General features: G+C 37.7%; 1 protein-coding gene across 4 annotated transcripts; it reads right to left on the minus strand.

The window, feature by feature from the left end:
- Window positions 1-3109: 3109 nt before the first annotated feature.
- On the minus strand, window positions 3110-45831 carry HERPUD2 (HERPUD family member 2). 4 transcript variants are annotated; one of them, XM_046670148.1, is made up of 9 exons: window positions 45576-45715; window positions 44938-45390; window positions 29792-29869; window positions 26492-26605; window positions 23629-23783; window positions 8192-8314; window positions 5280-5603; window positions 4467-4581; window positions 3110-3976 (listed from the first exon to the last, which is right to left on the minus strand). In XM_046670148.1, the coding sequence occupies exons 2-9, from the start codon at window positions 45082-45084 to the stop codon at window positions 3815-3817; spliced, it is 1218 nt and encodes a 405-aa protein (XP_046526104.1). In that variant the 5' UTR covers window positions 45085-45390; window positions 45576-45715; the 3' UTR covers window positions 3110-3814. The 4 variants fall into 4 exon arrangements, with proteins under 4 accessions (XP_046526104.1, XP_046526103.1, XP_046526106.1 ...); XM_046670147.1 differs by having other exon boundaries at window positions 44938-45831; XM_046670150.1 differs by lacking the exon at window positions 44938-45390 and having other exon boundaries at window positions 45576-45700.
- Between the last annotated feature and the right edge of the window lie 26258 nt (window positions 45832-72089).

Consider the following 72089-nt stretch of genomic DNA (forward strand, 5'->3'; position numbering starts at 1 on the left):
AGTATTTTTAAATGTTGAAACATCCAAAATATTAATGTGTAGGATATACAATAGATGTGCTTTGTACACACCATATAGCCAGTTTCTTTCACTTTCCCAAGCTGCTCTTAGAGTGAGTGATGCCACGTGGAGGTTGAGTCAGCCAGCCACAGTGGCACTCCCAGGAAACACTCAGAACACCATATTCCAGAGCCTGGTGTGGTTTTGCAGATCCAGCAACACAGTTCCAGATACAACAGGCCTTAGAGTCTGTTTTACACAGACTTACAGAAAGCTGACATATAAGTCAAACATACCTTAGTCTTTTAACAGTGAAGCAAAAACTGCCACTGGGACTGTACAAATGAGGCTCTAAACGTGGCCTTTAGTCCCCTAATTTGAAAAGACAGGTTTCAAAAGTGACGATGGAGCCCGGGCCAGAGAAACTAGTTAGAATAATGATAAACTCTGCCACCAAACTGTGGTGAAAATGCTCCAATTCTCCAGCCCTCAGGATCACCCTTTCCTTTTCCCCTTGGGACATAATCCAACCCTCTCACACTGCTGGGCTGTAGAAAGTGATGTGTAAGTAATGGAGGAAGCCCTGGCAAGTGTTATATCCCTCAAATCCATGCTGATTCTTGCTGGTCACCATTTGGCCTAGAGGCCAGTGTCTGGGCTCCTGTTCTCTTTTACCATCTGGAAACCACCTCCAAGCTACCAACGCCCTAGAGGCACCATCTGGCCCCAGTATGGACACAGCTCCTCCTTGAATCTTCCAAAACACAGCAGACACTGGGCTGCAGTTTTTGACAAAGACTTACCAAAAGTGAGACTAACACGAGGGAATTAACAATGTAGGGAAAATAATTAAAATCAGGTAACACATTCCAGGGTTCTTAGAACCGTTAGCAACACTCCTGCACAGGAGCGGTCTCTGACTAGCATCTGTCTCCTAAGGCCCTAACCTGCATTGAGGAGGCAGAGACCTACTCATCTCCTCCAGATGGGCGTCCTCCACTTCCCCTCTATGAATCCTACAGCTCCAATTCTCCCCTCCCCAACGCCCAACAGAAGAGGCTGCTCAATCTCATAACCATCTCTGCATTCTTACTCTACTCACTCGGTTTGATTTAGGATCTGACTTATACAGCTTTTCTTCCAGCTTTGACAGTTTATTTATTTAGCTCCCGACTTAAAATCCAGGCCTTCCCTCTGGATGCAATGATTGCATCAGCCCTGAAACAAGCCATCCCTAATCATGGACCTGAACAGCATACAAATGTACCATAGCTCACCATGTTGAACATGTTAGTTCTAATTTCTTCCTATTATAATCAATGCAATGAATGTCTTAAAAGCTAATCTCACATACGCCTGATATCCTTTCAAACTTTGCTGATTCAAAGGGTATGCACATTTTCAGTCACTCATTCAGTATCAAACTAACTACTGGGCACTCTTCTAGGACCAGGGATATAATAATGAGCATAAATATAGTCACCAAGTTTTATAGCCTTCATATCTCGTGGGAGAGCCAAATAAGGAAATAAATGAAAAATGCAACGGTGTTAAGTGCAAAGAATAGTGCTACTAGAGAACAGCTGCCCTAAGAACCGGGCATTAGCTGAGACCTGGTGAATGATTAGTAAGCATGACAAGAGCAAAGAAGGAAGGGACTGTGTTCCAAGCAAAAACAACAGCAATTTAAAAAGTCCTGGGGCTGGAAAGACAGAGAGCTGGAATTGGAAGACTAGCCCAGGTAAAACAGAGGTATTAAGGGGGAGCACAGACTGAGAGGGGCAAAGACCCAAACTTTCAAGACTTTGTAAGCCATGTTAAGGACTTTGATCTTCATTCCAGGAACAATAGGATGACAGTGAATGATTCTGCACACATTTTGAAAATTCGATACTTGCTGGAAAGGTTATATATACTGTATTACACTCCCCTACAGCTTCAACAACACTGAGTATTATTATCTTACCAATTTGATCATTTTAACTTGTGCACATTACATTTTTTTTTCATGTTTATTGCTCATGTTTGTATCTGTTATGGACTTAATATTTGTGTCCTCCAAAACTCATATATTGAAATCATACCCTTCAATGTGATAGAATTAGGAGGTGGGGTCTTCGGGAGGTAATAGGGCATGAGGGTAGAGCCTTCATGAATAGAACTAATTTCCTTATGAGATGGGAGAGAGCTTGCTTCTGCTCTCTGCCATGTGAGGATACAACGAGAAGACGGCCATCTACAAGCTAGGAAGATGGCCTTCACCAGACACTGGATCTGCCAGCCTCAAGAACTGTGAGAAATAAACGTTTGCTGTTTAAGCCGCCCAGTCTGGAAATTTGTTATAGCAGCCCAAGCTGACTAAGAGACTATCCCATTTCCTATTGGGGTGTCTTTTTTTTTTTTTTTTTTACTGAATCTAAGACTTACTTATTACCTTTACCTTTTTCCCTAATTGTTTGCCTTTTAAGTACGTATGTCAAAACATTATATACCTAGCAACCTTTTCTTTTAGGGATTCTGCCATAAATGCATTTTTCTCATCCCAATATTATACAAGCATTCATCCATATTTTCTATTAGTATTTCCACGGTTCAATTGCTCATACTCAATCATGATGTCTTGATTGAAATCTATAAACACAAACTTAATTTTACTTTTCAAAAGGTTAACCAGTTATCCCTTGAAACCTTTATCACTATGAGTAAACAAATTACAGAATAATTCATGGATGTTTCTATATCTTCTGTTTTATTCTATTATCTAATCATATGTTACTGCACCAGTACCACACATAACTTTATAATACACTTCGTGTGATAAAGTCCTTCCATGATAAGTTCTCCCTTCCTCATTTGTTCAATTTTAATTAGCTACCCTATAAGAAACTTACTTCTTTCTCATGAAATACTGAATTGGCTTTCACATGGATTTTTAAATAAACTGTTGAGGTTTTAAACTCAGAAACAGGAGATAACCATCTGGAACGGAAAGAGGTGAAAATGACCTTGAAGACTTCAGCAATTCCTCCCAATAACTACTGAAATTTACACAGATTTTTGCATGTAATTGGTAGATTATTGAAGAGTTTGAACAACTATCACGAGACAGTTTACCATAATTGACTTTTTATTTAAAAAAATTACAGGGAGTGATTTCCAGCATATCTTATTTTATAAAAGTACTGCCTGTATCAAACATTTTATATCACTATTAATTCCATTAAGAGCTGCCTTTTTTTTTTAAGGTACTAATTCCAATTTATGGGATACATGCCCTTAAAATATAAAGTTTCCATTATTTATTCAAATGTCAAAAGTAAGATTATTGAGAAGTTTATTGCTTTATGGCTGGGCAAGATGCTACTAGCACATTTTAGGTAAATAATATTCTTTATTAAAAACTATAAGGTCATTCTGTTTAAAATTTCGGGATAATTCACAGAAAATAGACATATTTATTCAAATTACATATTGAAGGGCTGGACTATAAGCTATAGACATTTATATGTGAAGCAGCTCTCTAAAGAAATAAGATGCACAAACAGGTCTGTCTTGGTATAATATACATAATTGAAATTAGTAAAACCTGGAAGACTAATATTGTTACACTATGTTCTGTTAGGATCTTAAAAAAAAAAATCACAAATTTAGTAGTTCACTTGTGCTTAAAATATTCATATGCATGAGAAGCTTAAAGAAAAAAACACCTCTGTACATGATGATGAAAAGTAATAAATTTTTTTGAAATTGCACTGTTATTTAAACACTTTCCTAAAGTCAGACCCTCCTTTGCAGCTGGCACAGTTTTTCAGGTCTAATTGGCAACCTGGGGAGGCCCCTCTGGTATTAGTGAAGTAAAGAAGGTGGTGATAAAAGACCAAGCTGATGCCATTAATCCAGGCCTTTGAAGCGCACTGGCATCTTCACCTGCATCTTCTCCACTCTCATCTTCAACCCCATCATCCATGAGACGCTCCTTTTAAACAAAACAAGAAACATACTCCTAAGTGATCTGAACAGCTAGCATTAACTCACGACAGAAAAAGAGAGTTAAGTTCCTTCCTATAGAAAGAAGGAATATGAGCATGTAATAAGGAAATGGTACTATCTGGCCATCAGAAATCTTTATCAAGTCCAAAAGTGATAAATTCCTCAGTGTTCAAGTTCAAAACGATAACTGACAATTTAATGCAATAAATTCTTACTGTGTGCATAATTTTCTTTCTAGACTGTTTTCAGGAAGAATAATGTTAGTTCTTCTCATTTAATTCTAATATATGACTGACTCACTATTATATTCTAAGTTCTCCCAGATGAAACCACACAATTTATAAAAAGTTAAACTTTTCTTCAGGTGCCATCCACAAATACTTATGGCATACTCCAAGACTCTTTTATGATGTTGGGCTCACACAGTGTTGAGGAAACATCTAGATTTCAAGTGTACAAAAACCTCATTAGCATACCATTTCTTCAAGTTCTAAGTTGTTTGCATTTTGCCCATCATTGTTAACTTCAGCATTATTGTTGGGAGCCTGTTGTTGACCTTCTTGCCTAAAAGGAAACCATCCAGCTTGGTGTCTGTTCAGTAAAATAAAGAGAAAAGAAAATAAGTTGCAACTGTTTTTATTTGTAATACTACAAAACATTAGTATCCTACAAGAGAAAAGTGATTAGAACTATAACAAATGAAAAGATCAAATCTCCCGCTTTGGGCCAAGAACTACCCCTCTTAAAGCAATGACAGCAAAACAAGAATCAATTTAAGTCTAAAAGTCTATCATGGGCTTAATTGGCTTTAGGCTAGATATTAAGTATCAAGAATCATAAAATCTTTTTTGATATTTTTCAAAATGAATTTCAAATAGATATCTGTTTGCCTCTTGGGGAAAGGGGAGCAAGGGAAAGTTAGTCTGCTTATTAAAGAAAACCTGACCTGTCTCTATAGGACTTACTATTGATAACTATAATTAAAAAGAACATCCTTATGCAAGAGGGCATCATACACTTCCTCAAGTTCTAAATAATTGATAGAGCATGTCTAACTGAATTAACAATTTTTATAAAAGACAGTAAAGGAAAAATCTACTTCTAGACAACTCTGATAAACATTCCTATCCAACATAAGCTGCTCTGCTTTTGGTGCCAGATATCTGAAGCCCAACATTCATATTCCTTCACTCAACATTCACAACGGACTACCACATGCCAGATTCTGTGCTGAACAGTTTTAGAAAGTAATTAAAAGAAACCACAGAAAGTTAATGAACATCACTCACAAATAAACCAGTAGCATGGCTCCCATGACCATGATAAACCGACTGAAAGAAGAATAGAAGTATACAATGCTGAGGAGAATGGCAGCTCGTGAGAACGTGTACATCCAGTCTAGCCAGTCTCGATTGAAGTCTTCTTCGTTTAGCACTGGACCTCCCTGTGCGTTCATTTGAACATTCTCATTCATGGGTCGATTTTCTTGGGCCACTAGGTTTGGAGCTGGTGGGGGTTCTTCTCCAGGAACATGTGCCAAATTTAGAGGCTGTGAAGCAGCAGGCTCGGCTGGGCTGGCATTTGATGTGGCCTGAGCTGAAACTGCAGCTTGACTGAAATATTCACCAAAATAAATATTAAAAAGAAAAACCTTTATCATACTGTATTATATTTCTCAAAAGTTCCTGGGGAGCCATATGTATTTTTCATAAGCCTAATATGGATTATCACAACTCCTGCACACATTTCTTAGGTAAGCACAGATCCCAGTGTAAAAGCGCAGCCAACACTGATGGTGGGAGTAGCTCAGGAAGGATGTTCTCTTAGCCTGGTAGCCTAAGACGGTAGAGGAGAGGTGGAAGGCCTAAGAACAGCCATGTTAATCACTATCTTTTCTCTCTTTCACTAAATTACTTTCTAAGGTAATGACACACCTTTTTCCACACCTTTTTACTCATGGCCCCTTTTGTCATTCTACATGGATGAATACCCCTACACCAACCACCTTCCCCTCAGACCCATGTTTTGAAAGATTTGTCTAAAAACGTACATTGATCATAATCCTGTGTGTCCACTGTCAGTGACAAAAGATTTGTATTAGCATTTTAAAATACTACCTAGATCCCAGATAACAACCTCTAAGCCCCAATCCTGACTTTTGGAAACTCCATCTGGGTACCACTGGTATAGGTCGTTGTAAACTTATGAAGAACTGCGGTCCTAAGTTTGCTAATAATCTGATTGCTTGAAAGTCAAAATAAATTTTCCTGTGAAAGGCTCCCAGAAAAACTATAATATATCTGAGATTTGCTTTAAATTATCCAGCATCGGGGAGGAAAGTTGTAGAGCAAGATTGCCATGAACTGATAAATGCTGATGCTGGGTGATGAGTACAAACTGATTCATTTTACTATTCTATCTTTTCATATGATGAAATTTTTCTACAACAAAAAGTTTAAAAATCAAGATAGCAGAATAAAATAAAACAGAAGTTCCTCAGGCTACAAAATCCTATTTAAGCCAGTACAGTAATACCTTGTATCTGTACAGGGCTTTTTAATTGCTAAAAACACTACCTACCTCGTGGATATTCTGATTCATAGGTAACTTATTTCATTAAGGTGAGAACTTGAGGCTCAGAAGTTAAATGATGTACATAAGATTATATGATTTACTAGCAAGCTACCATAAGCCCCACTTAGCTCACACAGTTCTTGTGAGGTTATAAATGAGACAAGGGGTGTAAAGCATCTAGTGGAGTACTAAGCACAAAGCAGTCACTCAAAAGATAACTATTACCATGGCAAGAGGTAGGGAACAAACAGCCTGCCTGGAGCCAAGGAGTTATGCAAGAGAATACTAGGATATGAGATTCATAAAGCAGGTTAGCTTTATGGGGTAAGGCCTAGAGTAAGGATAAGGAGACAGACTTCACACTGTAGGCAAGAAAGCCATCAGATATTTGGGGGGATGGGGAATGACTGACTCAATTATGTGTTAAGCAAGTTAGCATGGCAGTAGTATGATGAAATACAGTAAAGAGCCTAAAAGGAGAAAGAGTGATTGTAGTAAAACAGCTGTTAAATGAGAAAAGATCTGGGCAAAGTAGGAAGTAAGATATAGGGGAAGGACAGAAGCGAGAAACAACATATTAACTCATCTTGGTAAGTTGCTGGGTTCAGGGATAACAAAAGCCAGAATCAAAGCTGTTTAAGGTTAAGAGTTTGGAGGATGATTAAGAAGAGACAGTGTCACTGACAAAGAAGAACAGACTTAAGACAATGGTGGAGTCAAAATTTTAGACACACTAAATTTAGGAGAAAGGTAAATTTCCCTAAAGAAATCTTCTAGCAATTAAGTGGAGACACAGGACAAAGCACAGGAGATAAAGAATTGGGAGTCATCAACAGAGATCTACCAACTAAGGTCATGGAAGAAAGAAATCCAAGAGGACTGGCCCAGGAATGAATGCTGTCTTTCCTACAAGACTGAGTGTCATAAGGCACATGGTAAGTATACAAATACCTGTCTAACTGAACAAGGAATGTTACCATTTAGAAGGGGGAAAACAGGCTATCAAAGGACACAAAATGAGTGATCAGAAAGATAAAAAGAATGAAGAGGATAACAGAAACAAGGAGAGGAGAACATTAAAGAGAAGCGAGAAATGTTAAATGAATACAAAAGAAGTCAAAAAGAATGAAGGCTGAGAAACTGTACTCCATACTAAGACTGTTCCACACTGACCAGAAGCAAGACTTATTAAAATAAGGGCAGTCCAGAAAGTACATGAGCCACAACTGAGCCCTACATCAATATGAGCCTCCCTGACATAAGATTCTTTCTGTTCCCTTTCTCATTCAACTTCCTCTCTCTTCATGTAATTTGCTGCCTTCCAGTGAAACTTTCCTAAGTTTTCTCCTCTGAAATAGATAAAATGTTATATTAAAGAAAGCATCTGAGTACCGCTAAATATAATAAGGGGAGAGAGGGAGAAGCAGAGAGTAGGCTTAGCTCATGTGAACCTTTTTTCCTTTAGCCAAATAATTTACAATAAAGTATCTGCTGAGATGTTAGCAAAGTCCTCATTATAAAAAACCAATGAAATACATCAGTAAATAAAATCCCAAATCAACTTAATTACGATGAAAAAGAAAATAAAGCAAATAACCGACTGAGCAAGAAAATGAAGTCCACTTACTATTGCATATAATACTGATGAGCATACATCTGCTGCCACCACAGCATCTGCAGGGGGCTGAAACCGCGGTACACCGGGAACCCGGCTGGTATGGCTTGCCCGGGAAGCTGGTTGTCTACATTTCTGCAACAAAGAGATAGAGAAATGTCCTTTAATGCTCTAGAAGTTGAAAGTATTTCTCTAAACTTTCATTTCTGAACTACAAGTCATCCACTGACAAAATGTATTAAATCTTACAGAAAAGAAAAATATTTTCAGCATTCTTCAAATAAGACATTATGGCTTATATAAGATGACCCTGATCCCAAATATACAGAACTAACATTTCAACCCAGTCTTAACAGGCAAATAAAACATATCATCCACAAAATGCGTGGCAAGCCTGAACATTTACTATCTTTCCATTTAAGGACAAAAGACCAAAAACACTTTCATCACATTTTAAGTACATTCTCCTTAAGAACCAAAGACCTAAAACAAACTTCGTGACAAAATATTTTGAGGAATGGGGGAACTAGCCAAATGATATTTTACATTAGTAATAAAATATTCTTAAAAACATAGCAGCTATCAGCTATAAAATAAAAAAAGAACATTATAAAAATCTGTAAAATATTTTTTAATTAAAGAACCAAGATTAGCAGAACATATTTATACATGCATTCTTAAAGTAGGTTAGACTTCTATTAATTCAGTAAAATTTGTGGAGGGTCACATTTAACTTCTCTATGCCTCAGTTTCATCTCTAAGATGAGTCTAATATTAGACAATCTTCCTCATAGGGTTGTTAGTCTGTATTCAGTAAATGTTAACTATTTTTATTTTTACTCTCTCCTACCCCTAACTATGAACATGACTCCAAAGTGTGTAATTCACATACATCAAGAGAACTACATGGATAAATATATAAGTAAATGCAGAATCTGTGAATTTCTAACCCTCCTTTTCTTCATATTACTTGAATTTTATCTTCAACTGATATTAGTGTGGTCTATCCAGAGTGAGATAAGAATAATTAACAAATTCATGAACTCTAATTTTATATTCTAAAGACTGTGAACATACAACTGGAAATAACTGATTATAGAAACCTAATTTAGAAGAGCTTGGGAAACTAAAATTTATCAACAGATGTAGTTAAGGCAACCGGTGTAATTGAGGCACCAACTCCCCTACATATTACCCGAACTTTCCTCATCCTTGAAGGAGTAATGGGAGCCATACAGCGGCTCCTATCCTCAGAAGATTCTTCTACCTCCTGAATATAGCCCTCCCCCCTACTTCCCAAGCTTTCCCACATACTGAATTAAGAAGGAAAAGCTTAGAAGCCTCCATGAGAGTTCCTCCCAGATCTTGATAAACAAGTCCTGTAGAAGAGGAGGAAAAGAACCCTAACCCACCTATTCCTTTAAAAAGATGTCAATTAGTGATCAAACCCAAGAGAAAGCCATACCACTGGAGCGGAGGAGTATCATAAAACATCTGTATAAAGATCTCGGCATTTCCACCAGTGAGCTGACACATCTGAGCGACTCTGAAAACTACCTAAATCAAATATTAGCAACAATACAAGTCTGTACCAAGGTGTATATTTTAAATTTTCTTAGTATTTCTAACTAAGAAAAAAACCTATCCCCCTGAAAGTAGAGCTCCACCCATCTCTACTACTAAGAAGAAATATAAGCTCACACAAGTCCGTTACTTCAACTGTAAAATGGGAAGGCTGGACTTTGTCACTGTTTTTAAAAGGTCAAGGGAAGAAAAGGCCACTAACAATCACTTTGAAAAAATTACTATAGCTTCCCATCTCACCCTATTGCAGCTGAGAACATAAGGTGATTATCAAAAGTAAACTGCCAAAAATAAAAATTAATAAACTCTTCTAGATGATTCCAACATGCTTCCTCTCTTTCTCCTCAGTAAGTTAAAAACTATTGGACTGCATAACTGCTAGGATACATTCCAGGCCCAATTTGGCATACAAATTCAGTTGTATTAATTATTCTTCAGTTGTGTTAGTTATCCTTCAGACAAGATGCTATGCATTTGGAACTCTCTAGAAAACAAGAAATAAAGCACTTATTTGACACTAAATTATAAAGTTATTAAAATATATAGTAATAGATCAATGAAACATATTACATAAGAAACTAATGTATTCTAGAGGATGCATCACTAAGCAACATGATAGAGAATTATTATTTGGTGCTGGGAGAAGTGATTACCAAATTGGCGGTGGGGGGAAGGGAGCTTAAAGCTTCACCTCATTCCAAATATTCAAATAAGTTTCAAATGGACTAAAATAAAGTATTAAGAGTTAAACCACAGGAAATCTAGAAGAAATTATAATTGGTTATTTTCCAAACCTTTGGAAGGAGGAAGAGTTTCCTAACTTATAAGCAATAGAAGAAAGTACAAAAAAAGCAATCAACATATTTGGCACCATAAAATTTAAATAGAGCTCAGAAAAAAATGTTTGCAATAAATAATAATAAATATCTTTTCTATATAAAGAACTCATAGAAATGGAAATTATTATGACACCAAATAAATGCAAACTAACATAAAGATGGCTTTTTTTTGTCTGCCAACATCCAGTATTGACAAGAGGTACAAGTCAATCCCAACTCTTTCGTTGCTAGCAGGATAAACTGAAATAAGCCTTTAAAAAACAATTTTACAAAATTAAACACCTTTAGAAATGTTCAGTTATACTCAGCTGCCCAAGTTATTCTGCTTCTGAAAATTAAAGAGATATGAAAAATGGAAAAAAAATTCCACATCTCTGCCCTTTACGCCTTTGCACATCCCTCTTTGGAACAACACATCATCCTATCCCCTTCCAGCCTCCTTCCTCCTAATAACAGAGAGAAACTGAAGACCAGGATAGTAGTTTATGATTAAAAAGAGAGTGAACTTTATCAAAGCACACATCATCTGTTTCTAATTCCACATCTATGAACGCATTTACTCTGTGACCTATCTTTGACTCACTTCTACTCCTAGGAATCTATCCTAAAGATAATTGGCAAAAATGTGAAACGATGTATGTGCAAAGCTATGCATCACAATACTATTGGTAACAGTAAAGACTGGAAATAACTATTCAGCCACAGGAGACTGGATGTCATAGTGTATGCACTCAGTGAATCAGTATGCAGATGTAAAAAGGACTCTCTATACTCCTATGAGTGATCTCCTGGATATTCCAAGCGTTATTTTGTTAAAAAACAAGGTGGAGAAGAATACATATGTTACCTTTTGTGTTAAAATGAGAAGGATATATATATACAGGTGTGTGTGCACATATACATACATGTATGCATATTTACAGATAATGTGTTTATACACATTTTCTTGAATTTTCACAAAGAAACAGTGGAAGGATAAACCAAAAACAAATAATAAAAGTAATTACCTATTATGGGAGAGGAAGAACAGGAAGAGGGAGTAAAATTAAAGTAGGCCCCTCTGAATGTATCTTGTTTTACAGATTTGAGACTGGAACCATAGAAATATTTTATGTAATTAAGAAAAAACCTAAATCAAAAAGAAAAACTAATAAGAAAAAAAATTCAGGAAACAGAAATAAATGAACTTATATATCAAGTTTCATAACATAACCACACAGATAATTATTCTACTGACTAAAACACAGTATTTTTTTTTTAAAGATTTTATTATTTCCTTTTTCTCCCCAACACCTCCCGGTACATAGTTGTATATTCTTCGTTGTGGATTCTTCCAGTTGTGGCATGTGGGACGCCGCCTCAGCGTGGTTCAACGAGCAGTGCCATGTCCGCGCCCAGGATCCGAACCAACGAAACACTGGGCCGCCTGCAGCAGAGCGCGCGAACTTAACCACTTGGCCACGGGGCCAGCCCCTAAAACACAGTATTTTAACTGTACATTCCTAGCAGGATAAATTCTAAAGACAAAAAAAACCCAAAAATTTTAAACTCTAAATACCATTTCTTACCAGGGTTCCCTGGGAATAGGGTCAAGATGAGTCTGAGACATCTTGTCATGCATGAGTTTTGACATTATCAAAAATTACTCAAATCGTGTCAAAAGGACATGGCAGAAAAAGTGAATAGGCATTATTTCTCTTTTCTATTTCTACACATTGTCTTCTTTCATTCTATAACTGATCATATCAGCCAAATAACTAAACATTACTATTTATAATGTTTGTAATTTCATAGTGTATGAAATCAGTTAGGTTTGCATTTGGCTGCATTCTACAGAGAACACATCCTATGGGGCTTAATCAGATAGGCTGTTCAAAGACGACAATGTGAAGGAATGGAAAAGAGAAAAAAATCATTTCAAGTTTTTAATATGTGTGTGTTCTCTAAGTGTTCTCTAACCAATCTGTTATAAAATATAACTTGAGCATTTTTTCAAATTTTCAGTAATTCCAAAATAATGTTTGGAATAATGACCTAAAGCAGGGTACTCAATCATTAAGTAGATAGTAAACCCTTTGCTAGTTTGTTCAAATCTAAAGCAGAGTAATGGAAATTATCAAAGTCTTTAGGTTAAAATTATGCAAGTCAGAAGTACTGGCATACAGAGAAAATTGATTTTTCCTTCTTTTTGGTAATCATCTCTTTACATGATAGAAACACGATATAGCAAACAAATTTCTACTGTCAGTTAAAAACAGCACTTGAAAACATTTACTAGTCATGAAATAATTTCATGTATGAAAATTTTAAAAATGGGATTGGTTGTAAAAAAGCATAAGGTGTTACTTCACGTTATATCCAATGTTTTTTTATAAAATCTTTATTCTTTGATCTCTATTTATACACACATTCCATTTTAATATTGTATGTAAATGAAATTTACTATTTCTTATTAAAAATCAGAGTAAGATTCAATTTCTATCATATGAAAATCTTTTGTAAAAAATACTCTGGAGCATCTTCTGTGTATATAGGTACAATAACATTTCCTACCCCATAGCATTGTTAAATTATATATTAAATATATCAAACACTGTCTGGCACAAAGTAAGCAAATATTAATAAACATTGTTATTATCATTGCTAGGGAGGGAGATATGATGATATGTTCACCAAAATTTGTGCTTCTTTCTCTAGTATTGAGATTTTTGCGGGGAAGTGGCTCCCTAGCTGGGGACCACATTTCCTAGTTCCACTTGCAATTCACTGGGCTGTGTGGCTAGTTCTTGCTGGTGGAATGTGAGTGGCAGTGGAATATATCACTTCTAGGCCAGGTATTTACAAAGTAGGTGTGTTTCCCTATGCTCTTTTCTCTCCACTTTCCAAGTATACACAGATGAACTCCAAGACCTTACGAGGTAAAGAGACATAAAGTGGAAGAACCCTACATCCTTGAATCACCATAGGGAGGAAAGTCACCTACATGGGGATGGCAAACACCAGAATCAGACTATTATATGAATAGGAAACAAACTTCTACGGTGTTAAGAGACTAAAATTGGGGAATTACATTATTTGTTAGTCAACTGTCAAAATGTTTTATAAAAGTGATTTAACAAAATTCATATTTACCACATAAGCTAACAAATTTTTTTTAAGTTGAACTTTAACTGAATTTAATCAGGCCCTAGATCTAACTACCATGAAGAGGTAGTGAGCCAAACCCAGACTGCTGTGGGAAATTACATAGAACAAAAGAAAAGGCATGAAGTTAAAAAAGAAAGGAATAAGGGATTAGATTAGAAGAGACTTAAGAAACATCAACCAAATGTAATATGTCAACCTCTTTGAATAATGATTCAATTAAAACAACCATAAAAGATATTTGAGACAATGAGGGAAAACTGAAAACTGGGTATGACATTAAAAATTTTTTAATTTTGTTGTGTTCTAATGGTTTGTGATTAAGATTTTTTATAAACCATTTCTGTCATATTTATCTGTTACAGGTACACAGTTAAAGTATTCATAGATGAAATGATATGATGTCTAGATTTTGCTTTAAAAATACTCCAGCCCAAGAAAAAAGGAGGAGCCGAGGGAATAGATGAAGAATGGTAGTCTGTTAATAGCTATTAAAGCTAGGTGTTAGGTAAATAGAGGTGCATTATAATATTTTCCGTACTCTGTGAATGTTTAAAAAGTATAATAAAATTTTTAAAAATTAAAAAAAGCAGTGCTTGCAATGAGTAGTAAATAAATCCTAGAGATTAATGCATAGTATGGTAAATATAGATAGCAATATTGTACTTTAATAATCAAACTTGCTAAGAGTCTAGAACTTATTTCAACCACTGAAAAAGGACAATTACGAAGTGTGACAGAGGTGCTAAATATTGCTACAATGGTAATCATACTGCAATATATAAATGTATCGAATTAGTATGCTATACACCTTACATTTACACAATGTCATATGTCAAATATATTCAATAAAAAAATGAAATTGGCTAACAAATAGCAAAAAGAAAAAGCAGTGAATAAAAATATTGACTGTTTAACCTATATATATCAACAGAGGACTGATTCATTAAATTATAATAATCTATATAATGGAATATTGTACATTTGATAAAGAATTGGATAGCTCTTCTGTATTAATACAGGGCATTAATATATTTAGTGAAAAAACAAAATGTTAGGCTAGTGTGTATAGGAAGTATGCTACTATATGTGTTAAATCCACACACCCATGTGTGCACATACACATTTGTGTAAGCACAGTTTGTCCCTGGAATAATATAGGGCAAACAGCTATAATGGTTACCCCTGAGGAAGGCAACTGGGTAGCTAGGAGACACAAGAATAAAACTCTTGTACACTTTGTTCATTTTAAAAATGGTATCATTCACATGTATTACCTCTTAGAAAATAACTAAAAAAGGAAATTGGCTATATACTCTCCTGTCTGACCAAACTCTGCTCCTTTACCTATTATTATATCTCCAGCATTTAGCACAATAAATGTGTTGAACAACTTCATATGAACAGCAAGAAAACACTGAAACAAAGTACTAATTATAAGCAACTATTTAATCTAGTACCTAATAAATTTCATTTAATTAATTTTTCAACACTAAACGAAAACATAATGTTAACATAGTAAAAATTACAACTATATTAAAGAAAACCATTTGCAAAGAAAAGGATACTGGAAGGAAATACTAAATGTTAACAAACGGCTGTCTTTAGATGATTGGACAGAGGGAACTGTAAACCTCAACAATCAGAAACAAATGCTTTCCCAGAAAACCTGTTAACTGAGCCTTATTCCACCCCCCCGACCCCACTCCATACAATGATGCAGCAACTACATGGAATCCCCACTTTGTCCCAGAATCCGCCTTTCCAAGACTCTCCACACTTGATTTGTTCTCCCTGATGAACTTTCCTTAAAATCAGCTCAGATGTTACCAGTATAAAGCCCTCCCTACTCCTTAAAGCAGAGACAGTTACTCCCTCCTCCAGGCTCCCGCAGTGTTTTTTTCAAGACCATGCTAGCACATCAGCAGATGGTAATTCATTTACCTATCTGACCTACTTCCATTGAGGGCAAGGACATGATTCATTTTCCTGTCTTCAGTGCCTGGTATACAGCAAATTATAACTTTTACTGAATAAAGTCACAAGGTCCCCATATAGATTTGCTTACTCAAGACATCAGTACTTACAATCTGACCAGTAGATCTGACTAAAGAAAAGTTTCAAGTGGAAGGGCAGAGGGGAGAGAACCACCGTTACAAATGAAGTCAAAACACAAATGATAACCTAGGAAAAAATACTGAAACAAATGATACACAAAGAGAAGAGTCAACTCAACAAGACTGTTAAGAACACAGACTTTCAAGTCAGACATGGATTTGAATTCTAGTTCTGCTACTGTTCACTTCTGTGAACTCAGGCAAGCTACATAACCTTTTAAGGCTCCTTCTCCTCATCCATAAAAGGGGAGAAAACAGTACCTAGACCACAGAGTTGATGTAAAATTCAATGAAATAAAGTATGCGAAAGGGCTTGATACAACGCCTAGCTTGTGCTAAGTGTTCAATAATTACTAATCACTAATATCCTTTTAGATAAAGAACTGTCACAAATGAATTTTTAAAAATATCAACACACCAATAAGCACATCACAAAACAAAAGAAAAATAATGTCTCTTTATCAGGTATCAAATTAAAACAAGGATATTCCAATTTATCACACTGGCAAGTACATATTTATAAGGGTATGAGGAATCAGGCTCTTCAATAACAACTGTTTTGGGAAGAGTAAACTGGTACTACTTTACTGCAATTTTGCAGTAGTAAGAGCTTCGAAAAGTCTTAAAAACACTTTGACCCAATAATTCCCCTTCTAACAATTTATCCTAAAAGTATAACTGTTAATATGTAAGTACATTTAAGATTGTTGATTGTGGTGATGTTTAGTGGAAAGAAAAATTAAAAACCCAAACATTTATGACAGAAGATTGCCCTAATTCTTGACTCTTCTATAACAGAAGTACACATGTGTACTCTCTGCCACACAGTGGCAGAGCTGGCTTGTGCCAGCTCATACCGGCTCAAAGAACTAATTGCTAAAGTCAAGGAATTTTGTGAGCCAACTCTTGGTGTCTTGATATCAGCCACGGTGAAAGTATTTAAAACCAGAGAAATCAGCAAATGCTATCAATCAACTTTACTTTTTCCCCCAGAAAAAGTCCCTTGTTACACATTTACCAACACAGTACTGGTATTTGGCAATACCTCCCCATCCACTGGTATTGAGCATGGCCATGTGACTTGTTTTGGCCCATGGAATGTTAGTGAATGTGACACATGCAGAGGTTTTAAATGTGCTCAGTGGTTAACTTACCCTCATGCGTTTCTGTCATTTGTCCTAAGAAGAACACGCCCTACGGAATGACTGGTCCACCGAGAATGAGAAACATGAAACAGACAAACTCAACTTACAGCCTGAAGCAGAGCTGTCTTGAGTGACTAACAAACCCATGAGCAAGAAAAGTAAAGTGCATTGCTGTAAGTCACTGAGATTTTGAGGTCATTATGCAGTAAAACCAACTAAAAACAGTCTTCGATAGAAGAGTAAACAAATTGATATATCCACACAATGAAAAATCACAGCTTTTTTCCTTTCAATATGTGGACATCAGATGCTGAGATGTGCAGAGATCAAGTTGGGAAGACGAAATGTTCTGGGTGCAAAGTCGTCTCCTTGGAAAGAACAGGCTTTGAACTAGGTGGTGTATAAGGAAACTATGATTTGACAAAGTGCTGATCAAAGGCTATTTCAAAAAAGTGGGTGCAGAAGAAAACTAAGGAAGGAGTGGGCAACTGGGGCATTAAACTAAGGCATTACTAGAATATAAGAAACTGGAGAAAATTGTACTTCTTGGATCTCCTCTCAGGGGGAGAACTACAGATGTTTGGAAGGAATATTTTGATAAGCTGCTTGGGGTGGTAGGAAGGGGATGAAGGGCTTTGTAAGCATGTTCATGGTCAAATAACAATACTTGGTCTTGAACTTCTGGTTAGGTGCAGGGTTTTTATTTTGCTAATGGGCACTACCTCTAGTGGTCCTCCTCCGCATTCCTCATTCCCACCCCAACTCCATTCCAGAGCTCAATCACCCTAAATAAATGTTGAACGATGTCTAAAGAACACTGGTGTGAATATGAGAGCCCATCCAGAGTGCCACATGTCACCATCTGGCCAAAGTAGGGGAGCTCAGACAGTATTGCGGCAGAGCAGGAGGGCTGTCTGCCGTAAGAACTATTTACAAAGAAGAGAGCTACAGTGGGCAGCATGGCCTGCTAGAAAGAGCACAATATTTGCAATCAAAATACGTAGCCTCCAGTCCCAGCTCTGCCACTAACTACCCATTTAATCTTGAGTAAATCAAGATTATGCATGGTTTTTTATTCATCTTAACACCACTGGAGGTTGGCACAGTGCTACAGGGCCTGGAGACACTGAATAAATATTTGTTAACTATATGAGCATATGAATGAGTAAATGAATGACTGCTCTGAATTTCTCTTTCTTCACCTGCAAGACAGGGATAAATATAACACCTTCCTCTTGAAGTGGTTCTTTTTTTTTCTTTTCTTTTCTTTCTTAGATTGAAGGAGAGAATGCATATGTATATAAGTGCTATGGAAACCATAAGGAAACCATCTGAACTCCAATAGTTTTATAGTCAGTCTAGGTATGATGGTAAGTTAGGGGGCAGAGAGTCTGCCCATTACATGCTGAATGTGTATCTAAATTGATAGGGAGTCTAGAGTTCTATAACCTCTGCTCTGAAATCAGACTTAAGAGGACACATGCTCTGCATCCCCAAGCTGGAGAGCACTGAATCTGAAACCATAAACTAGTTTACTAGTTTATGGCAAAACGGAGAAAACAAGTATGCTGTAATGTGTTTTGTTTTGTTTTTGTCTCTCCATTTGCATTTTAGTTTTGTGTTCTCATTAGTATCAGGATGATTTTTTTTATTGAGGTATAAGTGACATATAACTTTATATTAGTTTCAGGTGTACAACATAATGATTCGCTATTTGTATATATTGCAAACTGATCACTCCGTAAGTCTAGTTACCATCATCACCATACATAGTTACAAAAAAAATTTTTTTCTTGTGATGAGGACTTTTAAGATTTACTCTCTTAGCAACTTTCAAATATGCAATACAGTATTGTTAAGTATAGTCACCATGCTATACATTACATCCCCATGACTTACTTGTTTTATAACTGGAAGTCTGTACCTTTGACCCCCTACACCCATTTCATCCACTGTCCATGCCCCCTCCCTTCTGGCAACCACCAGTCTGTTCTCTATATCTATGAGTTTGAGGGCTTTTTGTGTTCTTTTTTAGATTCCACATATGAGATGATACAGCATTTGTCTTTCCTTGTCTGACTTATTTCACCTAGTCTAATGACCTCACGGTTTATCCATGTTATTGCAAAGGGCAAGATTTCATCCTTTTTTATGGCTGAATAGTATTCCAGAGTGTGTGTTTGTGTGTGTGTGTGTGTGTGTGTGTACACGTGTGTACGCCGTCTTTGTCCATTCATCCATTGGATGACACTAAGGCTGTTTCCATATCACGGCTATTGTAAATAACACTGCAGTGAATATGGAGGTGCAGATATCTTTTCAAGTTACTGTTTTCATTTCCTTTGGATAAATACCCAAAAGTGGAACTGTTCAATTACATGGTAGTTTTATTGTTTAATTTTTTGAGGAATCTCCATACTGTTTTCCATAGTGGCTGCACCAATTTACATTCCCATCAACAGTGCACAAGTGTTTCCTTTTCTCCACATCCTCACCAACACTTGTTATTTCTTGTCTTTTTGATAACAGCCATTCTAAGAAGTGTAAGATGATATCTCACGGTGGTTTTGTTTTGCATTTCCCTGATGATTAGTGATCCTGAGCATCTTTTCATGTGCCTAATAGCCATCTGTATGTCTTCTTTGGAAAAATGTCCATTCAGATCCTCTGCCCAGCTTTTAATAAAATCATTTGTTTTTTTTACCATTGAGTTGTATGAGTTCTTTATATATTTTGGATATAACCTCTTATCAGACTTATGATTTGCAAATATTTTCTCCCATTCAGTACGTTGCCTTTTCATTTTGTTAGTGATTTCCTTTGCCATGCAGAAGGTTTTTACTTTGATACAGTCTCACTTGCTTTTTTTTTTTGCTTTTATTGCCTTGGCTTCTGGAGTCAGATCCAAAAATCATCACTAAGACCAATGTCAAGGAGCCTACCACCTGGGTTTTTTTCTAGGAGTTTTATGGTTTCAGGCCTTACATTCAAGTCTTTAAACTGTTTTGAGTTAATTTTTGTGTATTGTGTAAGATAGTAGTCGACTTTTCTTTTGTTGCATGTGGCTGTCCAGTTGTCCCAAGACCATGTATTGAAGAGACTGTCCTTTCCCCACTGAATATTCTTGCTGCCTTTGTCATAAACTAATTGGCCATATATGTTTAGGTTTATTTCTAGGTTCCCTATTCGGTTCCACCAATCTAATGTGTCTGTTTATATGCCAATACCATACTGTTTTGATTACTATAGCTATGTAGTATAGTTTGAGATCAGGGAGCATGATGCCTCCAGCTTTGTTCTTCTTTCTCCAGATTGCTTTGGCTATTTGGGGTCTTTTGTGGTTCCATACAAATTTTAGGATTGTTTGTTCTGTTCCTGTGAAAAATGCCACTAGAATTTTGATTGTGTAGATTGCTTTGGGTAGTATGGACATTTTAACCTATTAATTCTTCCAATCCATGAGCACAGAATATCTTTCCATTTATTTGTGTCTTCTTCAATTTCTTTCATCAATGTCATAGTTTTCAGTGTGCAGTTCTTTCACCTCCTTGGCTAAATTTATTCCTAGTAAAGACTTTAAATGCTGGAGATTTACAATTAATCTGGAAATACATCCAGGCTACATTATGTTTTCAAAAGTATTTACAAAATAAAATAGTATGATATTTCTATTTAAAAGTATACTTAGAATAAGTGTTTGGAAGAAAACTACAAAAATGTTAGTAATGGTTATTTCTGGGTGGTGGCTACAAGCAACTTTTACTTTAAAAAATCAGATACTACAGGAGGATACAATGAGTAGGTTTTCAGTTTTACTAATTATAAAACAACGCTATTACTATTTCAGAAGGAAAAAATTGAATGTACAAAACAATGAGTATTCTACAAACCAGCCAGCAATTTTTGGAGTTAAAGTAAATAAATGTGACAGCACAGCAGACTGAATCCAAACTGGTCAGTCAGAATTTATAAATGTGACATAAAAAATGACAGTCAATGCATGATGCACATGTACTGCTTTGATCACCTCATGTTTCCTCAAGAGCTAGATGAGCAAATCATCACCTGCATTGGGATTTCTCAAAGTGAGGTTCCCTGAGCACCACCCCAAACCTAGTGATTCAAAACCTCAGAGAATAGGGACCAGGATTTAGCCATTTTAACAAGCTAACTAAAGATTGAGAATATTAACCTACATGGTAGAAAATATATGTGACTAGTTAAATATAAGCTGTACTGAAGTTTTAAAAAGAAGCACAAAGCTTATATTTTGCAGGTGAATTCTTCAAGGTCACTAAATTACTGCTTATGCACACTTAAGGCTAAGACTGTGAAATAAAATTTACTTAAAAACAAATGTAAAGTCTTCATTAGTAAAAAATTACAACTATGAGATTAAGTTAAATCACATTCACTGTTGAAGAGAATAACCTACTTATTGAACTTTCATGTAAATTGCTTTGTAAATCACAAAGCGTTCTTTCCAAATATAAAGATTTCTTTTCCAGCACCCAGCACTGGCATTCATTCATTCAAATGTTTCAGTGTACCAGACACACAGCTGCCTATAAATCTATTTGCTGAATGGATGTAGAACATTCATTTATAAGTAGGAATGAATTTACAAGCAATTGCTAACACAACTAAACACTTTACATACATGAACTCTTTTAATCCACATTGAAATTCTGTATGATAAGTACTCTTATCTCCAGATAACGAGCAAACTGAAGCAAAGTGGGGAGGAGACTCACCCAAGTCAGCTGATAGAGCCAGGATTCAAATCAAGGCGGCCTGGCTCCAGAATCTGTACAGCCACTAAGCTATACTGCCCTCCTGATTTAAAACCAAACATTATTCAGCTATTAATAGTCGAAATATCTTCAATGATTTTATTGTTCATCATTTTAATACTCACTTTTGGCAAAATAAACACTATTGCAGATTTTTCTAATCTGTTTAATATACTGCTGAGAGCTGAATGCCTTTGTCTCTCTTGTTTGCTGATTTTCTCAACAGCCTGGAAAAATTATTAATCTTTGCCCAAGATATCTATAGTCTTATTCTGAAGACCTGTAACCTTATAAGCGTTCTTTTGTGAATATATTTAAGTATTAGAAAGAGTTAACAATCTTATTACCCACAGATAACTATTATTAACATGTCATTACACATTCTCCCAGGTTTATTATATGCATAATACTCTCACCCTCCACCACTACTACCAAATTAAATAAGGAAAATCACTATATAAATTGAAAGGAATGAATTGTCTTACTCTGCAAAAGAGATAGGAAATGAATCACTGTCATAAAATAGAAAGTATTTTAAGCTATTATTCCATAATGTAAACCCCGAGAACATTATATTCTACAAATAACTAAGTTTTAGCTTGTAGTAATCATTTTCTGAAGACAAAAATAATTTCACAGGTGCTTTATAAAAGTCTACGATCAGCCTCATCTAAACACTTATTTTTAGAGGAAAAGCTTTGCATTCAAGAAATATAAGACAAATGAATTTTCTTGTATTTTGCTATAAACTCAGCTTTGTTTTTCTACATTAAGAATTGAATTGTTTAAAGTTCTAAGTAAAAACTACCTGAATGTTTATTCCATCCTGTTTAGCACAGCAGTCAGTGGCTACTCCTTGGTTTCATCACTTACACTACCATTCTGGGATTCTGGCCATTTCCTTATTTCCAGCCTCACCATCACAGATCTGCAGCATGGCCACACACTGCAGTCCCACAGTATGATATGCAACACAAAACAATTATCACTACCTATTACTCATGCTTCCTTTACTTCAAAAGTAACAAATAATAGCAACCCAGTAAAGGACTCTGGTTTTAGACATAATCCACATCCAAATCATATTCTCCAAGAGCCTACTCGCTGAGCTATCTGAAAGATGTGTTGTGGCCTTTGGCTACATTTCCCCCTAGAACTGCCTAACCCAAGAGGCATGCTGTTATTGCTAAATATAAGGTAGCCATAGCAAGCTTCTTGAGTAAACTCCTCTGAAGAAGACTCTGGATAAAATGCAATGGTTAGCATATCTTTATAATACATCACAGTGTTACTATACTTCAGTTGTTACCAAGCCCGGATGATCAGAAACACCTATGGAACTTTTTAAAAACAGATTACTGGGCCCTATGCTCTTCCAAGAGCCTCCTCACTCACCCATCTGCTCCCCAGAAGACTAATTTAAGTAGATCTATACTAAGACTGAATGAAAAAAAAATTTTTTTTTAATTACCTAGATCCTTGCTATTCAAAAATGTGGCCTAAGCACCAGCAGCATCAGCAGCACCTGGGAGCTCACTGGGAATGCAGAATCTCAGGTCCCATCAGACCTACTGAATCAGAACCTACATCTTAACAAGATCTCCAGGTGATTACATGAACATTAAAGACTGAAAGCACTGCCTTAGATGATTCTGCTCTGTGACCAGCTTTTAAAACCACTGCTCTACTTAACTCTCTAATTCTCAAAATATATAATCAGGTATATGAATAAATTTCAAATGTACTTTGATTACTGCAGACGGACTACCATGAAAGTCTGGAGAAACAGATTTTTAAGAGGGCCACAGCTACCACGATTTCACTCACCCTTGCATTACATATGGGAACTGAGGACTCTGTGCTGGATCCGTTTGTGCTTGTGGAAGGGTACGTTGCCTCAATCCTTCTGAGGAAGAACTGGCAGCTAAGGACAAGGGTTCTTGACTGGATGATGGAGTTGTTGATTCTGACTGATCTGAACTCTACAAACAAAGATGTAATTATTTTTTCAAGGAAACAACTCATTACAATATGAGATTAAAGACACATTGCTAAAAATGTATTTATGAAATCCCTTTGCAAAGAGTAAATTTTAGAAATTTACTGATTTGAATCTTGTGCCCAGCACAATAGGTGAACATTTTAATTCTGATGAGATTAAGAGCTCAGAAAGTCAAAAGTGCTTAATTATACAACAGTCCACTTCTCATCTAGAAATGGCCGAGTAGTAGAGCATGATGCAGTCATGCATCACTTAAAGATGGGGGATAAGTTCTGAGAAATGCCTTGTTGGGTGATTTCATCATTGTGGGAACATCACAGAGTGTACTTACACAAACCCAGGGAGTATAGCCTACTACACACCTAGGCTACATAGTACTAAATGTATGGGACCACCATTGTATATGTGGTCCGTCGTTGACCGAAACGTCATTATGTGGTGCCTGATTGTATACAAAACTGTGAGGATTAAATTAATACATGCAAAGCTTTTTTAATGATGCCTAACACTCAGAAATGCTCAACAAATGGTACTAATTACTGTCATTTAAACAGCTACTATGTGCCAGGTACTATATAACATGCTATTGGTAACACATTGGTTTAAAACAATGAGGAACACGCTAGAAATCAGAAGATCTAGAATCTGGTATTATCTCTGACATTAACAAGGAACATAATCTTAAAAGGTCATCTAACCTCTTGAGTTAGGTAAGCCTTGAGTCTCAGCTTTCCTACAAAAAAATGAGATTAAACTACATCTTCAAGATTCCTTTCAGTTCTAAAATTCTATTCATTTATAGACACCACCAACAAATATTGATTTTTACAAAATGAACAAGATACGAATAAGGATTTTAAAATTCTCATTCTCCAGTGCCATCAGTAACTCATGGATTCAATAACCTTAAAGAATATAACCCTTTTAAAGCCCACCTCAATTTGTTGCTGTTGGAAAACAGTTTGTCATGTTTTATGTAAATTTAAAACACAATTACATTTTATAGAAATTACAGTTCTCCCACTTTAAAAAGCTGAATACAATATAATTTTAACATCCTTCTCAGTTTGTTGAAATTGTATTTTGCCTTCTTATTGACAGGACATCTTTCTACATGTCTACCTTCCTAAGTCCTGCCATGTGAAAGGTCCCAAGGACACTGATCTTTTGCAAAACTAACAAAAGTTTTCTTTAAGATGTTACTCCACACAAAACAGATACGTAATATCTTACTAGGTAGCCTGCTTCTTAGGGACATAAACTGAGAAGGACTTCTTTTTTGGCAAGATTTCTCATTATGTGGACAATCATAATCTGGTGCTCATTAAAAAGTTAAGAGAAGAAAGACCTAGCCATTTGGCAGTACAGCCTAATTTCTCTAGAACTAATGATTTCTGACCTTATTAGATAACTCTTTCATGACTATATTTTTAAGATTTTTCCAGTCCCACTGAAATTTCTCAGCCATAAAAAATTAAGGGTAACTCAACTTAATTTTCCTTTAATACTTTTAGATTTTCATAACACATCTTGAAAAAAACTGAATATATATACTAATGACATAAAATCATAGCTGAGGAACCACTAGCCAAGTCATAGGGTTCTTTCTCAACAAAAACTGGAACAACACAACTATATCCAAAGGCCGTATACAGAACTCTGCCAACGCCAATGTCTGTCCCTTCTTATGCAAGACAGACCCTTGGGTTTATTGACAAAACATATTTCAGTTTAATGTAAGCTAAGCTCCCATGGCTGGTACTAGAAAATACTAACCATTGAGGCCATACTAACTAAATATAGCAACTAAAGGATACAGTTTCTTAAAGAAGCAGTTAACTAGTATCTACTGCAAGATATTTCAACTAGTTATCACCTCGGCCACTATCCCCTCCTTAAAGTTTTGGCTAGATTCTTGACAAGGAGGAAGTATACTTCGTACTATAAAAGCTCCCTGCCCAAGAAGTTTACAGCCAGCTTCCACTCATCCCATCCATTTCTCTCACCTCCAAAGGTGTCATATAAAGTTTTTATGAGAAACTAAAAATAATTTAATGTGAAAGGATTTGGCACAGTGTCTTTAAAACTTATAGAGAATGCCTGAGTTGAAAAGCTCAACTATTAAAAAAAATTCTCAAAACAATTTTAAGCAGATGGAAAAATAAGGAGGAACAAATGAATTCCCAAACATGAAAAAGCTAAGTAGGTTAAGTAATTTTTCCTCCTGCAGTTGGAATGCATCCCCAAATCTAGTCATTTAAAAAAAAAAATTCTTGACCAAACTACTTCAAGAACATTTAGCATACTTAAAATTCAAATAATTTAATCCACCTTGAATAAAATATACTACATGAAATACCTAAAATATTTCTGAAACTTTACTGGCCCTAGAGTTTATATTATATAACCATGTCATAATTCTGCTGAGTATCTCAGGAATTAAACCCCTGAAGATTGGATCTGTTACTGACTTGCCACATAGTAAATTATAACTCACAGGGAACGGGCTTCAGGGGATAACACTGCATACTGGATCTCTAAAAACGAAGTTTAAATGCCAACTCAAGCTGTTCAAAACACAGTCTCACAACCCACAAGCTCCAACTGTTCTGTTTTTTCACTTAGTTTTTAGAGGCAAAAAAGGATAATCAGAAAACTTTAACGTTTACTCCTCCCAAACCAACTCACAGAATTGCTGCTGGATGCCAATGCTTCGTGACTTTCTTTACTGGTGCTGGATTTTGGAGAACTGGGAGGAGTCCGAGAAGTACATACTAGATGAACCATATGATACTCATCTTGCTAAAATTAAAGAAGATTACATTTAAATGGTAGTACTGGAAAACGTACAGCTCAAAAAGTCAGTAGTTAAGCTGAAATACTTAACTTAAAACTTAAGTTCCTTTCTAGCATAGCCATTTTATTAATAATAAATGATTGTCATTTGAAGGTAAATTTACCATTTTGACATTTGGGGCCCTTTTGAATTCAATATTTTCTCCATGCTTAGGAAATAGTCTAAATACTCAGTAACTGCTATATGAAAAAACGATTACTTTGTATACCAAGGAGTCTTGAAGCAAACACTGCTACAAAGCTGTGTCAATGCAATCTATTATTTCAATATACAAACATTAATATTAATTACCACCTTAATATCAGAACGGTAATAGTCACCTTGAAGCTTAGGCCTACACACTCTGAGTAGTGAAAATATTTCCATTACTTGAGACTTTTCAGCTATAATAAAGAAACACAATTAACTTTACCACAATTTCATTTACCTCAATTTTAGCAAGGTGATGTATAGTTCTTTATTTTTTTTAAGTCAAAAACTGATTTTATCTATAACACTTACACACAAATATAAAGCATATATTTGAACTATATTCTGTAAATATTCCATGTGTTCCCATAAACCTACAACTATGACTGAAGGAAAATATTCTAATAATGATTAGCACTGGCATTTTAGCTTACTGATTTCATGAGTATAGTTATACTTAGGCATAAAGCAAGTAAATAAGATGGAGAAAGGAAACAGAATAAAGGAGGGAAGAAAAGAACAAAGGATGGCTCAGCAACCTAAAAAAAAGAAAGAAAAGAAAAAAAACAGAGAATGATGAAAAACGGGGGCAGGAAGAAAAGAAAGTGCCCAGTTGTGAGAAGAAACAAAGCTTCTAGAAACTAAGAATTTATCAACTGCCTCCCATAAACCTAGAATTGTGCTTGACTTTGAGGCGAATCCAAGAAAGGGTAGGAGTCAGCCCCTCCCTTAAAGAGGCTCATGATATCGTTAAAACATCAGACTGGCAGGTTAGAGCACAAAGAAATATACACAACAGTCTGCCATACAAAACCAAGAAGCACAAACTACAACTGCTTTAGGAGCTTAGAGAAGGTGGTTAATGGGAGTCAGCATGTTAGAGAAAGGCATTTCCAGAAAAGGCGTGACATGAGATACGCCAGCAAAGCAGGCAGAAGGTACACCTGATTTACAATGTCCCCTGAGCTCTGGAATACAAAATATTTAAAAGCATCCAAGTAAAAGATGTTTATCCTTATAAACCTAGTTTCGAAGGTCACACTAATCACAATTAACTCACAGTATTCATTCGCCTTTGGAGAATGCCTCTGTAAAACATTTTATAACTAAACAGGTAAAGTTAACGGCAGCATTTAACTGAAAACAGTAGAGGTACACTGACTTTAATAAAAACAGACCAAAGGTCCATTTAAAATGTAAACATATTGCTCAAAATGTTTTATATAAGGAGCACAACAATCCTTTGACTGAAGTATTTTTATTTTAAGTCTTCTGATCAGAAACCATTTCTGGCAGCAAAAACCTTTGGAAAAGTATTCAGGTACAGACTCTAGCTATCCTTAGGTTAAAATAATAAATAAACTTATACTTCTAAAAGCATATAGCAGAAAGGTTTTTAAGCATAAAAACAAGAAAAAAAAGGAACAGGTGGGGCATAAAGGATTTTTAGGGTAGTGAATTTATTCTTTATGATATTATAATGGTGGACACGCGATCATACATTTGTTAAAACCACAGAGTGCACAACATCAAGAGTGAACCCTAATGTAAACTATGGCTTTGGGTGATGATGATGTGTCAACGTAGGTTCATCGACTATAACAAAGGTACCACTGATGGAGAACACTGTTAGTGGGAGAAGCTGTGCATGTGTGGAGGCAGGAGATATAGAGGATCTCTGAACCTAAAACTGCTCTAAAAAATAAAGTCCATCAAAAAAAGAGAAAGAAAGAGGAGAATAAATCTGCCGCAAATTCCACTCTTTTTAAGAGAGAGGTTATTAAACCACTTTGACAACCTGAAACTACATGATTAAAATGAAAATGACAGCAAAAAGTCATACTGGCACAGCTAAAATGTCAACTATCTAAACAGAAGGAACATACCAGTATAACATTTGACAAACTCTCTCACAGGCGATGATAAACACACAGGAGAGGATACAGACCTTCTAAATCAGATTAGGGATATCCAGAACATTAAGAGTTAAGTCAAAGATCTAAGACAAAACATAAAAGCTATGTATTCAATTCTGCCACATTCACAAACAAAAAGCAGCATCTCTAATGCAGAAAAGTTCTAAAAGTATAAATTCCACAAATGAACATGAGGTAAAAGCTGCCATTAAAATAATGAGCATTCAAACTGATTGTCAAAAAACTACATTGAAAAAAAAATCTACATTGAAATAGATTTTAGCTCTGAGCACCAGTATTTAAAGCTTGCTAACTGATGGACCAATTGGGTTTTCTTCTATTTCCTGTCCTGAAATTAAACTCCTAACCCAAGAAACTTGTATTAAAGTATCATGTAGTTTGGTCAAAAGGAGATTATCATCAATGAAAATCTTTCACCTCTACTTGAACACTCTACTGCTGCACTACTGACAAGTCAATAGTGCCTTCTTACACAAGATGACAAATACCTGAACACAAATCTATAATCCTATCTCAGGTTTAGTCATCCGATGGATATAGAAAACTGTTACCTAAACTAAGCAGAATCTATCACTATGTTCTTTAGTTTCTTCTTCTTCTGCTTTTTTTTTTTTTTTTTTTCTGAGGAAGAGCTAACATCTGTTGCCAATTTTCCTCTTTTTTTTTTTCTTGAGTAAGATTCGCCCTGAGCTAACATCTGCATCAATCTCCCTCTATTTTGTATGTGGGTCACCACCACAGCATGGCCACCAACAAGTGGTGCAGCTCTGCACCCAGGATCTGAACCCAGGCCACCGAAACAAAATGCACCAAACTTAACCACTAAGCCACAGGACCAACCCCATGTGCTTTACTTTCTAATTCATGTTTAGCAGTTATGCTACCCAAAAGGGTTGATTTTAAGTATCTAAAAACTGAACTGGTTGGATATTGATAAAACTTCAGAATATATCTCCTCTCATACTTTGAATGTGTCTGGTATCAAATAGTGGTAGAAAAGCTTACTTTTCTGAGAATGTCTTTCAGCTGCAGATGATCGGGAAGCAGTCTGCCCGAATACACCAATCTCTGATCCTTCGTCAACTAAGAAATGGGACAAAGAAAAGAATTCAACTTTTTCTAATTATACAAACTGAAGGTTGGAAATAACATGCCTAAAGATGAGTAAAATAAAACTCCCTTTACGCACAGATAAGCAGAAAACTGACATAATTTAAGAATTTTGTCTGTCCAAAATCCACTTAAGACATCAAGAGCTCAGCAAATGGTATCATATCTATTGTAGATACAATAAAATACAAATAATTACCAACTTAAAAAAAAAACAAGGAAAAGAAGATAAATTGAAAGTTTGCCTTTTCAGTCATAATGCAACGCATGTGTGACTATCATTAAACACCTTCCTTCCAGACTATAAACGAGAAAGTGAGGGCGTTCTTTCAATAGTCAGTAATGGGATAAAATTTCAAGATCAGCAGAGTTATTTTGCATTGTTTTGTCAGTATTTTTAATCTAAAAGTATACATAAGATTTATTTTCTTCTTTACTACAACATCATGGAGAACAATTCATTGGTTTTAATTCAAGAGCCATTTGGAGTTAGTTATGGCTTTAGGTAACTATACTAGGTTTTATTATTCCTGCCACTCTCATGACTACCTTTATACCATTTTCAAAAGCACAAGACTAAATGAAAATCAACTCAAGTGTATGGAGATTCAGTTGTCATCTCTATACGCAACCCAGGAACAGGAAATACATTCTGGTTATCTCTGCCCTATTTTGCACTTATGACAAATCTGCTAAGTGCTCACACTGCTAGCATTAAAGTATTTAAAATTAAAGCATTTATGTATAGTCCCCATAAGACCTCCTATTTCATAACTGAGAAACAGGCAAATGTTCCCTGAATTCTATGAAAACAATAAAATATTAGCTATATCAACAACTGTTAAATACGTCAAATCGAAGCAACAACTATAACAATTTTCACACAGACTACATATTCAACATGGCTACTAAAAAAAGAGTCTTATACTAGAAATAATCATAATAGAAATGGTCATACTGAGAAAGAGTTATGGTTCCAGGGTCCTTAGGTGCCAAAGATCAAGACAAACGGATAGTTGTCCTTCCAAGATACTTAGCTGTTAGGCATAACCTAGCTTCTCCTGGAAGTATTTTTGAGTGTGCCATCCCTAAAATGCACAAGTGCAAATTCCTATATAGAAGTAACCAAATACAACACGGCAGGTTTTTTTTTTTTTTAAATATATACCACAAGTCTTAAAACTTCAATCAACATAAATAAATATTGAGTGGGGCACGAACAGCAGATTATATAACATAAGTTAAATGCTAAGTAGATGATTGATTTAATAATTGATTGTAAAATGAATTATACAATGCTTTATGTGTTTCCATAATACACTTATTACTGTAGCTGGAACCTAAAGAAGTTTCTTTGATAAATACTACAGCCATCATAAACTATCATTTTTTTACCAGTCTGAACATTTAATGGATACTTCTATGTCATATCATAATTCTGCATAACGGACATCAGTCTTATCTTATGAATTTTAATTTTCTTTACTTTACTATGAGAATTCTCAAACATACACAAAGTGGAGAGAATAAAATGAACCTCCAGGTACCATCTTCAAGAACTCCCAAATATACGGCTTCAAAAATTACCAACCTTCTGGCATTCTTGTTTCACCTATGCCCCTGTTCCTTTTTGGGGGGAAGAGAGTTTCAAAGCAAATATCATACTTCACTTTTCACCTGTAAAAATTAGTATGTATCCGTAACAGTTTTTTCCCCCAAATAAGCACAATGTTATCACACTCAACAAAATAAATACTAATTCCTTAGTATGTAATATCAAATACAGTTCAATTTTTCCCACTTGCTCGAAAATGTTTTTAGAGGTGGTTTGTCTGAATCAGAATCCAAACAAGGATCACACACAGGATTGAGATGTTATGTCTCTTTTAATCTTTTAACAGTTTCCAGTTTTCTTTTTTTAATTTTTCCCATGCTATTTATTTGCTGAAAAAAATCTGTTGCAGCATGGGTTTGGCTGACTGTGTCCTCCTGATATTGTCCTATATAGTCCCTGTATAATGTAGTTAGATGTAGAACGTTGATTAGATTCAGGTTCTTTTTTGTTTGACAAGAGAATTTCATAACAATGCTGTGTATTTCCTGTTGCATCACATCATTACCAGCACATGTGGACTGGTCAATCTACTTTTAGTAATGCTAAGGTTGATCAGGGGCCAGCCCAGTGGCACAGTGGTTAAGTTCACACATTCCTCTTCTCGGCGGCCCGGGGTTCGCTGGTTCGGATCCTGGGTGTGGACATGGCACCGCTTGGCAAAAGCCATGCTGTGGTAGGCGTCCCACATATAAAGTAGAGGAAGATGGGCATGGATGTTAGCTCAGGGCCAGTCTTCCTCAGCAAAAAGAGGAGGATTGGCAGTAGTTAGCTCAGGGCTAATCTTCCTCAAAACAAAAAAAGATTGATCAGTGGGTTCAAATGTTGTCAGCCTGCTTCACCCCTTATAAAGTTCCCCATTAACCATTCACTTTATTAATTACCTAGATCCAATGGCCTAGATCCATTATTTCATTAGGGGTAAAAAATGATTATTTTCTAGTTCTACAATTCATTCTGTATTAGCTATGATTCTTCTAAAGGAACTTCTTCTACTATTTGGTTAACTAGTCTATACAAGAAAGACAGCAAAGATGCTCAATTCATTCCCTTTATCAGTTTTCAGAACGAGTGCCCAAGCAATCTCCAGAAGTGACCAATAAGTTTTAGTTTAAGTATCATTATGAGCTTGTGGAATTTTATGTTTTTCAATGTACTGCCATCTTTTTTTTTTTTTTAATTTTATCCTCAAATTGCACCATCTTTAGCCAGTGGGAATCCCTTCAAGTTGGCTCCTGTGTCATTTTGACATGACCTCTGTAGTCTCTAATAGCTTCCATGCTTTCAGGCACAAAAGGCCCCAGGTTCACTTCCTGCCCCAGACTTGGAATCAGCCATTGCCCCAGAAGCCTTGACTCCTTTTAATGAGCAATGGAATCTAAAGACTAAAATCCGGGATCTAAGAGTGCTTATTATTACTTGTCATTACTTCTAAGACTTTTCATTGAGGAAAGTATGTATTTTTTAGAAAGAGAAACTTAAACCCTGAGTTCATACTGCTATTTCTGATTTAAATTAAATAGGATACGGTTTCTACTTATTTTATTTGTATCTTCTCTCAGCCTGAAAATTTTGATTGTTAATATTCACAAACATATGCCATTAGCAAATGTATTTATATACTTTATCCTACTATATATAATCTCAAAATAATAATAACAATATTGGATGAAGTTTAAGATTTCTTGTGGCTTTTTTTTTTCTTAGATATAACCCACTAGGGATATACAGTCAAAATACTGTGTTTCAAAATTACTTGGAATAATTACTCTTGTAGCTATGCCACCATCCTGATATTGTTAAATTGTGTTACTATTTAGCAATTAATTTTTTCTATTTAATTTTCTCAAAATCATATGTAACATACACGGCAACAACGTAAAACTTATAGAACAAGGTACATTCAAAGAGGTTTAGTTTCTGTCCCTGTCCCCTCCCCCTCTATAATTCTGAATTATCCTTCCATCATTTCTTCTTAACAACATAACAAATCTGAATACAAACATACTTGTATTTCCCTTCTTTTCCCACATAAAACACAGTACACTGTACTTACTCTTTTGTACCTAGTTTTCTCAGTTAATGTAACCTGGAGATTACGCCTTAGCAATATAAAGATGTCTTCTCCATTCTTTTTGACAGAAGCCTAATAGTCCAATATATAGAACAATTACAGTTTATCACTGGATATTTGAGTGTTTCCAAGCTTTTGTTCTTACTCAGTGTCCTTCCTTCATACCATTCTATTTATTTCTGCATTCCCCCACAGTATCCTGCAACATGAAAACCACTAGTGATCCTGATAAAAGCTATCCTGGTGGCGCAGCAGGGTAAACACTTAATTGGAATGGATTCAAGAGAAAAGGAGAGGAGTATGGTTAGAGATAGCGAATATACACAACTTAGAAGGAGTTTTACACTAAAAACAAGGAAAGAAACAGAGCAATAGCTAGAAGGGAAGTGGAATAAAGAGGGTCATCTTTGTTTGTTTTACTCTTTTGTTTTTTTTTTAAGGAGAGAGAAATAACATGTTTGTATGCCAACAGGAATAATCCAGTAGAAGGAAAAAACTGATAACGCAAGAGAGAAAAACAGAATTTCAAGCGCAATGTCCTTGAGCAGCAAACAAGGGGTGGAATCTTGCGTGGAAGAGATGGACTTATAGAAGAATATGGCAGAGATAGGTAAAAAAATGTTAAGAAACTTGTACAGGATCCCACTACCACCACTCTGTGCCTCAGTTTTCTCATCCGTAAGATGAAGACAATAATAGTATCTATTTCACAGGGTTGAATTTCCATAACAATGAAAATGCACATAAACCTCTTAAAGCACAACACCTAGTAAACATTCAATGAGCATTTGATGCTAATTTCTAATACCTGCTCCCCTGACATCACGTAGTTTCATGAGGATCTAATGAGAGATTATGTAAAAGTATTGAAAAGTTGTATGAATAACAGCAGACTATGTATGTTCGTTATGCAGAAGAACATAATTAGGACACTGCTAAATAGGTTTGGCTAAAGCTGCAATGACTATCACTTTTAATGACTAAAAAAGAAAGCCCTAATCCACATTAGAACAACTTTGAGGCCTCAGTTTAAAACATTTATAAACAACAAAAGGAAAGCTTTTAATTAATTTTACCTTCTCATCACAGAGAGAGAAATATTTTGATGTTGGTAAAAAGAAGGCGATATCCAAAACATAAGTTATCCAAAACTTATATTTTTCGTGAAAGGATGTATTGCATGGTAGTGTGAAAGAAGTGTTTACCAACTACTTCTAAATATAAGAAATCCATACACTATCTGCTTTCTACACAAGTAATCTCCATTTTACCTTTAAGCTGTTAACAATAATGGAATTAATCATATACTTTATCACAAGTATCACTTCTAAACAAGATGGAAAAAAAATTCTAGAAAACCAGTATTTTGGACTATTGGTAAAAAATATCTATGAATTAAGCACACTGGTAATCCAACTTAGTTTACTCGTAATTCTTTACTAGACAGATTTAAAACCATTTTTTCACAAAAACAATATAGATCATTGTCAGTCAAATACACACTTCACAGACTCCAGAAGCCCATGCTTGAAAAACTTTGCCATACAAGTTAAACACATTTAGAATGATCACCTGGTTAAAAACACGGGTATTGAAATCTCATGAGAGTCAGCTATAAAGCAATCATTCAGATTATCTATAATAATAATTCTTATATCAAAATAAAGACACAAAATTAAAGATTTTGAGAACTCCTAGTCTCAAAACTATGAGTCCCAGTTTGAGAAATACGTATAAATAATCACTAAGCTTTTAAACTTAATAGCACATAACCTATTTAACCCAAAATATAGCTGACTGAAATAGCATTACTAGAAGCCCAGAGACTGGTCTTCCTTTATCCCCAAGTCCTCTTTGTTTAAAGCCTTTACCCACAGAACAGAAAGGGTGGGCAATGGCAAAGCAAGTCGCTCAGCAGGATGAGGAAAAGACCCAACAGCAGCCAGCAAAAAGTCCTAACATTTGCAAGAAGAAAAAACCATAGCCTTCACCATGTGTACCTGTGGAAGAGGGATCAATGTTTAGAAAGCCCATTAAGAGGCATGTGTACATTTCATTCATATCACTGGTCATTGTCCCTCCAGGGTCCTTTGCTAAATTTTCCATCCATTCTAAAAGCTAGAGTCCTTCAGATAAGCTGCAAATTTGTCTCTCCATCTAAGGCCTCTCTCTCCCTCAGACCCAGCTCCATAGATCCAACTGCTTAGCAGGCATTTGACTCCTTCAGATGTCTTAATAGGCAACTCAAAGTCAAAACACCTATAATGGTTCTCAACTCCCAATTCCCCAAAGCCTTCCTCCTAGTTCTTCCTTATCCCATAACAATCTGCCACCAGTTGTTTATCGCAAAAATCTGGGCATTATCCTCAATTTTTCTTTCTCTCACCTTGCCTCCCATATCTAACCACCAGCAAATCCTATGGACTCTATCTCCAAAACTCCATTGCGGATCAGTCCATTTCTTTCCAACTTCACTGCCATTACCCTAATCTAAACCATAATCTCTTGCCTGAGCTTCTGCAATGCTTCTTAATAGCTTCTGTAATAACGCCACACTTCCACTCTACAGTCAGTAGCTAGAGTGATTTTTTAAAAAATCAACCCTGTCACTCTCTGATAGATTCCCACCATAATGGATTTAACTCTAATCTCTTGCCATAGCCAGACAGTCCCAGCAGATCTCGTTTCTCTCTCCAACCTCCTCTGATTGTATCCTTTCCTCCTCACTCACTAGTCAAACTGTCACTCACTTAGATCCCCAAATATGCCAAGCTCTTTCCAACTCACTCTATTCTCTCCCAGCTCCAGCATAGCTAGCTCTCAAATCATCTTTTAGGTCTTAGCTTTAAAATGACCTCCTGAGAGAGGTTTCTCTGATTTACAAACTTAGAGTATTCCCTTCCATGTACCCTTTTTGCTTCCTTCATAACACAAACCACAATCTGTAATTATGTTCACGTTTGTTTCCTTAAGTGGAATATGAATGCCAAGAACAAAGGGTCCCTGTCTGTCTAGTTCATCACTTTGTTCCCAGAGCCTAGGACTGTGCCTGACAGAGAAGATGCTAAATGCCAATTCTTAAATGAAGTATCATGAGTCCAAAAGTGTTTACACAGATTTGGAAGACACAATTCATTTGAAGTTCACTATATCAGTTATTTTACATGTAATCATTAAGAATGGAAATGAAATATTTAGTCTATGAATCACAATACTAATTTAAAATATCCGCTGGTGCTAAATTCACCTGGTTCACCTCTGAAAATGGTACTGGTATTAGCAGATTACTATGAAGGAGCAATCATGTGTTAGTATCTCAGTATTAAGTTTTCTCTAAATTAGCAGTCAACTTCAAATAAACTTTTATCTTTCCACAGCAAGGGAACATCAATTTTCAAAAAAGCAGAATATACTAAGACAACAAAATTGCATGGTACCCCTCAAAATATAAGAAGCAAAAACAAGTGTGCACGAGAATGTGAAGAAACTGGAACCCTCATACATTGCAGGTGGGAATGTAAAATGAAACAGCCTCTGTGGAAAAGTTTAGCAGCTCCTCAGAAAGTTAAACGTAGAGTTACCCTATGACTTAGTGTATACTCAATTCCATTCCTAGGTATACACCAAAGAGAACTGAAAACACATGTCCACACAAAACTTGCACAAGAAGGTTGGTATAAGCATTTGGCTATTATTCATAATAGCCAAAAAGTGGAAACAATTCAAATGCCTATCAGTTAGTGAAACAAAATATGATATATACATACAATGGAATATCATCCACCCATAAAAAGTAATGAAGAACTGATATATGCTATAACACGGATGAACCTTGTAAACATTACGCTAAGTGAAAACAGCCAGACACAGAAGGCCACATACACTGTGATTCCATTTACATGAAATTTCCAGAAGAGGCAAATCCACAGACAGAAAGTAGTTTAGTGGTTACCAAAGACTAAGGGAACAGAGAATTGGGAGTGACTACTATTGAGTATGGGGTTTCTCTTGGGGTGATGAAAATGTTCTAGAATTAGACAGTGGTGATGACTGCACAACTTTGTCAACTACTAAAAACCACTGAATTGTATATATTAAAGGGAAAATTTTATAGAATGTCAATTATATCTCAATAAAAAATACTGTTACTTTAAACTGAATATTCAAATGCCTTAAGATAATCAAAAGTTTTAAAAGGAAAAAGAATTCTTTAATTTTACTGTCGTTGAAAACAGAGAAAAAGAAATTTTCATGTGCCTAAATTAAGAAGATTTGAAAATTTTCTATGTCACTAAAAAGAATTACCCTTTCAGTTTAAATATCACTGAATGCAATTTAAATATCTGAAACCAGTGGTTAGACACAATAACAAACAACAAAATAATCAACTGACTGAATTTTCAACTAGTCATTTGCATTACAAGCTAGAGTATTAGGAAAAGTACAGATTGAGATCTCAATTCAAATTCAATTTAACCTGTAAAAGTGACACACTTTTATTAGCCAGACCTGCTAATAACAGTATCTTTTACCTTGACTGAAAACCCCTTTCTGTATTAGTTAGGGTAAGTAATGCTAGATGATATAACACACCCCAAGATCTCAGTAGCTTAGCACAATAAAAGTTCATTTTTGTCTCAATAAAAAAACATTACATGGTACCCTTTAAATAGAAGAATTCAGAAGACTCAGGATTGGTAAATCTAACTAAACTAAATTATCAATTAAAAGTTTCTATTGTTAAGTACTGGCCACAAAGATTAACATATAAATATACTTGACCGCTTCTGTTAACACCACCACCATTTTTCCTGTTGTTCACACCCTACATCCACTATCAGCAAACTCTATAGGTGTACTACTTTCACTGCCTCCACTGCTCCTCTATCCTAGACAGCAGAGCAGAGGCAGCTAAATTACTAAGTTGGACACATCCTGTGGTATTTTGAGTAGCCTGGAGACAGAACCATACCACTCCAAATAAACAGCTGCTTAACCAGCTGGCCCAAAAACTCTACTACCCACTTAACAGATGTTGCTAAAAACAAAGGTGAGGAAAACTCACCTGCTTTTAATCCTAAACTTGGGAAAGATTTTTTTTTCTTCCTAAAAGGTTTACACATATTATTATCTGAAGTGTCTGACTTTTTAATGTTTAGATATCAAAAACAAATATAATACCATGCAATATTAATGAATTTAAAACATTCACAAGAGTGTGATAGATGAGTTTACAAAGCCAAAAATATTTTCATATTTCTAGAAAGTCATCTAGTTGGTATCAAAAGATTAAATTTTTACGTGAAAGACTAAATGGGTCTCTCATAATTACGTATGGCCTGAAAAATCATGTTCTTAGTATATCCAACTTCAACATAATCAAATAGCTCAGTAAAAGCAACCTTCAATTTACATGTTAGTTGAAAGAACCATAACCCAAGTCCTTTGAAAGTAGTAACTATTAACATTTCAGTATTTACATACAGTTCAGTCACAAGTGTCAAATAGTTTTAAAGAGTTAGTTCCCAGGAGGTACACAAAATATCGTTCCTGTGGGAAATGAATTCTGTGAATTTGTACTGGAACATATCTCCTTCCCACTCAATTCACCCAAACTAAAGCCCCAGGACATTCAGAAACACTGTAAATGGAAGCAAAGTTTGCCCAAACTGCCTCCAACCCTTATCTCCTTGCAACAACAGTAAGGAAAACCAGCTTAAAGAATAATTTTCCCTATAACTCCAAAGGCTTATTCCCTGATCAGCTGTTTCCACTCACTGGCCATTCACAAATCAGGTATTCGTACAACAGAGACTGCCAAGACAAGTCTACTCTAGATCACACGAACAAGCAGAGATGTGAAAAGACAGAGCAAAGCAACGTGCTTCAAGGTCTTAAGATACTATGTTCCCATATTTTCCCTACAGTTTATCAAAATAAAAAGAAATAACCACACACTAAGTCGACATACATTAGAACAGTATTAAGGCCATGTTATCCATACATGACAAACCATCTAAACACATACACCTCTTCTAACAGCTCACTTACTTGTTTTTAATTTGCAAGTATACAACTGAGATGGCCAAGTCCCTAAATGCCTTTTTTCAACTTATTATATATAATCATCACATATAATGTGAATTATAATGGCTAAGAGCTGAGGCTTGCAAGTCAGACCAATCTGGGTTCAAATTCCAATTCTACTACTTAGAGCTCTACGACCTTGAGCAAAAAATCACTAAACTTGAGTTTCCTCATCTATAAAATAAAGCTAATAATAAAACTTACATCATAAAGTGTCTATGAGGAATAAATGTGATAAAACCTATAAAGTGCTCAGTAGAATGCCTGGTAACATGGCAAGCATTTAGCAAATGGCAGTTTAAAATCAGAACACCAAATATGACAGTTAAATAAAAGCATTTGAGACCATAAACTCAGTATTTATTATGCAAAGGAGACAAACTTAAAAGTTCTAGAAAAATCCTATTTTAAAAGGGATTGATGCATGATTAAACAAAATATTACCTTCATAATACTGTTATTTTTCCAAAAAGACATTAGGAAAAGGCTACAAAGGAGTTAAATAAAATGAATTTTAGTCAGCACTTGTTCAAAATTTTTAACTTTTCATCAACCTTCACACTCAATTTAATAAATACTCCTCTTTGTTCAAAAGGAGTTTTAAAAGTTTGAACTAAATTGCTAAGTGACATGAAACCCTCTTAAATGTATATAGTACTAAAATTTTATAAGACGATAGTCTTATAAAACAAAAATTATTTATGTGTATGGATTACAGCCCCTTTAAATCAACAGTTCTGAGGTGGTTAAGTGAGTAAGTTTTAAAAACGACCTGCCTAAGCAAGGTAACAGGGAATTACAAAAGTGAGACAGACATAAACCTCAAATTATATTATACAAGCTATTTCCACTGAAAATGAAAGACGTCCATCTGAACCGTAGGCAATTTGGTTATAGAATGTTATATTCTCAGAAGAGAATCTATACAACTGGTTCTATTCCTGTTTTCCTTAATTCTAACGGAATCTCAGAGCAAAGGGACAATCTGAAAAAGCAGCACAAACCTCCCTAGCTGAGTAAGAGAGCTGGAAGACCTAAGAAATGAAATTGACTGCCTTAGCTTAACAGTATGAAGCGCCGAGACAGAGGAAAACTCCCAGAACTGAGGGACATGTTCAACAAGTACATGACCCGAAGACTGAAAAACAGGGAGCCAAGCCATACAAGCCCCAGAAAGGTTTGCCTTCAAAACTGAATTCAGAGTGAGTCAGGTCATTTTAGTTATTGTTTGTGTATGAGAACAGAGTAAGAAAGAAGAGATAAATGAATAACATACCTCATTGGATTTAGAGATTCTTATTTTTTAAGTTTTCTCTAGGATAGTCTATTCTACTGAATAACATTAAGTTCAACCATTTTGATATATACATCTCTAGTAACTAATTCTAAACTAGATCAAAGTCTGAAACTCCTCAAGTAAAAGTGGACTTCTAGACAGGTACCTTCACCCCCTAGTAGCAATTACTTTTCTTTCAGAATAATTATTTCACACTACAGGCCAATTTCAGGATGTCAAAATCTAAAGTCATGAGGTGATGACAAATGTCATATTAGAATATGGTTCACAATTATAAATATACACTACCAACATGAACTGGTGCACTTCCCAGTTCCTAAACCAAGTCCTAAATCAATTATCAATACCATTCGAAGTTAAACAAAACTCCAAAAGAGCTCAATTCCACATTTGAGGTTTTTAATGATGACTTTGTAAACTTTTGCATAATTATCACAACTTCCTTACTTCCTCACTGGAAAACACCTTCCCCTTCATAGCCCATTATGGATCTATAATCTTTTTATGAAGTACTATATAAGTACCAAGTAATATACACATTTAGAATCATCAGTGAAACATTAACTCTGAAAGAATAGTTAAAAAAAAACAGAGGCTATCATCTTGTCTGCTTAAAATTGTTATCAACTCTTAAGAAAAATGTCCCTGTCAACCGTTTAAAACCGCTACACATTCCCGTACCCCCACTCCAGAGCTGACCGTTCCCTCCCTGTGCTCCAACGGCACTCAGTACAGCCCTCTTGTACAACACTAGCCACATAACATTACAGGTATTTACTTACATGTCTCTATGCCCCGCCTAGATCTGGGCTTCATAAGAGCAACGGACTCTTTATCATCACCTTCATGTTTAGCACACAGACATTCAAATGCCAGGTCAATAAAATCCTAATTAAATAAATGAAAGCCAAGAAAGTGTGCTTCTCAGGGGTGGAGATACTTGCTGTGGGTTTATTGAGGGAAGGGGAGTTGTACCTAAAATATCCAAATGGAGAATATTTGTATTAGGTCAAGTCAATACCTGACCATAAAGCTAGAATCTTGTGACTTTACAGTTACAGAGTTTAGCCAGAATTCCGTTACCAGCATGCAGATACATGACCTAGCCTTGTAGAGACTATAAAAGGACAACTTCAAATCTCCATTGTTCTCCCTCCAGCAGCTGCCATTTATTTTCCTCAAAGCCAGTGCCCAGAGGGACCAAGGCCCTCCACCTATACCTGACACATCAGACGCAATTAGAGCAGTGCTGACCAGAGCCACCACTTTTCTACTACTTACTGGGGGACACCTGCTTCTACAAGGCACTGGAATCCTACTCTGCTTCCAAGTCCACTCACCTCCACCAGGCAGATGTGGAAGGAATCAGGCACAAGAAACGATCTCTGCTAAACTTCAAACAGCACTTTGAGACACTTAAACACAGAATCAAGGTTAAGCAGTCATTGTGGGTGGTCATAAGAACCTCAACTTCCTTTATAATATATTAATAATATTGCTTATATTGCAAAATATCCTATGTTCTAAATAACAACCTTACTAAGTAAACTTTTAAGACACCAGTACCTATGTTGAGGACTACCTGTGGCTTTAGGGTATCATTAAACAGTTGGTCTGTTCAACAACTGTCATATTTCAATTCTCACGTGATGTTAGAATGCAAGCCTGTCAAATCTAGTAACCAAACGTACAAAATTTCCAGCGATGTTCAATGAAAACAAACACATGTACCCCACCCCAAGGTCCACCCACTCTCACTAACCCAGAAATAACTTCAGATATTACAGTTCACTCAGAGAAGACTTGCTGGAAGAGAAAAAAAGCCAGGTTTGTCACAAGGTTAGGTCATGAATAGGTTGCATATGATTTCATATAGCCTCCAAAAGTGTCTCCAGTGTGTCTAAGAAGCAGGTGGCTTACAAGGGCGAGGTGTAGAGAAGTTTGCAACTTATCTGTCCTCGAGCAGCTGACTGATCCATGTGGGCACTGACAGCCCTCCACTGGAGATTAGTGCTACCACGGCAGAGCTCCTGCCAAAAGCAGGCTTCTCCTGGGTACAGATAAGGCAAATGGGTTTCACACTCCTCTCTTAGAAACTTTTTAAAAAAGAAAAAGTCTCAGAAAAGTGATCACTCTTGGTCCATCATAGTGCAAACCAAGTCCCTTTTGGCTTAATCATATAACACAAAGCTCCTCACTTAAGTAGTCATGGGTGGCTCAACAACGGGGATACGTTCTGAGAATTGTGTCCGGCGATTTCCTCGATGTGTGAACATCATAAAAGTGTACTTACACAAACCTAGGTGATACAGACTACTACACGTCTAGGCTATATGGTACTAATCTTATGGGACCATTGTTGACTGAAACCATGGATCATGGTTGACCATTATGTTGTGCGTGACTGTACAAACTTGAGCATATATGCTTAGATACATGCCCAAGAATTTACTTAGCAATGGTATTTGGGCTATGTTAGGAACAGTACTATGGAAGTCTACAACTTTCAAATCTGACTATTCTGAAAAGCTATTTTCCACTTCAAAAATATGTAAAATGAAGCATATGCAATAGGAAATCTTTTGTAAAGCAGAAATTTTTAAAACAAATTGTTAGCCCCTGTGTAAATCTTAACTTGCAAACAAAAGATCTGAATAAATGAGAGTTCCAACAAGTTTGTTCCAAGTACTTAAATACCTCAGGGTTTTTATTTTCCCTACTAAAAATGTTTGTGTGACAAAGTACTGACAAACACAGCTAATGCCAACTAAGAGTTGTTTGTTTTTCTAAATCTCCCATTTTTGCAATAACTTCCCTATTTGTGTAGTTATTCTAGAAGTCTAAATGTCTAACTAAACTTAATACTGTAACACTGAAACAGTCCTAATTCATTAATATCTTAATATAGAGCAAGTGATTCCCTTATTTATGTGCATAAAACAAGTGTTAAGTACAGCCTGGAAAGCACAGTTGCCTTCCAACAGATTCTTGTTGCCGGCTTAAATTCACCTGATGCCAAAAATATTTCCCACCCTAAAATCCAAGCCTCTTTGTTAATGAAACAAAAGCTAACTAATCACTGAACACTACTTATTCAAGAATGAAAATTTTATACAGTGGAGAATGTAAAAGCCACATCATAAACTCTACATGACATTATACTTGTCTAAATTATTCCAAGACATCTTATCAACTACGTACTTCCAAATCTAACTTTGGGGACAGATGGAGCTATATTGTCTATCTGTATTTTATTTTTTATCTTTGCAATATCCAGATATGATTCAGAATGGAAAACACTGTCACAATGATTTACAAATGGCCACACAGAAGGAAAAAAAAGAAGCACCAAATGTTGGTGTGGTGACAGGACTATTCTCTTCTAAATTAATGAAATATCTATGTGTCCTCCACAGGAGAAAAATGAAGGAGAGGGGGCAGAAGAAAGTGAATCTAAAACTTAGAACTCTTTGCTTCTTAAAACATATATACTGGTCTTGAAAAGTATTTTTATAGGGGTCACACACTTATTTCCAAGAAAAAAACTGCTCTTCAACACTATGCAAATTTCTGGGCCAGGTGTAGAAAGTAAAAGAGATTTTACTCTAACAAGCAATACAAGCTTCAATATGAGCTGTAGCTTCTTTTTTTCAAAAGGATGAATCTCTCATTCCCACATTAGGTTGACGACTTTAAGTTCAAAGAAAATGGTCCTTTTTTAAGCCTGCCAATTCTTATGTCCCTTGATATTTCTGTATACTCTTAACTAATTAACTGAACCTCATCAGGAAGATATTAATGATGGTTTGGACACTCAAGAGACACACACAACCTCAGAACTTAGAATACTTTGCAGTCTACCAAAAGAGACCTATGTGATTCAAGAGCGGAGGGGATGAGTAGGGGGAAGGGAGTACATGACATGAAAAGCTGCTGGACAGAGCAGCTGCGCCCAGCTTTTAGACACTTACTGGTTTGCTAGGGTACACGTTAGACAGATGCGTTTTTAGTTTCCCCACAGTCCAGTTCAAGAAGCAGCTAATAGTCTGGTCACTGTATTTCTGATTCGGTGCTTTAATGATGAGGGTCACAGGAATCTCCATCCCATTTTGGTCCATGGTGGCCCCCAAAGACGAACAGAGAGAGTCAAGAGGAGCAGCAGTTAAGCTCAAATGATCCTAGGTGGTTAATGCCGGCGCGACTGGGATAGGGACCGAAGCGAGTAGGTTCTTAATATTCCGTGTCCACGTCAGTTACAAGCGCATCGGGCGATACAAAGGCCATTGCCGGTACCAAGGATGATGGACAGTGGCGGTAGTGGTGGTGGTGGTGGTGGCGGCGGCGGCGGCGGCGGCGGCGGGGTCTGGGGGCCCGGCCGTGGGTGCAGTTTTCCCCGCCAGGTCCGGGCTCCGCCGGGCTCCGGACTGCGGAAGGAGGCCGGGGGCAGAGAGAGAAAGCGATGAGATGGGAAGAGGGGTGAGGGCGCGACCGCCCAAGTCACCGCCCCGCCCCCGCTGCGACCCCAAACCTGAAACGCAACAAGGCTCCTACGCCACGGCCCCGCCACGCGGGCCGGGCCTCTCAGGGCTGCCAGCCGGGGCAGGGGTACCTGAGAGAAGGCCGTGGGGCCCGCCACCGCCACCCTTCACGCCTGGGCAGGGCCGCCGGCCGAACGTCTTCCGCGGTGGCCGCTCCCTTCCTGCTGCTCGGTGGCGGCCACAGCCTGGCCCTGGGTCTCGCGAGGCGGAGCGCTGGCTGCGGGAGAAGTTGGCCGAAGGGTGCGGCCCGCTCTCCGCCTGACCCCTGGGGCAGGGCAGCGGGGCACAGGCCGGGCGGGGCCCAGGCGGCGGCAGGTGGCAGGAGGGCGGGGACCAGAGCCGAGGCGCCGGCCGCGAGCGCGCTGGTTTTGTTGTTGTTGTGCGGAAGGTCTGCGTCCCCTTTAAGCCTGGAAGCGCAGGGCGGAAGTGCGTCATGCGCGGCCCGGCCCGGCGCGCTGCCCTCCGGCCCGGCCGCCACTGGCCACCCCAGGCCGCTCCGGCCGAGTTCCGGGTCCGCGGGCCCCGCTGGGGCGCGTCGGATCCCTCTAGTCCTGACTCTTCGCTCGGCCCCGCCTCCCGGCTGCACTCAGGCCTCACGACTAGCTTAGCTGGCGTTAGTATAGCCTGTTGTTTACCACACCCTGAAGATTTGCAAAGTGTTCCTCCATCCTTGGAGTTGTTTCTGCACAAGTTAGTGTCCTTCCTAATGCTGAAGCAAACTTCTCACAGTTTCTTGTGCCGACTGTCTGCAAAGCACGCTGCCAGGAGCTTTGGCGCACAGACCGTGGGGTACCACTGCGGAAGGAGCAAAGGCTCGCAGTTTAACCTGAAGTCTGCCTCTACCTTCCGTTTGACCCTAGCTAACCTTTCTGAGCCTCTGTTGTCTTCTAAATGGGGACGGTAATGCCTAGGTAACTGCGTGTGATGAGAACTGAGCTACCTGTGTAAACCTTCTGGAGCAGTTCTGGCACGTAGCAGTCTCTCAAATGTTAATTTCCATCTCTTTCTTCTTAGTCATCACAAAAGTTGACAAGTGTTTACTACGCACCTACTGTGTGTTCAATACAATGGGAGATGAAGAGGGATGGCAGTGTTATTTTGCTCTTTTATGGCTTAGACATAGGCATGCAGAGGTTAAGCCCACTGCCCAAAGCTGACTTATTCTCCATTTTCTGCGCGGGGTTAGGAGTCAGTACAGTAAATTAAAGTTTGTTAGATGTGCATTTTCACAGCTCCAGGCCTCCACTTACAGGAGAATGCAAGCTTTGGGAAGCTGGTCTCTTTCCCTCTCAGCTTCAGAAGAGTTAGTGAAGGTTAGGCACCACTGAGTTAGTGACCAAGGGAAAATTTTTCCTCTCAATAGCTAAGGCAGCAGGATCCCTTACACCATCCCCTCCCTCTCCTCCTTCTTTGTGGTAGACACCTACCGTATCTTAGCCATAGCCTCTCAATGCTCTTCTGAAATAAGAGTGAAGTCCCCTCTATTTCTTGTCATGGAATAAGGACAGCTTGCTATGACTCAGCAGACCCTTCTCTTTTTCTACCCAGTATCTAGTCATCCTAATGGAACCTTAATTCTAGCTAAAAATACTTTTTCAGACTCCCTTACATCCAGGAGCGCCATTTGACATAGTTCTAGCCAGTGAAATGAAGTTGAAACCCAGTTGAAGTTGCTACTGGGGCTTCCAGGAAAGCTGTTAGATGGACATGTTCTGCAGACCAGAGCTCATCCTTGCCCTCCACCTGTCTTTCTTCCTGGAGGAAGGTGATGCCAGAGGTACAGCAGCCGAAGTTCAGTCATAAGCAATAAACAGGAGAACAAAGGTCTACATGCCGAGGATGGCAGAGCGAGGATGGCAGAATGGAAAGAGGCTGGATCCTTTATGGCATCATTGTGTCACCATGTAAGTCCTAAGCTGTCTGCCCTAACATGTCTTTGTAGTCCAGTCCCTGTTTCAGCCAGGAAGTCTCCACAACCACCACAGCCCAACCCTGTAGCTCTTGTCACTTATGCTTGTGACTCAGACTTCCAGGAATCCTTTAGAGTAATGAGGTCATTCTCACTTGGCACTGTGAAATGTACGTTATTAATGAGATATACCTTGATAATGATTAATATTAAGATATTGTGCATTTCACTGTGAGAAGCACTTATTTAAAGCAGAGTCCATCTAAGGTTCGCCAGCATGGACAAAACATTTAAAAACGTAATGAACATTCATGAGGTTGAAATATATGTGTATAAAGATGATACAGTATCTGACAAAAATGATTATTTTTAGTTTACAGCCGCCTGAAGTACCTAAAAATGCTTTTGATGCTGTTGAACTTAGGCACAATAAAAACAGTCTGTAAATATGATTTCATTTTTGCTAAATTATGTATATATTTGTATAGAACAATGTGTGAAAGGGTGGTCCCCAGAATATTGATAGTGTTTAACTTGGAATTTGGGGTAGGAAAAATAGTTAGCATTAAGGGGATTCAAGATAGCAGTTACTTAGAGGCTGCCATGAGCATTGAGCTGCCTATTTAAATCATTGCACATGTTACAGATAAGACATGGAAATATGAAAGAACAATTGCACATCTCAGTTACCATTTATTATTTAAAGACAGCTTCTAATGAGAATGCTTGAGAGTACATGCTAATAGATAATAAAGGATTTGTGATTAAGACTCAATCTACTTGAACAGTATTAACAATTCAATACACGTAATCTTAGTAGCTGGTTCAGTAATTCAAGTTTCTGATTTCTGCCCATGGGGTAGCTTTCTTTGCTAACAAAGTAAAACAAATTTAAAGGAAGTTATTTGTAAATATAAAAATTTATTTCCAGTATTTTTGTGATGTTTATTTACTTCTAATTGTTTTCATCTTTGGGTTGGGAAGGAGGACAGCTAGAAAACCATATGTTGACTCATTCTGTCAGATTCCAGTTTCTTTTAAAAATTTAAAGAAAATAAAGTGCTTGTTACTGAACTTTTCTTACTCAAATTTGGAATACTTTCCAGGAAGATAAAATACTTTATGATTTTGAGTAATATAGTTTGCAGTGTTTTCTTTGGGTTTTTTATTTTTGTTTTTCCGATAACTCTTTTAGGAGGAAAGACAGTTAAGTGATGATCTTGCAGTTGCAAATTTCAAAGATGATGTTGGCCATCTGGCTTCTGATTCCTTCTATTTCTACTTACACAAAAGTTGTGTTGTTTTTTTTTAAGATGCTGTGCCACAAAGCATCTAATCAAATCTTAATCAAATTTATTGTTTAAAAACAAATGAAATCCTACACTTGAAGCCTAGAAAAAGTAGCTCGTTTCAACGCTGCACTTTCAAAATCGTAATTGGTCCCAGATGTTTGATTATAAGCCGTATTTTAGAAAATAGAAGGAAGAGAACCACACATGCATTAAATGCCAAATGGGTGATTTGAGTGATATGTCATCTAATGAATTTTCAGAACAGCCCTGAGGGGTAGTAAGGACAGTGAAGCTCAGAAAGGCTCAGTGTCTTGCCCAAAGTCACACAGCTAGTAACTTCCAAATAGAGTTCTGATACCTCTATAATGCACACTCTTCCCACTACACTGATTTTCATATTTAAAGATATTCATACGTAACAAGACACATTCAGGAGGAAAAGTTTTTCAGGAACAACCCCTTAGAGGTCATCTAGCTCAGTTTCCCAAATGCTGCCAGAATCACTCTTACCACATCTATGAAGGGCAACCAGCCAACTTTGGCTTAAACCCTTCCAGGGAGAGGGAGCACCATAGTTTTCTCTATAGCATGACCTGTTGTTAAACAGCCATGGTTGTTATAAGTGAATTAAAATCTGCATTCCTATAATTTGTCACTAAGCCACTTTTCTCAATCAATTCAAAATATGTTTACTCATTTCACATGCCAGCCTTTCAAATGAATAACTATTAAATGCTCTCTACATCTTCAGACTAAACAGCCCAGATCCTTCAACCATCCTTAAGAATAGTTTCCAGATCTCTCAGAATACTGACTCACCTTTGGACACAGTGGTTTGTGTATCCCTTATCAATTATGGTGACCACAATGAGCGTTGAGACACGTTGTGATTTCCCTGGAATAGTCTTCATAAGAATGCATCTGTATTTCTATTAATTTCTGTATTAATAGAAATCTTCATAAGCTGGTTTGGCAGTTCTATTTCCTGCTTTTCAGCAACTCTGTGTCTAGTCATTGCTTAGAGTAACCATTTGGCTAAGACAGAAGTCTCTAATTTCTGTGATGATTCAATCTGGTGACTCAATAATGCTTAGAGAAAACTGTAGCTGAAGAGCATCTCACTGACCTCTCCTTTAGTTGACCGGGATGGGAGTAGAAGGTGTGAATCCCTTATTTTTTTCACCCTTTAGAGAATTTTGACCCAAATGTATATGTTAGTTGTCTATTGCTACAAAACAAATTACCCCAGAACTGTGAGTCAGAATTTAGGGAGCAGCTTAGCTGGTGGCTCTGGTTGGAGTCTCTCATGAATTGCGGTCAGGATTTCAGCTGGCATTCCGCTCTCTGAAGGCTTGATTGGAGCTGGAGGATCTACTTTAAGGTGCCTCACTCACCGCTGGCAAGTTGAACTGGTTATTGGTGTGACGTTTCGGTTCCTCCCCGTGTGGGTCTCTCCACGGGACTGCTTGAGTGTCCTCACAACATGGTAGCTGGATTCACCCAAAATGAGGGATCCAAGAGACAAAGACGGAAGCAACAATGCCTTTCATCACTTAAGTCTCGGAAATCATGTACTGTAACCTGCAGGGTGCTCTATTGGTCACAAAGACCACCCTGAGTCAATGTGGGAGGAGAATACATACGAGCGTGAATACCAGGAGGTAAGGACCATCTCATATTGGACGCCAGCTACCGTAATGTACCGTGCCAGAGCATGGCAGGCCATAATAGATACCCCATTCCTTCTAAATACAACTGTCCAAGTCCAAATCCTGGTAACACTCTTGCAGTTGTTCCACAACTGCTTGTCCTTCCTCTGGTGTTCAGCCTGTCTCTGCCCAGAGATCTTTCACCAGTTTTCTCCCCCCAAAAGCAGAACTACATAACACTATTGCCTATATTTTTCAAATGTTTATCTTTCTTGCTAAAAGCAAATATAGTTTAGTTAAGTTTGGGGATATTACCTTTGCTACTCTACATTCAAATAAAGTTAGTAATCACTAAATTGAACCTGGAAAATTGTCTTTGGCCTAACCAAGGGGTTCTTATTTGAGTTCAGAGATATACCCTGAATCATCTACAGGACTGTGTACATATGTACACATGTGCATTTATCGAGAGGGAGAGTCCATTGTTTTTATGAGCTCCTCGAAGGGGCCATTTGTAACGCTTTTCAGAGCCCCAGTAAAATCCAATCCTCACTGTAAGGTTTTTCCAGGTAAAGGAATTGGGTTATTGAGCCAATTATCAAGTTATTGCCTCAAGGATCCAAAATAACTCTTCATTGCCTGCTTTGTGATAATAGAGAGAAATCCTGTAAATATTTCTCCCTTTCCAGCTGTCATGAAATTAAGCTTTGTCAGTAGAGGGCACTGGAGGGGCACTGGAGGAAGAAGAGATTTCTCTACCTGTGTAGTGTAGTGTGTTCCTTTAGGCAGGCTCTTACAGCACATGTGGCTTCTGCAGCTCCCAGTTCCAGCAGTCCCCGTGGTAACAGTAGCACCTCCCATGAACAACTTCTCCAGGAACCCTCTCAGGCAACTTTGCAGGCAACTCGCATGGACAGCTCTCACTTCACAGTGATGTATCCCCAGTACAATACCCTCCATGAACAGCTTCCCCTCACACCCTTAGGCATCTTTGCACCCGCAGTGAACATCTCTGACATCAAATAGGCCACAGTCATTGGGCTTCTTCGACAAGGGTCTGTCAACCCTAAGGGCAGTAGATGATCCCTGTAGCTGATTTTCCTATATTCTTCAGAATTCTCTTTGCTCCTTACTAGCCATCTCCTTATCACACTAATTCCCTGTTATAATAATTCTTTATATTTAACCTTCCATGTTCAAAATATTGTTTGATTTCTCTCTCTTGCTTGGATGCTGACTGACACAGAATTGGTATGAGTAGTGGTCCCATGAGATAGACACACGAAGAATTTGAGAATTCCGTTGTCATGCCCTTTGGCTGAGCTCTTTCGCATGAGAAATGAGATGAGGGCATTACAATTAATCAAACTATCATCTGTGGTTGATTGTGATGACATGCTAACTGAAGCAAGGGATTGCCTAAGTGGTTGCTGCACTTGACCATCGTGACGGTTAAGATGTCTATAAGGACATGGTATGGGATAGGTTCTTCTGAGTGCACTTCAGCACTTATAGAAAGAAAATGACAAGTTCATGTCTTTCAACTCTCAGCTCAAGTATAGTCTGCTTGACTGTGTCACAGAATGCTTCCATGACAGCTATAAAAGAATTTTCTAGTTCTTGCAGACACAGGGGTGATATTGTTGAAAATCAAACACAGAATTTTAAGTGTTGCTAAATTATAGCAATAGTTGAATTCAGAGTCCCATCAGATTTTTCACATGAACAGGCATTAAAATGGAAAGAATGGGATCCTAAAAATTTGAATGGGGACATCTGCTGGGAGTCACATTAACTGACAGTCTTGAAAGTACAAGTCACTATAAGCCTCCTCTATTCTTGAAAGTAGATTGCTCTCTGTGGAAACTAGCCTTCCTTTGACCTCACCTGGGGCAGATTCCTTGAAAGGGAATGTTTATTCTCCTCAAGTTCCACCATAACCGGCTCCTACTGCCACCAGACCTATAAGTAGGGTTAAATCTCAGCATGCTCCATGAGGACAGGTACACACTATGACCCACGAGGAAGTAGCTAATATAATCACAAGACTTTACTCATCTATATCAGCAGAAATCAGGAACATGCATGCGAGTATATTCTGAGTGTTAGACCAAGGAGGATGAAATGTAACACTACATTGGGCCAAATTAATTGACATGAGTGCACTTACTAGAGGTTCCAGATTTAATGCGTTAGTTCATGAAGCTGAAGGTGGCTCTCACAATTTATTGATTGATGGACTGAAACCTGGGCTAAACCATGGCCTACATTTAATACAGCTGAAATACCAGAGCTTTCCTGGTATGATATAGATAAAGTAATCCAAGGGCCTAGGGAGATAGCAATGTTCGAATGTATCGTTTGTTACCTGTACATCCACCCATCCCTCCAACGTTGCGTGAAAAGGCCCCTAAAACACACACTTCATTCACTAAGGCGTTTAGAAATGCATGAGTGAGGGGAACACTGACATCCTTGTAAAGCTCTGTGGTTGCTCTCATTTGTAGACCAGGTATTTCCAAAGGGGATGCTGTCACTGAGATGAGCTCCCTAGTTACAGTGCCAGTTGGGAGACAGCACTCTGAAAGGATGGGAATTTGTTTTATAGGATACAGTCTATTCTCTGAATCAGAGACCATTATATGCAGAGAGGCATGTGGAATCTTAGCTCCACTGCAAAAATACTTAATGCTCACCATTTACATTAGTAATATTTGTGCCAGTCACTATTATAGAGGACACAAAGAATTATAAAATGTACTTGCCTTCAAGGAGTTTGCAATTTAGTAGGAGGAAATAAGACAAGCACACAAGTGACTATAAGACAAAACAGAAACAGGGAAGTGCCCCAGGCCCTTCTGTCACCCAGCCAATCTATGTCTCAACGAAAAGCAGAAGAGGAAAGTGAGGGAAAGTATATAACCTGCTACATCAAAATACAAAAGGCAAACCTTAACTTGACATGATTCTTTCTTTTCTTAGCCTTTCCAACTTTTCCTCACATTTCCCTAGATTACATGTTCATTAAAATCCTATCCACTGCCTTTGCTCAGGCCCAGCTGAGACTTTCAGTTCAGCCTCTAGGGAGAGGCCTGGCTGCACTACAGGAGATAAGATGGAGCCCACACTCCCAGGCACCCATGTGTACCTCTCCCTCACTAATGCCTAATTTTCACTGTGTTAGTCTTAAGGACAAACTCGTCCTTTTTCATCACACTCTCCACCATCCCTCCCATTTCATGTCTAGTAACTATGATGAGGATCAAGCCTGCCCCAGGGAGAGAAGTCCAAGGTGTCCTGCCCTACATACCGATCTATATCATCCTCCGGGAAGCACAGGACATCCTGAACTGATCTGACCTGATTCGTATCCAAAGTTATACACCCACCCGATAACCAATCCCCACCTGCACTGATACCATTTTAATGACTTTTTTACATGATCTTTCCTTTGTCTTGTAAAGAAATAACTCACATACCTGTGCCTTATAAATTTAACCCTACCCTCAACCCATTGCAGCTCTTCTCTGCCCATGGGTCCTGTCCCCATGCTTGCTGCTCTTCACTGCCCATGGGTCCTGTCCCCATGCTATTCTCTAAATAAAAGAGCACTACTACCAGACCTTGAGAGTCCAAGAAATCTTTCTTTATGTTATTTGTTGTTTGTTTATGCAAATTCTTTGTGTTGGTAGCAGCTTCCTAATTAATTGTGTTAAGATTATGAGGCCAGATCTGGGATCCGCAGAATAATTGATTGGTTTGAATGACAAGGGGAAGGAAAGAGGGAATGACAGCTAAGTATCTCAAATACTGTACACTAGAGACTCATTTCATTCATTCACTCATTCATTCATTGTAAGCATTCCACATTCCAAAGATTTTGTACTTTTATCTTATCCTGAAAAGTATTTCCAAAAACATGCATAAAAATTTTTGAATAGTTCTATAACTGGTCAAGAGAAAGGGGCAGAGTTCTTGAGAAAACTCTTGGCTGAGTTCACTCTTTTCTTTTTCCTTTTTAGTTTCTTTGTGTATTACTCTTCATGACTCCCTAAGGTTTATAAACTAGGTTGAGTCTTTGAAATAGCAAGCCAGCTTTGACTAAGAAAACTTGTTAAATTCCAGGCTTTAGGGAATAATAGGACAGCTTCTTGAGTATAGTCTTTGTAACACTCATTCTTAAAGAATGCAGGATTTTATCTCCCTAAGGGATTTATGTTTCACAGCTTTGATGTTGCCCAGCGCAAAATGCTCAGCTCTGTTGCAATTTGTAACTAAGATCACTCCAGAATGAAGACAAAACACCTTAACATTACAGAGTGCCTATTACAAATGTGGAGTGTGCTAGGTGCTTTTATATGGTGATCTCTTTGATCCCTTCAGGATAAACCCTGAGCCCCTACTTTCAGACTTACCCTGCCCCATCCTTAGATGCTTTCTCTATGCATGCATGTGAAATCTACTATTGCGTTTACCATGTCATAATTCTCTCTTGATAATTCTGTCTCTCTCACTAGACTGTGAGCTCCCCCGAGGCCAGATATTATGCCCTAACCAGTTTTTTTTTTTTATCACTGTTGCCCAGCACAATTCCTGTTGCATAATGACAATAAATATTATCAACTAAATGATAATGTTCATTTACAGAGAGGGGAAAGGAACTGTAGAGATGTTAAGTAATTTGCCCAACGCCACCCAGTTAATAATTGATAGAGCTGTTGATACAAAAGCCCATGAATTTTACAGCATATCCTATGTGTTTCTATTTAACACCACTTCTAGCTTCTGTTTCTATAGGATTTTTGTATAACCATCCATGTCCTCTTTCATGTGTGCTATAGTAGACAGTAGAGTGTCTGGGAGAACTGCAGGAGAGAAATCTGGGCCATATTGAGGAGATAGAGCATGAGGTTAACAAAAAACCTACAGAATCGTCACAGGGACAAAGTTCAGAAGCGATGGAGGACATCACTCATCGGATATCTGCTAGGAATCTCAGATAGCTAAGAGCAGCATCCCTGATTAACTATAAACTCACTTGTTATCTAGCCTGAAAAACAGAGAAAAATAACCACAGGAATTTCAGCATTGTACCTAATTCTTATCTCTTTTACACTTTCCTCTGTCCTTTAATGATTGGCCACACCACAGGCATTTTTCTGCTAACTTCTCTGCCAAACTCAGATTTTAATCTCTTATTTGTTATTGCACATATGACTGGAATCTCCTATAATTATCATATGCTCGTAGCTTTTTATTTTGTATCTATGAAAATCATTCTTTGGTTAACATAACCATTTTTATTCACTTACCCCAATTGCAGCTTATAGGGGAACACTTCAGGAAGGGAAAATTTTGAGGCACTCTTCTCGTAAACCACCTACATTTGTGAGGATGCCAAGGAGCCTACAAAAGTAAATAAGCTTAAAGATGGAAAAGAAAACTCAGTGTGAATTGGTACTATTTTTCAGATTCATGTGAGAGATGATCTTTGCTCCCCACCATTTATGTATTGGTTCTCCAGTTTTTTCAAAATTCCTTTAGAAACTTCCATTTTGACTGCATGGTCTAATTTGACTTATTATCAGAAGAAACCATTTTTAGATTGCTATTTCATAGGATTTTCTTATCAGCTATGATTTTCTTATTTTTCTTCTTCTTTTTTTGTTTTTGAGGAAGACCAGCCCTGAGCCAACTGCTGCCAATCCTCCTCTTTTTGCTGAGGAAGACTGGCCCTGAGCTAACATCCATGCCCATCTTCCTCTAGTTGATATGTGGGACGCCTGCCACAGCATGGCTTGCCAAGCGGTGCCATGTCCGCACCTGGGATCCGAACTGGTGAACCCAGGGCCACCGAAGCGGAATGTGCACACCCAACCGCTGCGCCACTGGGTTGGCCCAATGATTTTCTTTATTTAAAACATTTTTTCATTTTAAAAGAAATTTTAGTCTAATTTGTATAATCTCATAATCCTAACTTAGCAACTATAATTATTTTTTATCTCTTCCAATTTTCACTATATATGTTACATATTTGTAATGAATTCATGTTTATATATATAGTTTTATGAAATAATAATAGTACACATACACAATTTTAAAAATTCCTTTTTTCACTTAAAAGTGTCTTTGCAAATTCTTTATATTTCTATTTGCTTACTTTTTTATTTATACATAGTCATATTTATCAGTGCTGGAGTTTCAAAATATAATACTATACCAACACGCCATAATTTTATTTAATCATTTCTCAAGTGTTAACTATGTAAGTTCACAGTTTTTTATTATTAAAAATAATGCTGCTATGAACATCTTGGTGTGCTTAGCCCTTATTCTTGAAGCATATTCCCTGGAGAACGATTACTAAGTCAAAGCACCTGAACATTTTGTCAATCTTGATATATATTGGCCATTATATTTTAAATCAATTGAAAATAAGTTTGAAATGTAAATAAGAATTTGACATTGTTTATTTTAACTTGCTTAGTCCAGCTGTTAATATAAAATATGTGGTCATCCAACATTTTGAAATATGCTGAAAATATGTCATTTAGTTCCTTCTGTTGCAAGCTATCAAAAAGGCATGGCTGGATTCAAGAGTTCTTTTTCCCACTCTTTATTTCCTGGTGATATATTGTTATTATTCTTTGGTGGGCTTTCTCCATTGTAGGAAAAAGACCACTGGAGGTCTCAAGCCTACCTCTTTAAGACATGGCTTCCATATATCAGATCTCATTGAAGGATTCTGATTATCCTTGCTTGGCTCTGATGACTATGCTGGACCAATCATTACGTCCATGAAGATGTAGTACTCTGATTGGCCCATGCTGACCCTGGGGGGTGAAGGCAAGGCACCCATGACTGACAGCCCTACTAAGAGCCATGGACTTGGAGAGGGTTGATTCTCCCTTAGAAGGGCTACCGGTAGACGAAAACAACATATTCCTTATAGGGATTTCCTACATTGTTTCTGAACTTCTTCACATTTATAAATGTAAATGCAAACTTGACCCCATTTAAGATTGTGAAGTGATAAGTTTTATTTTCTTGCTCTCTTATCTCCCCTTTTCTGCATCCTTCTTCCTTTCTCTCAGACCTACCCACCACTGTTCAGTGACCTAACGTTCTCTCTAACCTGTTTCCTATCAAAACGTACTTTAGCTAGCCGGAGTTGAAAAGAATCTGAAAAATCAAATTAAGATCAGGATTCAAATTACTACCCTCCCTAGAGTTGGTTAGTTTTTAGTCAAGGGCAATCGTAAATGAATTGCAGGGGATGGGGGACATCTGAGCACTTCAAATACTCCCCTTCTACTAGGAATTCATATTTTCCCCTTTCGATTGCTAGTCATATCTTTGGTGAAAAGGATGTAAGAGATGGCTGGGACCCAGATCTGCAACACTTGAATCCTGTCCATTCAGCTAGATCCCCAGAGAAAATACAAATGCAGAAATCAAGGCTAGCCAGTGCATGCTCTTTATTACCATGAGGCTTTTGCCCAACACCCACTATTTAACAAAGTACACAGAGTGGTTAAGAGCTTAGGCTCTGGACTCAGACCAACCTGTGCTCAAATGTGACTCTGTCATGTATTACCTATATGATCTTCGTCAAGTGATTTAACCTCTGGAAGCCTTAGTACCTTGACTAAAAATGGAGACTAATTTCTACCTCATGGGGTGCTGTGAAGAGAATGCACACAGACTGCTTCATTCAGTGCCTGGTACGCAGTAAGCCTCAATAAGTAAGAGTTGTTCAATGATGATGATGAAGGAGGAGAAGGAGAAGAAATGCAGGGGGAAGGGAAAAGAGAAAGGGAAGAGAAAGAAGGAGAAGAAGGTATCACTTGACTTGAAAGGCCAAATCACATAGACACCTCCTTTTCCTCGTCTATGGGAGGGTCTTAGGGACTAAAATAGTGGTCTTCAAAAATTTTTGTCCTTATACCTCCAAAATAATTTTTTAAAACTGTGAACCTCCTCATGCATTTTTTTTTACTGCTTTTTCTCCACAAATCCCCCCAGTACATAGTTGTATATTTTAGTTGCAGGTCCTTCTAGTTGTGCTATGTGGGACACTGCCTTGGCATGGCCTGACAAGCGGTGCCACGTCTGTGCCCAGGATCCAAACCAGTGAAACCCCGACCACCAAAGTGGAGCAAGTAAACTTAACCACTCGGCCATGGGGCCGGCGCCGCACCCCAACATGCGTTTTTAAGTTGACACCTAAACTTTTCTTCATGAGTTTAAATAGTTACAAAAGCATACTATTCCTGGCATTTTACAAATAGTGGCATTTTCAAATAAACTGTTACATTTAGCTACCTAGTTGTTAGAGTCGTTCACTTTCTTAATGTCCGGGGTAGTCTCAAAAAAGCCTATGCCAATGTTACTGGTGTATTGGGTTCTTATTGTCCACCAGGATAGAAATCAAGAGAGGCAACAAATGGGAGTAGAAAAGTAAAAGTTTATTAGCATGTGCACAGGAGAGGCACAAGGGAGCCGGTGTGGAAAGGAAAGGGGCAGGTGACGGGCTTGGCTCCTTAGGGAGCAGGATTGTGGGGCTTTTATTAGGCAAAGGCTGGGGAGGGGTGCCTTGTCACGGAGCGTAGAGGTGGGGCTGTACTTGTGCCTGCACTGTTGTTCAACATGCCACCTCATGTGATACATGTATCAGTAGCATGCTAGCTCTCCACCCCTGGGTGTGAGTTTTACTATGCTAGTGGAGCCAGGGTCACGTTCAGTGGACTCTTGGGTACTAGGGTGCTTGTGTAAACCCAGGAAAGCTCAGGGGCTGTGGAGTGTGGATCTTGGTGGTCTCTATCTGATTCTCCTAGCCTGCCGATTCGTTAGGGCCAATCTTGCTAGGGCCTTGCAGATGGCCTTGTCTCGTTAGGCTGGTTCCTGTCTCACCAAGACATCAAATACTTATTAATTACACCTGTTTTTCTTTTACTTGAAAGCAACTGTTTATTCCACTAGACTCAGAAAGGGAAATTGAAATTTTGTTAATTTCAGTATACCTTTGCCATTACCACATGCTTAAAATATGTTTTCATAAAAATCTCATTGCTACAGATTTCACTCATTTATTTCATAGCACATATCTGTTATTTAATTTAATTACCCAAAGCAGCCCTTATAATCAAGCCAATCAAAGATATCAGACTATATTTTTTCTATAGGAAAAAGAATAACTTCCTTTTTAATTGACATATATGGGCTGATGAATTCTAAGTGTTTGAGAGAGATATATATACATACACACATATACACACATCATATATCTATATACATTCATATATATAGTCTGGAGATCCAGGTCTCATACCAATAAAAGTAGGCTGTGCTACCTTTGGCTCTTGGCCCCTTTCATCTTAAACCCTGCCGAAGTCCAGCACTGCATCAGTCTGACACTGGGAAGCGATCAACCCACAGAGAAGAACAAGCAACTGGGAAAATGTTTGTTGAACTACAGCCCATTCCTATACTAATGAGACCCAAATGGTGGCTCACTTGTGTTGGACTCCTACTCAGGTGGGTGGAGCTTCCCTTATAGGTCAGTATAGGCCCAAAATGCCTACTACTGTGCAAAATATCACAGTCACAGTGAACTGAAATTCAAAGCTGAGTTATATTTTCAAATACTGTGTAGGAATCAAAGGTTCGGTTTTAGCACTGCCAATGTGGAACTTGATGTAATTCAATCTGATTTTTTACTACTGGGTCCATGGACCAACAGATTGCAGCTACTTCGTGATCATTCCCTCAGATGGACGCCTGATGTACCGCTTGCGGGAGTGTAAATGAATACCATGTTTTGGAGGAGGAGTGCAGTTTGATACTGCATAGCAACATCTTAAAAGAGGACTGTAGGGGTCGGCCCGCTGGCGCAGCAGTTAAGTGAGCACGTTCTGCTTCAGCAGCCCGGGGGTCCCTGGTTCGGATCCCGGGTGCAGACATGGCACCACTTGGCAAGCCAAGCTGTGGTAGGCATCCCACATATAAAGTAGAGGAAGATGGGCACGGGTGTTAGCTCAGGGCCAGTCTTCCTCGGCAAAAAGAGGAGGATTGGCAGCAGATGTTAGCTCAGGGCTAATCTTCCTCAAAAAAAAAGGACTGTAATCAGGAAGGGATGGGGATGTATTCTGGGGGACCACTCATGTTCTATTTCTTCACTTGGGCGGTGGGTATACTATTGTTTACTTTATAATTGTTAAAGTGTATATGTAAGTTGCATGTACATTTCTCCATGTTACGTTACATTTCACAATTAAAAAACTGTTGCAAAATATACCTACTGGGTTATTCACTTTAAATAGTTCTTCCTAGATTTAAAAAGGATGCAGGAATGATTTCAGATCATTGTTTATAATAGCAAATAATAAAAACTAAAAATCCAATGGTAAGGGTTTGGTTAAATAAAGCATGGCATAGCCATGCATTGGAATACTATATGGCTTTTTAAAAATTATGTATAGAAAAATATGTACTGAGATAGAAGTTGTTTGTGACATAAAGTGAAAAACAAATTGCAAAAAACTATGTTCAGTAACGTATCTTTTCACTTAAAAATTATGTAATCTGTATCTAAAGAATAATTTCTGAAAAATATATAAACCAAAGTATTAGTGGTGGAATTGTAGTAAGAATTTTACTTCTTTTTGTTTATCTATATTTTCTAATTTTTCTAAATGAACTTATTTTACTACTATAATAAGAAAGAAGTTATTTTTAATTTTTAAAAGCTCACTTATCCTTTGATTCACCAGCAAGCCTTGTTAGTATTATTCTCAGTTTTAGCTTTTTTTATTTTTTAAATAAAATATACATTTTACAAGGACAACTGCTTGTCTTCATAAGGCCTTATATTTGGAGATATTAATGTATTTTTTTATTGACAATTTGGCTGGAGTCAGACATTTTTGAAGATTTAAGTTAATTTCATGTTTTAAGATTTAATCTCTGTGAGGAATCTTTTCTGAAATCTAAGCTGGTACTAAAAAAGAAGGAACCTACTTTTATGTTTTAAAAAACTATAATTTTTTAAAAATTAATTCAGGCAGCAGAAACTGATGATTGGATAAAGAAGATGTGGTATATATACACAATGGAATACTACTCAGCCATAAAAAAAGACAAAATTGGCCCATTCACAACAACGTGGATGGACCTCGAGGGTATTATGTTAAGCGAAATAAGCCAGTCAGAGAAAGACGAACTCTATATGACTCCACTCATAGGTGGAAATTAGTAGATTGATAAGGAGATCTGATCGGTGGTTACCAGGGAAAAGGGGGCGTGGGGGGAGGGCACAGAGGGGGAAGTGGTGTACCCACAACATGACTAACAAAAATGTACAACTGAAATCTCACAAGGTTGTAATCTATCATAACATTAATAATAAAAAAAAATTAATTCAGGCAGGATTGAATGATATTTTTCTTTTATTTTAAAAACTTGGTTGCTCCCGAATTCTTGTCTTTCAGATGAAAACCTTATTTGAGAGTAATATTCAAGTTATGGATTCCACATTTACTATTACATTATTAAATTTCTTCTTAGAGGTACTTAGTGTCATATTTTCCAAAGGATATATGAAATATACTCATCTGTAAAACAGGAAACAGGCGAAATGCACCGTAAAATACACCATTGCTGCGGTTAACCACATCAGCCACTGGGTGGCTCCACTCCTTCACTCCATTCACTGTCTCTGACGGTGGAAGTTTCCAATGAAAACGGATGAAGAGCAAGGCTCTATTTACAGAATGCTTAACTGGGAACTGATGCAGCATTTACATTCCGGACGTTTTATTTAGAAGCACTTCTGCTCATGTGTGCAATATTTTCTTGTGATCTTTGATAACTGGGCATTTGATTTCCAAGAAGAGGAAGAGGAAAGCTTTATTTTTCTCCTTAACATCTCATCATTTCCTTTTCCAATTTTTTAATCAGAACCAAAAATTCTTTATTTGTGACATCTTGGCTATTTTCATAGCTATCGCTTTCAGAATCCTATAATAAAATAACTCAAGAAAAAAAACAGAAAAGTTACCACTAGACAGAAATATAGTATCTTCTTTTTTTGGAAAGGTGGAAAGCTACATTGCTGGTAGCTTCTACATCTAAGAGATGTCCTTGTGTTCTGGTAAGGGCCTGCGCGAACAGAAGAAAAAGACAAGAATAACCCACGAAGATGTAGAATTGGCCTCTGGATAGGAGATCTTTAAGGCTGCCTCTCCCTGTAGTCACAGGTCTACACCTTGGGACTGATCATAATTTAGAAGCTTGACCTCAATTTCTATTTCTAGATGCCACTCCGTTTGCATTGTGTGCACTTGTGATAAACTTTTCTGCATCCTGCTTTCTTTTAGTCTAATTTTTCTATCCAAAATCTTTAACTTTCCTCTTTGTTCTTAGTTCCTTTCACAATCTCCTATCCCTATTTTTTCTCTCTTTTTTTTTCTGCTGTTCCTTTTTATTTGCTAGGTTGAGTGTATAATTTTTGAATGAGAGATTATTTTAAAAGTTCTTCTTTAGCCCTGAATCATTCCATCAGAGGAAAGGAATTCCAGAAATCTAACATAAATGGTTCAAAGTTTGAGGGGCCCCTAAATGTGAATACAATTAGATACTTGAGCTAGTAAGCACTGTCATTTAATAAATTAGCTGTATAACTGACTTACTTGTCTGCTTGGGGAAATTAATGAATGGTGGAATCAGATGAAAAACATTTACATTCAAACAGCAGTAAAATTAGAGAGAGAACATATTTTTGATTCTACAAACTATAAATAGAGTAACTAAAAACAGAACTTGTAGATGACAAGAATTCCAAGATGTTCTGTAGATGACAGAACTCCAAGTGAGAAAGTAGAATTCAAATACCACGTTCACGTTACCAGGAAAAAATACAGTCACGAGTTAGAGAATACATCATTTTAAATATGTTCAAATAAACGAGGAAGAAGAAGTAATGTATCTTGGAGCCCAGATTTTGTGTAATTCACAAAGTTCTCTGCAGAAGGGAAGAGGAGTGAAGAATCCGATTGCTGATCAGGGAGAGAGAGTGAATCGCAGCTATCATCCCACCGAGAGAAGATAAGTTGACACAAGACTCTAAAAGCCCAGTCATGTCATATGTCCTTAGAGTGAATCAAATCCCTTTTCTGGCTATCACAGATGTCAATAGTGCTATCTCCTCTGTCAAAAACAAGGATATTTCCAGAGTGTAGAAGCCAAATGGCAGCAGCCAATCCACCCCAGAGGTTTCGTTATCTCCCAAGGCTTCTGAGATTAGATTTTTTTTTAATGAGACTCTGCAGTGGCTGGACCCCATGGGATCCAGTTTGTATTTGAGTTACATAACTCTTTTTAAATTTTTTTTATTTTTTTGTTTGTTTTCATTTTTTTTTTCTTTTTCCTCTTTTGAGTTATATAACTCTTGAATGGGGCTAAATCTACAATATTCTTCATTCATAAACAGATTTGTGTCGATAAAGATTTAGGTCAAAAATTTATTTAAATATTCATAAATGTCTAATATATTTGTACAAATATGCAGTCCCCTCCTGCTGCAAATTGAGTCCACCCTTCTTTCTTTCTTTTTATTTTAATAATGAGATGTTTCCAGAATACAGAAAACTATAAAGAATCGTATAGTGAACTTTCAGGTATCTGCCATCCAGCCAAATCAAATTTTAACATTTTCCTTATTTGCCTGAGCACTTTACCTAGAATGTCTTAGAAACAATTAAAACATTTCAGATACAGAGGAAATCCCTTGTGCAATCTCTCCCAACCCCGCTCCCCATCATCCTTCCGTACAAGTAAATACTACCATGAATTTGGTGTTTATCGTCCCATCCGTGTTTTTATAGTTTGACAACATATGTATGTATTCCTAAATGAAATATATATAAATGGATGTTTTAACCTTTTATAAAAATAGCACCATACTGTATATAGGCTTCTGCAACTTACTTTTTTTATTTAACATTGTGTTTTTAAGATTTATCCATTTTGCTACATTCATCATCAATCTTCGTTTGCTTTCATTTAGGCCTGCAGCTCAGTTTTCTCTGCTCTTGCTTATTTGTTGGGCGGTTTGACCATACAGAAGTTTACCGTCTAGTGGAAAGAATGAGGAATGCAGACAATTTTTTGAAACAGCCATGATTTTAATTCCATATGTCTACCATGGAGACACTGATTAAGAAAAAAAGTATATTCTCAGATTTTCCATCTAGTTTTTAAAGGTGACCTGAGCTGTTCGAGTAATTCCCCCAAAATTATTCTATGTGTTATAAAGATGAATGAATGCATCACTGAGCTATTAGGCTGCAAGGTAGGTGCAGAGGTCTCGCCCTAGGAGTTAGTGGTCCTGCAGTCTAGTCCTGACTCTGCTGTGTTTGGCAATTTATTTAACTTCTCTGGGCTCTCATTTTTCTCATCTATAAAAGGAATCGGTTGGACCAGATCCTCTTGGTGCTAGTTTTCAATGATCTGTGAAATATTTAAATAAAAACTATAAAGGCTTAAACTTTATTTTAAATCATATGACCAGTAGAACCTCATTTTCTGTATGAAATAAGTTTGTATTATAATATGTTGATAAGGAAAGTGCATGATGTATGAATGCCTTTTTTTTTTTAGGACATAGAATATATTTAACTATTTTAGTTAGTATATAGATATATAGTTATAATTTTGCCATCATCACACATTTTGTTCACATCTGTACTCTATTTACTTCTGAGTCCTTGGTGATAGGTCCCTGCCCCAATTATGATGGGGAAATAGGATCCACTTCCATGATCCATTTCATTATACAGATTTGGGAGCACATCGTAGGGACTCTAGGTAGGCAAACTATAAAGACTACAAATGTGAACTTACAGTATGAGAATCACCTGCAGATTATTTGGCAGTTTGGCTACTGTTCCTAGACCCTTGAATTGCAAGGGTAGGGCTCTTTTATTAAAGCTGCAACCCACAGAATCCTCCCTCAATTCATTATCGGAAAAATAAAACCAGTCATTTTAGAGGATTTTTGAATTTTTAATTGCAGATATAATTAACTATCAGTCTGGAAAATAGCTGGGTGTGATCTAAACTGCAATCTTCCTTATAACATTGGAAGCTTTATAGAACACAGAGATGCTGCCCTTTCCACCAGCCTCACCCTCCCACTGCTACCAACTCCTGTCCACAATTTCAAAAGAGACAATAGAAAATCCTTTTAAACCATCATTTACCTTGATGTAAATTTTAAAGTGTGATCAAGGATAGAAACAACATAGGTGCTAAAGCTGTGAAAATACCTCTTGATGATTGCCCAAGAAACTAATAACTTTTTCACCAATATACTGTTCAAAAAATATAAATTTATGAATAATGGATTATGATGATGACGTACCTTTGAACACTCTGTTTTTCCCTCTTTTTTAGTGGAGGAACAATTCTAATTTATTGCTATGGGGAATTGTCCTGTTTTGCCATATTTTGGAAAGAAACCATCTACTTTTGCGGAAAACCATCCTCATCATTTAATCTTTCAGCCCATTGTTTCTCAGGGTTTTTGCAGTCATAGACACCAATTATATCATCCCTTGGGGATATGGCAAAATTACATTAAAAACTCACATTAAAGCTACACATTTTCTTTACTGCTCTATGTAACAGCCTTACCCCCATAGACTTCGCAAATTATATTTAAGGAATTAGAGAACTTCCTTTCTTAATTTTATTCTCATTAATTCTTCTAGGACATTTATTCATTAAGCTGTGTTGTTAAACTACGGCCATTAAGTGTGTAGGGCATGTTACCAGTCAAATGTCAGACAATCTCATTCTCACATGCTCCCACCACCAAAGTCTTTCATTTCATTCCTATTCATTCTTACTTACTCCTAAAATAACTCCACTTAGATTCTCTCATATCACACCTCCTTTCCCACTTTCCTCACAGTAACTTTCATTTTTCCCAGCTATATTTAGTCACATCTGCTCTGATCTGTAGGTGTATTTTGCCTTAAACCCTTAGGCATGTGAACTAAGGCAACACTATCGACCTGTCCAAAAAACGCTTCAATTGTGGAGCGTAAATAAGCAGGTGGTAACAAGAGCATCCAAGTGGATCTGGGCCAGGCCTGGGGACCTGCTGAGCTCGCCCAGCTCAGAGGCAGTAACGAGAAGGCAACACAAAGCAGGAGACATCACCATTACTGTACATTCCAAGGGCAGGAAGGAGGAGAGTGCTCCCCCTGTGGAAGCAAGGGGGTAAGAATTCTTGAAGAAAAAGTAGAAAGCTGAGATTGGAATCTCAGGAAGATCAAGTGCCAGTGCCATGTCCAAGAGGTCAGGGAAGGACCAAGGTCAGTGTGGTAGGGCCAAGAGTTTACCTTGTGGTTTGGCTTTATCAGTATGTGGGTGTGTGCAAGTGCCAGCAGCTGAGCTGATAGCTGCCAAGAGAGGTGGAAAGCAAGCATTAGAGAAAATGTGGTGGCAGAAGAAGACACCACAGGAGTTGTTGAGGCGTGGGTTAGGAAGTAGACAACAAAACTGGCACCAGGAATGACAGCGAGGCTGGCACAGGTGAGTGGCAGCTGCTGGGCAGGACAGACCAAACTGGCCGGTATCCTAGCTGAGGCCATGTTGGGCTTTAACTCAGGGAGGTTGAAGCAATTATGAGAAAGCAGAAGAGATGCAGTAGGGAATCCAAGGAAGTGAGTGGTCAGGACGAACAGAGACTGGGCAGGCCAGATGGCTGTCACTGCGTCCAACTTTCCAGCTGCGATCAAATAACCAAATTACGAAGTAAATCAATTTAAGCCAAGGTCAATTTTAATTCTATTCTTTGCTGGTGGTACAGGATCATTAACTGTATCGATAATGCCCATGTTAATCCCATTCTGAAATGGGGGCAATTGTATTCCTTATTACTGGTCTGGATATTTTCAACAAAAAGGAAAGGATGAAGTCAAAACTATGCAACTATTTTTTTTTAAAAACTGATGCACATTAATAAGGTCTAGGGAATTTTGAGGAAATTTAACTGACAGTGTTGAGATTCATATAACTTTATGTTGAGAATTCATTTTCCAGGAATAATTTATTTCAGTTAGTCACATTTTAACCTTCACTAAAGTGTAAATTTAATTTAGTATAAATAACTACCATTTGAATACTAACTTAATCTTTTTTTATGCAGAAAATAAAAACGATTATGTATGTGTGTATGTATGTATCAAGACTAAAATTTAAACATAAGTTAAAGTTTTTGACTAAGAACAAACAATTGACAAATTCACAAGTTAGAATTTATAATTTCATTGTGAAGTTGACTAACTTGTTAATATAGATAAGATTGTCAGCACATGAAAAAGGCATGGCTGGGGCCGACCTGGTGGTGTAATGGTTGAGTTCTTGCACTTCGCTTTGGCAGCCCAGGGTTCGCAAGTTCAGATCCCTATACACTGCTCATCAAGCCATGCTGTGATGGCATCCCACATACAAGATAAAGAAAGATTAGCACAGCTATTAGCTCAGGGACAACCTTCCTCAATCAAAAAGAGGAAGATTAGCCACAGATGTTGGCTCAGGACCAATCTTCCTCACCAAAAAAAATAATAATAATAAAATAAAATGAGGTAATCCTGTCTCAATTGTAGCTATAGATTGCAAACCTTGTGTCAGTTCGAATTTCTGCCAGCAGATACTAATGACTTTACTGAAAGCAGAAGATATTTAGAATGGAAATGGAAGTATAAACACAGCCCTAGTTGATGAATACACTCATTGTACTTCCTTATTATGACACTAGCAAATATTCAGTCTTTAAGTTGATCCATGATATATTCAACAGTACCACGGGAGCATAATTTTTTAAATGACTTGTCCAAAGTTTCTTATCAATCCATCCTAGCAACAGAGCTGAGTGTTAGAGTTATGGCTGCCTGAGTTACAACAGCTGCCCTGGGAATCTTGTCCGAACAGCAAGTTAACTGCTATTCACAGAAATATCTGGTCTTTCCCACCCCTAAAGATACACAAAAGATTTTTGTCATTCTTGGCATTGGTCAATAGAAGTAGCAAGACATGCCAGCAGAACTCTAAAGGCAGAATGTCCTTCCACCTGTTTTATGCTGTAAGACAGACTTCCAAGTGCGAGGCGGTGTGGAGGGCTGTTTCCTTGAATGGCAGCTGAATGCACCAGCAGGATCCTTGGCAGCGATGCCCAGGCACTGAAGCTGGGCATTCAGGAGAGCTAAATGAAGAAAAGAAACTTGAGCAAACTACTTCCTGGAACACCGAGAACCTGATTGGGAAATTAAGAAGTACCAGATTCTCTCTATTCTCCCACCAGCCAAGGTCAGATTTCCAAGCTCCTATTTATTCTAAACTTTCCCCAAAAAGTGCTATGGCAATTTGTGAAGAATAAGAAAAATTCTCTTATTTTCTTTTAGAAAATAGTGTTACTGCTTTATTACGCTCTTGCTTGAGAAGTTTTTCCCCATCCTAGAGTAACAACTTCATACCACAAGTCAAGCAGAAGCATGGTGGAAGGGTTCATCTGGGGAGACAAGTGGCTTGTTCTACATCTCAAAGGGACACCTCCTTAGGTGAGAGGTATTGGATGCACCAGCTTGCCTGTTGACCATTCTCTTGTGATGAAAGGTCTGGCCTTTGTCTGCCTGGCAGACAAAAATCTTTCACTCAGCAGGACACCTGGACAGGCAGGAATAACTGCCACAGTCAAGCAGTCAGTACCAGTAAGGAGGCTGAACTGATAGCAAAAGACCTGGAAGTCACAGGCTTTTGTTAACTCTGCACTGTCTGCCTGGTGCCCACTGGAAGGCTAGTTTCCAGCCTAGAAGCCTAGCAGCTTGGGAAAGCGACACCCTCCGTCTGAAGCACAGGGGAGGATTCCTCCAGCTATTTTCAACTTTTCAGGAAGCTTAAAAGTAATTGTTTGTCTCCAGCGATAAGGGAGGCCACCCCCGACCCCCTGAATCCAGAATACAGAGTTTCTTTGGCCTGTGGTATCGGGGTGACCCAGAGGCCCCTAACCCGAGACCAGCAGCAGGACTCCCAGTGAGCTTGGGGGAAAAGAGGAGGCCCCACAGCAACCCCACTTGGAGCCTGTGGACAGCCCCCAACTCCTGACCGGCCCTGCTTTGCTCTCGAAGAACATCTTTGTCTGGAGATCTCAGCTGCGCCAGAGGCCTGACTTTGGTGTGGAGCTGTGGCAAGATGTGTGACCTCAACTGAAGACAGGGCTCCCTCCTTCCCAGACCGCCCCAGGCTCTTTTCTAGTCATGGCCTGAGCTGGGGCATGATGGAGACTTCAGCCTACTTCCTTCCCTCTACCTCTGTGCCAAGCCTCCAGGGCCAGATCAAAGAGCTTCCTCTCTGAGTCTCAGGTTCCCCATCCACGAAATGGAGAGCTGATGACCTACCTCCCAGGGGTTTGTGCGGATGGCCTAAGCTAATGTAATAAAGCGACTGCCTATGATACCCCCCCCCAAAAATGTAATTGTTTGTTTACTCAAAATAAAACCACAAGGATGACTTTTAGTTGGGGGAAAAAAGGACTCCTTGATTTCCTCTTGGGAAGATAAATTCGTTATTATTTAACAAATGTGTTTGCTTGTAAACAAAATCTTTCAAAACAGAGATTCTGTGAGGGAAATCATATTAAAAGGAGTTTTCAGTGGGGAAGAGATTAGGAAACCCTGTCCTAGAGACAACTGTTTAAGGGATGAAATTTCTCAATTTTTCATTTTCATAAAAAAATTTACAAACAGTGGCTAACTTCCCATTATACTCTGCATCTCATTCATTCGAGGTACTGAATATTTAAGAAGATTATTAGAGGAGTGGCTGTGGGAAATTCCAGAGCTGCTGGCGCCTGCAGAGACTTCCTCTACTGAGTGTCTCAGCTCCCAGACACTGCCCCCAGAGCTGCAAGGAAATGGTGGAAATTCAGTAGAAGTAGGTCTTGCTTTAGCCAGCGAGGCTGCTCATAGAGTTGTGGTTTCTTCAAAGAGGTTCTACCAAAGTAGTGGCAGAGCATGCATACAGACGTCCACGGATTCAAGAAATGTAGGCAATAAGATTTATTATTAGCCATCCTCTCGTTTCATCAGCAAGAAAAAAATCAGTTACTTTCAGTTGGCACAAAAGTACATTTATTCACTAACACATCAGGCATTGCTCGTGTACCTATCATATGTCAGGCTCTGTGCTAAGTGCTGGGGATATAAAGATGAATAAGACTCATGGTGTCATAATCAGAATTGTCAAAAACTGACCTTGTTGGCTCATTTTGGGTTGCCTGGACAAGAAGCCAGTGGGGACCTGAGCTTCTGACCTCCCAGCAGGAGGAGTTGCACCCAAACTTCTCATGGGACCAGTTTCTCCCTTTCCTAGAACCCAGGTCCTTGGGTGCTGAACGGTTGGTTTTGCCAGGTAACTCCTATAAAGATCTAGGTCAGATGATACCCAAGAAGTCTGATTATCTACCCACCAACTAGGTCATTCTCACTCTTGCCCTATAAGAAGGGGAGCAGCGAGTGGCAAGTTCCTTTCCCTGGAATGTCCACCCATGGTGTGTCCAGCAGAGAAACTTAGCCCATCTTGTCTCTTCTCTTGTTCATTCATGCTTTGTAAATTTCCCCAATAAAGTCTATGAAATTTCATGGAATTCATCACAAGTCCTTTTACATGACAAGTGATGCACAGGAAAGGATCCATCTTATATAACAATGCTTCCAACCTTTTGTGATACAACTAGGCACAATGCTGAAATCACCTATTCCAGAAGAAATCTTGTCCTTCGACAAAAAGATTTAATTTTCAGTTCTTGTGGGATCTGGCCAAGGGAGGAAGTGAGAAACACTTCAAGGAGTCTGCAGTCCTTCCCATCTGAGGAAGGCAGAGGTTGCGCGGTAGAACTCCAGGGTTCCTTCTCCAACAGCTCAGCTCCTCTGTGACCGTGCCCATCTTAAACCTCCCTCAACAACTCATCGCACAGATGTTTGTTTCATTTGTTCATTCATTTAGTCACTTAATCAGGGCTGTTTTAAGACTTAAGAGAGATAATGGACTGGAAAGTGCCTTGAAAAAATATAAAGCTCTCCCCAAGTAACATATTTTGAATATCAAAGGTATATTTACTATAGATTATCAGTTCTTCTCTTTTTTTGGTCTTAAGCTGGGAACTCATTCTCCGGATAAAGGCTTATTATGAAGCCCAAGATATAAAATACATGTACGTGGACCTACTCCAACTGAAGTGAGGTGGAGGCTGGAACTCCAACGCTTCCAAGGAGCACATTTGAAAAGAGATGCCAAAGGGGTAAAAGAGTTTAGAAGGTTCTTTAAAAAATAAATCCCAACAGTTCTGTAGCTTGACTGTGACGGTGAATACACAAACCTGCATGTGTTATAAATTTGCATAGAGCAAAACACGCTCATACACAACCGAATATGTGTAAAACTGGTGAAATCTGAATAAGATTGGTGGATTGTATCAATGTCAGTTTTCTGGTTGTGATATTGTACTATAGCTTTGCAAGATGTTACAAATGGGTAAAACTGAGTGAAAGGTACACAAGACCTCTGTATTATTTCTTCCATCTGCATGTGAATCTACAATTATCTTAAAATAAAATTTTCATTAAGAATAAATAAATAAATAAATAAATAAATCCACAGCATGAATTTCTT

The sequence above is a fragment of the Equus quagga genome, chromosome 8 (genome assembly GCF_021613505.1).
Source record: "Equus quagga isolate Etosha38 chromosome 8, UCLA_HA_Equagga_1.0, whole genome shotgun sequence".
Lineage (NCBI taxonomy): Eukaryota > Metazoa > Chordata > Mammalia > Perissodactyla > Equidae > Equus > Equus quagga.

What these genes read in the sequence shown, in the direction of transcription:
- HERPUD2 (XM_046670147.1), bottom strand. Translation starts at nt 45,084, where the DNA reads ATGGACCAAAATGGGATGGAGATTCCTGTGACCCTCATCATTAAAGCA. An exon ending in CATCAGTATTATATGCAATA is followed by an intron (nt 5,604 to 8,191) that starts GTAAGTGGACTT and finishes TGAATATTTCAG; the next exon opens with TCAAGCTGCAGTTTCAGCTC. An exon ending in ACTTAGAACTTGAAGAAATG is followed by an intron (nt 3,977 to 4,466) that starts GTATGCTAATGA and finishes TTTGTTTAAAAG; the next exon opens with GAGCGTCTCATGGATGATGG.